Source organism: Haemaphysalis longicornis, unplaced genomic scaffold (genome assembly GCF_048455015.1).
Source record: "Haemaphysalis longicornis isolate Haplotype H1 unplaced genomic scaffold, Haemaphysalis longicornis Haplotype H1 scaffold_1, whole genome shotgun sequence".
Classification (NCBI taxonomy): domain Eukaryota; kingdom Metazoa; phylum Arthropoda; class Arachnida; order Ixodida; family Ixodidae; genus Haemaphysalis; species Haemaphysalis longicornis.
The window spans coordinates 194,036,191-194,108,279 of record NW_027526203.1 but is presented as its reverse complement, the minus strand read 5'-3'; the positions used below and the strand labels follow the sequence as shown (position 1 = coordinate 194,108,279).

The window sequence follows — 72,089 nt, the reverse complement described above, 5'->3', positions numbered from 1 at the left end:
CCATTCTTGGCAGGCGCCTCGGGCAAAATAAACAAAAGCGCGCCCCTCGCTTTCCTGCTTAGGGAGTGGCTATAATCTGCACGTTTTCTTTTTTTTCTCTTTGAACTCCTCGTGGTGGGTTCGTACGTGCATACAATAATGGCTTTCTAAGAAAAGGGGCGAAAACGCTTGAGACTGACCACGCTGCCAGTGAGGGGTTACGAAACTGAAAAAAAAAAGGGGGGGGGGGCGCTTCGAACACGGCATATTAGTCACGAGAACGTTCGCCTGCTACCGTGACATTCATATGAAAGGTGCGGGTGACGGGTCAGTGCGGGAGGGGCTGCAGGACCAGGATATTTTGTGCACGAGTTCTCCGAAAGCCAAACTTTCTTGGGGGTGCGCCTTACTGCCATTTTTAGTTCGCCGTGGCGGCCGCTAGAGGGACCGGTACTGGAAAAAGGTCCATTGTAAATAAACAACATCCCAACACGTCACGAGTTTGTGTTTGCCGCTTCCGCACTACCGGCGTTTTCTGCCGGCTCGCCCGGCTCGCCGCTCCAATCGGAGGGCCGGAGGGCGGAGCTTCTGCTTTCGAGAACGAACGACCCGATCGTTGGCGGCGGAGGCGCCGTGATTTCGTCAGCTAATCGGGCAGCTGGCCGCGACCAAAGTTCTACAGCGATTCCAGGCACTCTGTTTCTATTACTGTTTATTACCATTGGATGCGAAAACGCGCCGGAGGCACGAAAAGCTCACTGAGCTAGCCGCACGGTCGCTGTGCAGGCGGCGGCCACGGCCGCGAAGTGGCCCATGCCGGCGCAGGTAGGTCGAGTGATAGCTTGTTATCGCTGCACGAAATTGTCCCCAAGTCCCGACCATGGTGGCTTACATGAGAAAGGAGTTAATGATGCGATGGCGGGTTGCATTAAAAATTGTCATCTGCACCGCTTACGAGAGCGGCGCTCGAATATCCGACGCAGTGCTGAGCCGAACACATCTGTAGGCGGACCTGTAGGCAGACCGGCCGGCTGCTCCCAGCGCGCGTCTTGCCACCCACCGTCTCGAGCGTCGCGCGTCGTTCTTTAGCCGCGGTAGCATTTGCACTCGCAGCGCCTACGTCACATCCACGGTCGCTTTTTAATTAAGCGCCTCACGAGATCAGTACGTGGGGGCATTCGCAGAAACTGCTGGCGATGCGGATTCGACAGTGCTACGGCGGCTCTGCTCTGTGATATCCCTCCGACGGTCACGTGGTCAGCTTTGTTCACACAAAATCCACAAAATCCATCGTTTCGCGGCACTCGCTGAAACCGAAACTGCGACTGGCCGCATTGAAAATGCCTCTTAATTATACAACCGTCGCACGCTGAAGCAAATGAGGTTTCTACAGGTTATAAGTAGGTCACTAGCTACTTATCGCAACAAAAAAAAACAAGATGCAAAATTTTTGTGTCAGTGCCCCTTTAAGGCCTGAAGGCTGCCGCCGTGACGTCACAGAGCAGGGGCGGCGCCCGGTCGCCGTGGAGGAGTGCATTCAACATGCACTGTGAAGTAATGAACAGGCTATTTCCATCACCAAAAAGGAAGGTATACAGCTGCAAATATTTATCGACCAGTAAACCTCACCCAATGTAACATTTTCTCTGTTTCAAATGAGCAAAAAAGCGTGTTTGGTAGAAAGAACTAGCAAGCGCATGGAAACGTCGTTCGTCAAGCTACCAGCAGTACATTTACAGCGCGGTAGTGAACCCGTACATAGGTATCTTCATCGATTCTTGTCTATCCTTGTTTACGTATCCCATAGGTAGCGGGATCTTTTCTCTCATTGATATATGCAACAAAAAGCAGCCCGAACGGATAGTTATGGTCGCATCTCGGAAATAATTACCTACATGTAAATCATTCCAGTCTGTTCAAAACAAAACTACTCGTACAAAAGCGTTAACATTTGCCATTTAGCAAAAATAAAAGGTTGACTGCTTTGGGGTGTTAATGTGAATTTGCGAAACATTTCCCTTCCTGAGTTGCGATTGCCAGCGGGTGATACATTTATGGACACGTAGCAAATAAATTCCAGAGCAGATCTTACACAGGTTGCGAGGCATTTAGCATGGTTTATAAATGAGGTCGGGAGACGAATAGCGTCTTGTCTGAACAAGTTTATTTACAGGCACTTATTTACAGCAAATTTATTTACACCACACAAGTTTATTTACAAAGGCACTTCCACAGCTATTTCTTGCTGAGTGTTTGCAACTTTCTCTTTTTTTGTGCGTCAGAATGCGCTTTTAAAAACTCATCATTCATTCTTCTGCAGAAGTTTTTGAGCAGAATATTTGTGCTGCACCACAACACATATTTAAGAACTACCTCGCTGGTGGGTCCGTCGTCGCAAGTGTCGAAATCAGACGACTCGTCGTTTGTCAGCCGCTCCACCGTGAGATTTGTAACAACTTGCCGCTGGTTTGAGAGTTTCAAAAACACTTCGTTTTGCGAAAGTTGCTCCACGATGGCGTAATTATGTGCCACAGCATTCACAACCGACATTGCTGGGTGCACAAGCCCTCCTCGATCCATCGATCTGATGAGGTCGTAATGTTTGTCAGCAACTGACACTGAACTTTCTTTATTCAGTGTCAGTGCTTCCCTGCACTTGTCGCACTTGAGTTTCTTCAAGGCCGCGTAGGCTGCATACCCTGCCACATACACCAGTACAGGGATAATGTCCTTCATCTTTGACAGCGTTTCTTCGGTGACAACTACGTTGCAGCCGGGCCGTGAACAGTTAGCTTCACTGTCAAGATACTGACATTGCTCGTTTTTGTCACTGACGCTTTCAGTATTGGCGACCGTAGGCAGGGTGCTTTGCAAGCGGAGTTTGTTTTCAAACTCATACACTTGCCTTATCGACACAGGGTATTGAGCGCCAGCTAGCTGTCTGTATTTGCCGAAACGGTCTTCCAGGCAATCGGTCTGAATTTTGCCAAACAGCACATAGGTCAGCTTCAGTTCATCTAAGCAGTACCTGGCAATCTCAATGAGACGTGGCGTAGTCTGGTGCAGAGCAGCATGGGTTTCCTTTGTCAGCGTACCACTATCGCAATCCTTAGTCCTTTCTTTCCACTCCTCCATCCAGTCCAGAAGGTTGTAGAGGAAATCTACTTTGCTGTCGGAAAGCGAAAACACGGGCTCTTGAAACTCGTCTCTTAATCTGGCTCCCTTAGACGGGGTCTTTACGTTCACGATCTTCCACCATTTTACCATGATTTCAATGAATGTGGCGGTCCCTTCTACATGGCAGAGATCGTTCTTTCCCCCAATTTCTAGAACAGCGAGAGGGACAGTATCGTTCAGTACCTGCAGAGCAAGCTTCACATTCTGCTTCTCGATGTCTGACGGAAAGAGGGCTTTCCGCGACAGTGTGTAAGCATGTCTGAGTAGTTGGCCGACCTCAAGGTTGTACACCTCCACAATGGTGCCAAAAGATGCCGACAGCATACGTCTTTCCGATGCCGTTTGCTGTTCGAATTCTGGAAAATAGAAGCAGCGTTGGTGATTGCGCTGTTTTGTCCAGTTGTTGCGAACGCACTTTAGAATGTGCACTGGATCAATCACGAAGAATAAAGGCCTTTTGGGATCGCATGGGTGCGGGTACACGAAAGCTGGCGAATCGCTGGTTAGCGCCGATGAGAACTGCTCCATCGCGTTACGGTTCACTCTGTTGTTATCGATCACAACACAAATGACTTTGTACCCGATCTTCTCAAGACCACAGATGACCTCCATGAGCAATTTGTGCAAAATATTTCCTGTGGCACCGCGGACAGGAACTATGTGAGCAACTTCTTTAAAACTAGAGGCAACGCTCTGCACCATAAAAACCATGGCGCTAGTAGCGGCCTCAGAGGTGTTCTGCGCAATGCCGGTGATGTTTCCGCCCTTGTAATCGAAGAACGGTTTAATGTGGATCTCGTCCACCATGACAGTAACCACGCGTTGACGCTCACCCAGGCCAGATATCCTTGTCTTCATGTAACCTAAGAAAGTAGAACTGTCATGTTCTGCCTGTGGATTCATTCCTTGGGAGGAACATATAGACCTGATAGTTACTGGATGTGGCATTGTGATATCACCATAACTACGCATATATTTGTACGCATGTGGCGATATTGTGTACAGGAGGCAACAAAACGCTGTGAACTCCGGTGAGTACCGCCTCCGCGTCTTGTTCTTAGAAAGCAGCCTCAACTGCTCCGTCAAAAATCGTATTGCGCCGGCGTTGTCCTCTTCCGCCAGTGGCAATGCACTGAGCAAAAAAAAAAAATCACGCCATATCCACGGAATGAATGATGATAAGTTGGGCGAAGCTCGAGAGGGGGAGATCATCGGTAACCGTAACTCTCGCGTGAAAGTTCGCCCATTACATCATTAAGAAAGACGTAAGACTGTGTGCGTACATTGTACAAATCAACTTTTATTTTCGGAGTCAATGCTCCCAGGCCCAGAACTGGTGAAAGACCCCGCGCCATCGAGTACTACCCCGCACCTCCACCACAATTTGTCACGTAGGATGGGACACAACGGTAAAGAAAGAACTTTTATTTAGGGCGAACTTGTGCCCGAACAAGACGAGAGGAAACGAGCAAAGGTCCTTGCGTCTCGTTCGATCTCCGAGAACGACTGCCTGCGTTCGTAGCGTGATCTCTTGCGTGATCTCACCCTCGCAGTGCACGTGCGCTCGCGCCTCCGTTGGCGAACACAGACAAGCTCGCGCTCCCGGTGCCGAGTTTGCGCTGCCGGTTGCAGCCGGTTCTTGCGCGTGCAACGCGGCCCAGTGCTTTTGTCGTTTGGAGAGAGAGAACAAAACTTTATTAAAAAGAAAAGAAAACCGGGTCAGCGAGGGGGCGTAGCGGAGGACCAGATGTCCGCCGCGACCGCCAGAGCTCGGCAGGTGACCAGCACTTGGCTGGACTCCTCGGAGCTGCCCAGGGCCTGCTCCCAGTGGAATGAGGAGGGGAGTGGGGAATATGGGTCAGCAGGACATTCGCAAAGAGAGTGATACAGAGTATCCAGCTGACCGCACTTGGGGCAGTGGGGTGTGTGGAATTGATGTGGATGTGTATGTATTAGTTGAGTACGATGAGGGAACGTGTGCGTTTGGAGTATCCGCCACATGTGGGCAGCCTCGGGGGATAGGTGTGGATGGGGGGGTGGGAGAGTACGGCGGAGGAGGCGGTAATGAAGGGTAATTTCCCTGAAACTGAGGAGAGACTCGGAGGTCTCGGTCTCGGGAGGCCCGTGTATAGGTGTACGAGAAACAGCGGCCCGGGAAGTAAGAGCTCGAGCGTGTGCATTCGCTGCCTCGTTAGCACCTATGCCGGTGTGGGCCGGGGTCCACACCAGCTGCACGGGGTCGGTCGGGGGGCTTTGGAGAAGAATTTTGAGGGCTACGGGGGATATAAAGCCTTTGGAGAAGTGCCGGATGGCCTGCTGCGAGTCTGATAGGACGGTGATTGGGGTGGGGCTCTGGGAGAGCGCAAGGGCAATGGCCGCTTCCTCCGCCGTAGTTGCACATGAGGTGGAGATGGTGGCAGTGTGTGTCGGGACATTGATGTCAGGTCCGGTAACCGCGAGGGCATAGGCCGGTTTATGTGGGTATTTGGCTGCATCTACGTATAGGGTGTGTTTGTCAGGGGGGTGGAGTTTTGCATGATGACTTGCACGAGCTGCTCGGCGGTTGGAATGGAATATGGGGTGCATGTGACGGGGAAGCGGTTTGATGCGGATGAGAGCTCGGATGTTGCGTGGAATAGGTTGGGGGGTAGTGGATGTTGTGAGGGGTGTATGACCTGTGATTTGGAGTATGTAATGGCCCGTGGGTGTGGTGGAGAGTCTGGCGAGTTGGGCTGTCCGGTGGGCCTCAAGGATTTCAGGGATGGTGTTATGGATGCCTAGTGACATAAGGCGATTGGTAGGAGCCCCGGGAGGAAGGAGCAAGGCCGCGCGATATGCTTTGCGGATCATGGCATCCAGGGCGTTTGTTTGAGTGTTTGTGATATGCATGTAGGGGAGGTGGTAGAGTATGCGGCTGATCATAAAGCTGTGTAATAAACGTAGTCGGTCCAGTTCTGTTAAGCCATGATGGCGGTTGGCGACCCGTTTAATGAGGTGGATTGTTTGGGCTGTGTATTTCTTAATGTACTTGAGTGTGGGGAGTGTAGATCTGTTGTGTGTGATAGTAAGCCCCAAGATTCTTAGCTCGTGAGTGGTGGGGATGGGGTTTTCATTCGCTAATAGTCGTATTGACGGTTGGGGGGAAGGGCGGGTTTTGGGAGGTTGCATGATAAGTAGGGCAGATTTGGTGGGCGAGCATGTTAGGCCAAGAGGGGTGATGTGTGTGAGGACGTGGTCAAGCCCAGCTTGTAAGGTGTCTTCTATCTGGTTATCACTGCCACGTGTCACCCATAGGGTGATATCATCTGCGTAAATGGTGCTGCGAAGTGCGGGGATATTGAGGAGTTGGTGAGCGAGTGGAATGAGAGTAATATTAAAAAGTAGGGGTGAGAGAACTGCCCCTTGGGGAGACCCGCGATTAGGCATTTGGAAAGGCATGGATTGTATGGGGCCGAGTTTGATAGTGGCTGTGCGTTGGCAAAGGAAGTTGTGGATATAGATATAAAATCGGGTTCCCAGTCCGAGGTTGCTGATGGCTGCGAGGATTGCCTCATGTGATAAGTGGTCAAAAGCCTTTTGCAGGTCAAGTGAGAGTACCGCAGAGTTATCTTTGGCAGGTGGGTGTTTTATTAAGTCGTGGTGGAGTTGTAAAAGGGCATCCTGTGTGGAGAGGGCGGGGCGGAAGCCTAACATATTGAGAGGATATAGGTTGTTAGATTCTAGATAGTGGGAAATACGGTTGTAGATGACGTGCTCTAGCAATTTTCCAATGCAGGAGGTCAAAGATATGGGGCGGAGGTTGTGTATAGAGGATGGTTTACCCGGTTTAGGTATTAGCGTGATGTCCGAGTGTTTCCAGGCTGCTGGAAGGGTGCCTGACGTCCAGTGCTGGTTATAGTAATCGGTAAGCTGCGTGATGAGATCGTCATTGAGATGTCTAAGTATCGTATTTGTTACTTTATCGTGGCCCGGGGCTGTGTGCCGGCGTAGGGTTGATATGGCCGATTTCACCTCCTCTATAGTTATAGTGGAATCGAGGGCTGCATTTGCTGCTCCCATGTAGCAAGTTGAAGTGGGATTTGCGGGTAGCGGTTGGGGGATGTACAAGTCCTTCAGTGTTTTTATGGTTTCTTCCGGGGGTGTTTGGAGTGAATGGATTAATTGGGTTGTGCGGTGTTGTGATTGTTGTTTGGTGTTATTGGGGTCTATGAGGCTACGAAGTATCTGCCATGCCTTTCTGGTTGAGAGCTGTCCTTTGAGATCGTCGCAGAGGGAGTTCCAATTCGATCGCGCGAGAGTTTGGGCATGCTGTTCTATTTGTGTTCGGAGGTGTGCTAGTTTGAGTTTGAGTGCTCTTTTGTGTTTGTGCTTACGCCATCGTTTTTCGATGCTGCAATAAGCTTCCCATAGGTGAGTAATGTGAGGGTCAACGTATGGGGTGGGGATTTTGGGGTCGATGAGAGAGGTACTCTGTTCTTTAGCGTGTAGGATAGATGTTATCCATGTTTCGAGCTCACTTTCTGTGTTAGGGGGCGGGATGTCTAGACTGTTTGTTCGGAATTGGTCCCAGTTGGTAAGGGTGTGTTGTTTTCGTGGGGGGCGTGTATGAGTGCTACAGATAATTTGTGTTTGAGTGATGAAGTGGTCACTTCCTAGGGATTGTGGAAGTGGGTTCCATGTGGCGTTGGATATGTTTTTCGTTATGGTTAGGTCGGGAGCTGTGTCCTTTTGCACGCTATTGCCTAATCTGGTGGGCTGTTGAGGGTCGTTATGCATTGTGAGTTGGAGTTCCTGTATAACTTCCCATAGTATTCTACCCTTTCGGGTGGTGCGTGTGTATCCCCATGCTATATGTGGCGCGTTGAAGTCGCCCAGAATGAGTAGTGGCTGGGCTTTGGAATGGTGTATGGCTTGTTGGAATAGCGCTTTGAAATTAGTATAGGTGGATTTGGGTGGGCTGTAGACATTCAAGACGTGTAGGTAGGTGCTAGTTGGTTTGGGGGGTAAAAGAGTAATGAATACATGAGGGATGTCAGAGTTGAGCCTGTGTTGTTGGGTGGCTGTATTCCTGTGTACGAGAGTGCTTAGTTGGGGGAATCGAGTATCCTGATGTGCTCTGTAATTGAGAAGTTTGGTTGGCGTGTGTGTTTCTTGTAGCGCTATGAGGAGGGGTGTTTCGTCGAGTGTGGTGAGGAATGCCTGGAGGTTAGAGCGTTTGGTTCTGTACCCTCTGCAATTCCATTGCCATATAATTTGCGGCTTAGAATTCTTCGCCATGTTCTATTGGAGCATCTAGTGGGGTATGAGCTGAGGGAGGTGGGACGGGCTGCAGAATGCCTGCCTGCATCCAGTTTAGCATTTCTTGGTGGAGGTCGTGCACAGTGACTTGTATGGCTTTGATTTGTTCCGCGGTCTGATTTTTTAGGGCGGTAAAAGCGGACTCTACTTCTGTGCGTAGGCACGTAATCGCGTCATGCGTTACCGGGGCCGGTGGTGTGTTAGTTGGAGCGGATGCCCGTCTTTTGAGGGGGGGAGATTGCGACGAGTCATTGAGAGCGGGGGGCTGCGGATTGTTGAGGGAGACTTGCTGTTTGAGTTGGGCGTTTTCGCGTGTAAGGCGTTCGTTTTCCTGGCGTAGTAGGGTAATTGTGTGGCGGAGCGTTTGCATTTCTCGGCGGAGTGCCGCCATCTCATCTTGCCATTGTTGTGTTGTGGATTGTGGAGAGGGTGGGGGAGAGATCAGGCCCTGGGAACTTACCGAGCTCTGGGTAGCGTGGCTGTAGGACTTGTTGTGGATGGGCTTGAAGGGTGGATAGGCTGCAGTACTGGGATTCCCAGGTGGTAGAGTAGTGGTGGTCTGCTGGTTTGTGGCGGGGGTCTTGCGGCGTGTCTGGAACCGTTTGGGGCATCCAGCCGCTCCGGTGACGTGGGCGTCGCCGCAGAGGATGCACTTGGGTTTGCAGGGATGGTCGGGTGTGGGGCCTGGAGCTCCGCAAGTGGTGCAGTGAGGTTGTGGGGAAGGGTTGGGACATACGTCACGCCTGTGGCCTGGCTTCCAGCAGGCCAAGCAGGCCTCCGACTTCCGCTTGAAAGGGTAACACCGGAGGATGACGGCACGGTAGCGGACCCAGAAGGGGATTAATGGGCCGAGAAAGAGCACTTGAACGATTCCTGTGCCACGGATTCGTTTTGCCTCAAGGACAGTGATGGTAGGATTGTACTGGACGAGACTGTCCATAATGGTGGTGTCATCATCGCTGGGGGGTACTTGAAAGAGTGCACCTGTTACGGTTGTACTGGGCGGAGGGATATGGTTGGCCAAGGCGTAGCTGGTGTTGTTCCATGGAAGGGTTTGGAGATTCAAGTACTGTTGGGCGCGTGCTTCAGACGGTGTGCTGATGACTATGAAGTTCGATCTTTGGTTAATTCGTACTTGGTCTTCGTGAGTGTTGGTGAGGTTGGCCTGCTTGAAGATGGTGTCGGCCAAAAGGGCTGCGTTCACTTGGGTAAGGTTGAGGCCTCCTTGTGGTCGCAGCACGATTTTAACATCATCCGTTGGCAGCGGGTCTTCTGGAGGGGTGGTATTTTTCTTCTTGCGGTGTTGCTTTCGCATGGGTTTGTTGTTGGTCGGCGCTGTGTATGCTGCGGCTGCTGCGGTCGCGGCTGCCGCCCGTTGGCGAATTTCCTTCCATCCTGGTTCATTCAGGACTTGCGGATCGATGTCTTCTCCAGCAACGGCGTATTCCATGCCGGAGGTCGTCTGGATTAGTGAAGCGCCAGGCACATTTTCCGGTGCTGGTGCGTGGGAGGTGGTGGGGACTGGAGAAGGGTTTGAATTTCCCTCGCTGCCGGGGGCGATGGCAGCGTTCATAGTGGTGCAGTTGTCTTGCGGTGCATACGGAGCCGCCGTTGCGTAGGAGGTTTCCTCGGCTACCACGGGGGGCGCCGGTGTCGCAGGGACAGGCCGCCGAGGCTCGATGGCGCTAGCCCTAAGATTAGGCCTAGCGGCACAGCGGCGTGGTGGCGATTTTGGAAGGCGGTAGTGCTGGTATCGGGAATGGTAGCGGCATGAAATTTATGTCAAGAGAGTCCTTACTTTGAGGAGAACTCGTTGGTGAAGTCAGTTTGTACGATTTGGCTCTCTGACGGTACTGCGGGCGTGAAACTCAGGAACGTTGCGAAGACACGTCCGCGCTCGTCGGCGACCGAAGCGCCCTCCCTGTCGTTTGGAGGCACACAGCTAGGTCACTGCCATGGGGATGTCTGTCAAGCCATTCATTCCTTCATTTCAGAGACAGCTCGTCTGCCTTGTTAAAATGATTCTGATCAGGCTCTCTCACTCCTCTGTCTTCAACCTATAGTCTAAATTCTTTCTTCGACTGCACCTTTTTGCCTATCTGGTTTTTTAGTTAAAAAAATACACTCTTCTTTGCCAATCCCCCTGAGTGGGTATGCGCCACTTTATGGGCCACCACCACCACCACCACTTTGCGACATCTCCGAAAGAATGCGGCGGTCACGTACCACGAGACACAAGGGATGGACAGACCCATGGCTTTAGGAGCTTTTTCCTAAAAAAATCGCTGAGCTCAGCAATGAGCGGAAGAAAAGGAGGAGTATTGAGAAGTGGCCATTGTAGCCCGCAGGGCGTTCGTGCGGTGCTGCGCGTGCGGGGCGGCCCTGTCCCCGCGAGACAAACAAATGGCTTCAATAATTTCCTCAGTGAGTTCTTTCGATGGTGAGTCCGTGTTGGCGTCCCATGCCTGGATACCGTCAAGGAATTCCATGACGGCCCTTTTGCTATCTGCTGTAGCCGGAACACACAAATCGCGCCCTAACATGGTTGTCGGCTTCTTCATAAAGTGGAAAGTTGTCCCCATGTCAGCTTTCACAACAAGCGAATACTTCATCCAAGAAGCTTCGTCTTCCACGATGTGGAATATGACAAGCCGTTCCTCGTTCTCGATGATGTGCCAAACCGTTGAGTCTTGGTTTCTCAAGTGCCAAGCTAAATCTCCAACGCATGCTATTCTGTCTGCCTCTTGTTCGCGGAGAAATTTCTGCGGATTCTGCAATAGCTGCCTGGAGGGCTGCTGCATCAAGCCGCTTTCGCTTCGAGTCCGGGCTTTCTCTGCTCGTGCTCTCTTTTGAAAAATATGATGGGCAGGCCGGAAATTTCGAAGGCACAGCACCAGGACGAATGCGGGGACTGGGCAAAGGCGCGGTTACCGTGCGCCCTGTTCGATCGTCGACGTACGAAGTCTCGTACATTACGTCTTCGGGTTGAAAGTGCAGCTCGCAAACCTGTAAAAAAACGAGTCGTACTTTAACTTCACCCTTATTTTGAGTACTCGCTGCATAGACTCTTTTAGTACTATGGGCTATTTGAAGAAGAAACGTTGTGTACTTTTAATTGCAATCTAAAGGACAAAGAAAATTCTGCTGTGTCGGGCTGAAGTTCTCTCGCGGTATAGCGCGCACCCATTTCCTGCACAGTTCATCGTCGTGGGGAAACCGGAAAGGACGATGCTATATGTACTACGTAGTGACGTCCCACCGGAAATTGCTATACGCACTACCCATTTAGCGCCATCTATGGGTGCTGTCAGAAACACTTTTTTTATGTTTTTTAACGTACGTGGTCTCAAGTGTTCGGACGGTCGACATGGCTGCTTTTCGTCGCTTTTGACCGATCCATGGATGGATCAATCCCACCAATCTTGTTGCGACAAATCCCGGTAATAAAACGCAAGTCTTGAGTCGTGGGCCGGGCTGATGCACACGACAGTGCTGCCACTGCTACTGATTTATCAGTAGATCTGCTGATTTTGTTCAATTTCTGCTGATTTAGTGATAAGAGTGCAAAATCTACTGATGTTCTTGCTTTCTGCAGATCAGGTAAACAGAAACCATTGGCGGATCCAGAAGGTGGGTCCGGATGTCCTGACCCCTCCCTTAATTTTTGAACTCATACCCCCAATACGATGACCCCTCAGGTGGTAGAGAAAGTCTAGGTAACGATTTTTTATATTTCTTAAATTTTTTGCTTTTCCGAAATATTTGCAAATAAAAAAGACTCCTCCCACTCCTCCTCCTCCACATGATAATGATCATCATCACTGATTGAAGCTGACCCCCCTCAGAAAAAACCTGGATCCGCCCCTGACAGCACCAAAGAATGGTTGATAAACCGGAAGGATAAGCAGTCTAATTTCGGGTTTAACACACCAAATAACACTTTCACCTGCCTGCCTAACTGATTTGCATGACTTGCACACACGCACTACTTCTCAAGCAGCTCTTAGGTAGACAACAGGGGCCTTAGCAGTTGGCCAACAATAACTGAGCAGAAGGCTGTACAAGATGTTCTCCAAGCTGCGGGTGGGTCTGGTGGCCAGCACACAGCATTTGATCACATGTACTAAAGGGAGCACTAGTACCAGAGGCCTTCATACCAAAAAACTGAACCCTGAAATTTCTGTTATGACCAGCAGCATGTTTAATTTATTTGCATGAACGGAAAACAATGCAAACTTATTTACCTTTTTACATTATTTTTTCTTCACCTGGTACAATGCTTGAATAATTGTTTGTGGGGTTTGTGCCAAAGCTACACCTTCGCTAAAAGCACACTGTAGTGGAGGGCTCGGGATTAATTTTGACCACCTGGGCATCTTTAGCGTGCACCGAATCTCGACCACACGGGCGTTTCTGCTTTCCGCCTCCATCAGAAAAGCAGCCGCCATGGCCGGGAATCGAACCTGCGTCCTTGGTCTCAGCAGCACAACACTATAGCCACTGCAGTGGGTCCCAGGTACATTGCAATGATGCCTGAATGGTTTACCCAATCTCAGCTCCACCCGCTGCAGTCGATCGAGCGATCGGCACAGTAGGGAGGTAGTTTTTATGCCGATTAGCAAACTTCAACAATTAAAAAATAAAAAGTAGAAGCAGCAAATACTCAAGACTGCATAAGACAGGTGTATTGGCGTGTATCACTTGCACCACCAGGCAGAGAAATTGAACTGAAATTCAATTTTGCAATGGCGCATGGGTTGATGGGTGTCTGAGCGTGCAGAATTAATCACACGTAATTACCCCTTTTCTTTTTCTTTCTGCACAGTTTTATTTGTCCTTAGCTTGTTTTTAAAAAAGAGTGTCTGTATAATAAACTGCAGTTGTAGTAGCGCACTTGTGTTGTCCTTTCACAGTCCCTGTCCATTTTATTGCCCTCCACTGTTCGAGCAATGGAATATCAACTAGGCCAACCCGTCACGTTACTAAATCATGCAGGGTTCTCAGTTTTGGTGAGACTGCCCTTGTACTTTCAAAAATGTTGCGGGTACCTTAAAGTCACTTGTCAAAAATGATAGCTAACTTAAACAGTTTTCCTTTCCCTCTTTGTCACTCCTTTATCCCTAGCTCCTTAACCACCGGTGATATAGTATGTACAGAGAGCAACACACTTATCTATAACACAACTGTCGTACTTCTAGCCTCATCCTTCCTCGCCCGAAAAGGATATAAAGAAAACTACTATGGCATGGCGTTCTTAAATCTTACCCACCACTTTTGGCCTTACAGTTTTTGTAAAAGCTTGTTTCCGCCGTTTTCAGAGGTAGTTCAATGAAGATGAACTCGCTGTTATAGACAAGTGTGTGGAACGTGCACTGTACTCTGTTTTATTGTGTGATGGGTATAGCAACGCCCCAACATTATTTCCGAGTAAGAGCCAAAGGGGTTGCGAAGTCTTTCATCGCGTGAAAATCCGTAGGCTTGACTTTAGCCGTACGAGTGCATACTAAACTAATGCCGCGACAATATGCCCTGCGAGGGACTGAAAAAAGCTGCGAGAGAAAGTGCGACGAAACAGCGTCGCGAACAATGTAAGTACAAAGCAACGTTTGTACCTTTCAGTTAAGGAACACAGATTGCGAGAATGTGGTTTTAACGTGATGGATGGCGATCGCTATAGCTCATCAATTTTCTTGGTGCAAACATTTTGCTGTAATTAAATGCCAAGGCAGCCAGATGTCTCATCCGCGTCGCTGGCTTCCTACCTACCTAATGTGTGCTGCGTTTTCATTCGTTTGCATTCAGGTTGAGCAACCAGCTTGTCTGCGAAACACCAAAGACTGGCACTATTAACAGCTAATGCCAACGGATTCCAACAGTCATTAGATGCGGCGGTAAATTTACAATGATCGTCCGTTTAATTTGCCCTCGCGGATCGAGTGTGAAACCTCGCGACAACAGTTTAGGGCGGGACAGCAAAGAAGGAAGCGTATAGGTATTAAAAGCATTGAATCGTAACAAACTGGTCGTATGTACTCACCAAACTCACCATGTCGCATCGCTGGCGATCCGTTGGTTAACCCGCCGCTGCTGAAAAGCGACGACCGCACATACGCTACAACAACTCCGCCATCACGGGAAAGACAAAAAAAAAGAAAGAAAAAAAAATACGCTTGAGGGCGCAGAGATCACCACTGAGCAGTCGTCTGGTAGCGAGAGTAGAGTACGTTGTTTTTATTGTGTTTAATTGTGGAATGTCGCAGCGGCGAAGCTCTCGTGCGTTTGCAGTAAGTTTGCCGCGCTTGCGTTACGTCACTTCCGGTTGTTTGCTTTTAGCCAATCAGGGCTTCCCAAAAGGGACACTTTTGGAAGGGACGCAAAAGGGACAAAACTCGAGAATACCGCCACAGATATATGCGCCGTGACCGAGAAGACTGCACGTCGCGCTGCGCCCAGGGGCGGTATTCTCGTAACTGTCCCTTTTGAAAACGTCCCTTTTGCGTCCCTTTCATCGTGACGTACTTCCGGTTAAGCAGTAAACGTTGGCAGCAGGTTTGCCGCGCTTGCGTTACGTCACTTCCGGTTGTTTGCTTTTAGCCAATCAGGGCTCACCAAAAGGGACACTTTTGAAAGGGACGCAAAGGGGACAAAACTCGAGAATACCGCCCCAGATTTTGCATTAGGGAGTATAGAATCGCCAGCCATTTTTTATTCGCAAAGGCAAGGATTTTTTTTTTACTCCAACATGGCCTCTTACGTCCATTGTATGCATTATTTCGGAAATATAGTTTAGTGTCTCTATAGATCGGTTTAGCGTACGAACACGTTTACAGTAAAACATTGTTATAGCGAAGTTGAGGGGGGGGGGTCATATTACTTTGTTATAGCCAATGTCCATTTCAACCGACAATTCTCATGCAAGAGGTGATGTACTCACCACAGAAACTCGTAGCAGCCCGCGAAAACAAGCAAGAAAAACAAGCGAAAAAAAAATCAAATACTCGTTACCTTATTCACGCAACAGCTCATCCATGATCATAGACAGCACACGAGCTGGCGGCCCACTTCGCCGAGAAGAAGTCCTTGATAGGTTTTTGCCGCGCCTTCTTCAACTGAATGATGGCTTCTTCAGCTGCAGCCGCGACTTCGAGTCTGTCCTCGCCGCCATCGTGAGCGCCAAAGAAGCGGCGCGGAAGGTCTGCTGCATCCAGGTGGAGTGCTTTGAGGAACAACCAGGCACCCCCTGGAGCCTGGGAGAAACGCACCGTCGCGCGCTGCCAGGTGCTTGTAGCCATTTTAGTGCGCTGGAGTTGGGGGCACCTAGCTAGCGCGAGTTTACAATTACCGCATCCGCGATGCGACGAACCCGCCGCGCCCTTATATATAATGCATTGACCCGATCAGTACCAAAATGGATCGCAAATGCTCGTTGTGGGAAAAAAAAGGGTTCGTTATACACACTGCGAGGAAATTTTAGCTTCATTAAAATGAGGTCTTGAACACATGGGCGTCTATGCGAATTTCAAGGGCAATTACAATTGCTTCAACATATCCATTACTTCGTTATATCCCATTTTGTTATAACGAGTTTTTACTGTATTAGTTCTGCGATTCTTCTAGAATGATGAATTAAAGTTAAAGGGGTGCACGTGGAGTGCGTCTAGGCGGCCACGTTTTCAGGGACGCCGGAACCGGGGGGGGCAAGGGGGGCCAGAGCCCCCCCAAGCATTTTTATGTCAGGGCTCGGCCCCCCCTACTTCCTGCCTCATTGACATTTTTTTGCGCAACTTACGGTCTCCAAGTTTCTATAAATTTGGCTCCATCACTGACGTGAGAGTAGCCAATTTTGCGTTGATAATACTCGCAAAACGTGACAGCTGCAGCCACGGATTACCGAACCGACACGCTGACACTGGTCTGCGTGGCTCAGTGGCGAGGTTACGGTAGCGCAGACACAGGAGGCGGCAGCAAAGAGACGATAATTGCCTGGTGGGGTCATTCTCCCCGCGCGAGAAAGCGGCAGAGGGGCGCGCAGCTCCAAGTCAGTCTGGTCGGAAAAGGGGATTGACTCGTCACGCCGTGGCGGGGGAAGCAAGGCTTGAGAGTGAGTGGAGGAGACAAACTAGAAACGACTGCTATTGATCCTTGAGGAGTGCTACCGAGGCTGAAAGGCGACGCCGAGCTTTTTCTGTCTTATCAGTAATGCTTGTCAGTAAGTGACGGCGGCAAGCGAGGTACACCAGCTTTTGATGGGTGAAACTGAAGAGAAACCGGCGAGCAGGATTTCGTATTTGTGTTGCACCGGAAGGGGCGACGGAGCGGACAATGTTACCATGCACCAGAAGCCGAGGCGGCAGACAGACGACCATTCTTGCGATGGATGACCATAGCTCTCGAAAGTACGGAGAATTCGGCGCGTCATCGTAAAAGCCACGTGGAAGACCTTAGGTTAACGCACCCACCGGCATGTGTGGTGGTTTGGCGGCAAGATAAGCCGCCAAACGATGCCGCGCCGCCGTGCAGAAGCGCCAACAACAGTTGTTCTGTGCCACCCGTTTCTCCCCTCTATTCCACGTCTTTGTCAAAACCGCAGGAGCGTTCTGTGTACATTATAGGTGTGCAGTCCTCACGTTCGTGCACGGCGTGTTAGCTCTCTGAAATGGGGAGGAACGGAGTGTTTCTATGTAAAACGCGTATGGCGGCACTTTAGCTCAACGCATCCAGCGGCATGCGTATTGTGGCGGCGGAAGGGCTCGCACGTGGGCCAGGTCCTTTAGCTTTAAAGAATAGCGCGAAAATAGCGCGAACGATGCCGCGGCGGCGTTGAACATCCTGTAAGGTGCTGCAGTGTGTCCCCCCCTTCCTCACCTATTTCCTGCGTTTTTTTCTAACCGGCAAGGGCATTGAGCGTAAGTTTGTTGTGGGTATGCAGTCTTGCAGTGCGCCCAAGGCGTGTCCCTCTTTTGAGGGTGGTGCAGCAGAGAGAGGACCTGTCACTTTTCCGATGGGACAGCATTGTTTGCGGAGACTTTCTGACGTTGGAAACCACGAAACGATGGGCAGATTAAAAGGCCCTGCGGCGGGTCACAAGGTGTTTAAATAAGCAAGTTCAGCTTGTGCGAAGCTGCACTAGTCCTTCGCACAGGAGGCACGACGGCGACCGGCCCTACTACCGGACCGGCAGACTGCGCTCGCTACGGTATGTACCGTCCTTTACAATTATTATCAGTTCGGTAGGCCTGTTTAGTCTTCCTTTTTTGGACATAGCAACCTTTGGTCCTGTCTAGCTGTCCGAAATGCCTGCTGCTTTTGTGCATTTTTGACATTCATGTACAGTCATGGTCACATGAAGTGCGAACACAAAATTATGAACAAGAACACGCAAAATTGAAAAATGCTGTTCTTGGAGGTGCAAAAATGGCGCACTGTTGGTATATTTTGAAAGCCACATTTTCCATCTTTGTTATTGTTATTAGGCCACACATCAATGTGACTTGCATGGAGAGAAATCGCGCTATTTATGTGTTCTGGTTTATATTATCCTGGTCGCGTTTCATTTGTCCGTGACTATACATACATGTATTATAGCGTGCTTGTTCGTATTGTTGCATTTCCATTATTTTTATGTCATGTTTTTATATGCGTCAATATACAAATAGAAACAGACCTAACTTTACAGGATGGCATCAAAGAACTTTGGAGATAGCAGCAACCTTTGGTTCCACCTAAGCCCCTATAGCAATAACACCACTGACTGATAAGTGTGATGCTTGTGTGCAAGTGTGCAATATTTCCAATTGTATGTATGTATTATAGCGTGGCTGTTTGTACTGTGGTATTGCAATTTTTGTATTTGTATTACGCTTGTTTTCTGCGCCATTGTATAAACGTACCAAACATTCTGTTGCTTAAATAATATGTCAAATGCGAATAAATATGTGGTCACTGAAAATTCACTCTATTTTCTGCTTAATAGTACGCGGCCTATCTTGACTAAGATGGCCACTCGCAACGCATTCTCTTTCTTCCCCCTTCCCCATCCCGTTTATTTTTTATTCAATGAACGTATAATAAGCACAATTTAAAGTTAAGAATAACCAGTTGGTAAAAAAAGATTTTTGCACGTGGTTAATAGAAAAGAAGTCGATTTTTTTTCTTTCTAGCGAAACTCTGATTTTAATCGCGTAAAAATTTCGAAGTACATAAAAAAATTGCTTCAGCCCCCCCACTGAAAATATAGTTCCGGCGTCACTGACAGTAAAACATTGTTATAGCGAAGTTGAGGGGGGGGGGGGGGTCATATTACTTTGTTATAGCCAATGTCCATTTCAACCGACAATTCTCATGCAAGAGGTGATGTATACTCACCACAGAAACTCGTAGCAGCCCGCGAAAACAAGCAAGAAAAACAAGCGAAAAAAAAATCAAATACTCGTTACCTTATTCACGCAACAGCTCATCCATGATCATAGACAGCACACGAGCTGGCGGCCCACTTCGCCGAGAAGAAGTCCTTGATAGGTTTTTGCCGCGCCTTCTTCAACTGAATGATGGCTTCTTCAGCTGCAGCCGCGACTTCGAGTCTGTCCTCGCCGCCATCGTGAGCGCCAAAGAAGCGGCGCGGAAGGTCTGCTGCATCCAGGTGGAGTGCTTTGAGGAACAACCAGGCACCCCCTGGAGCCTGGGAGAAACGCACCGTCGCGCGCTGCCAGGTGCTTGTAGCCATTTTAGTGCGCTGGAGTTGGGGGCACCTAGCTAGCGCGAGTTTACAATTACCGCATCCGCGATGCGACGAACCCGCCGCGCCCTTATATATAATGCATTGACCCGATCAGTACCAAAATGGATCGCAAATGCTCGTTGTGGGAAAAAAAAAGGGGTTCGTTATACACACTGCGAGGAAATTTTAGCTTCATTAAAATGAGGTCTTGAACACATGGGCGTCTATGCGAATTTCAAGGGCAATTACAATTGCTTCAACATATCCATTACTTCGTTATATCCCATTTTGTTATAACGAGTTTTTACTGTATTAGTTCTGCGATTCTTCTAGAATGATGAATTAAAGTTAAAGGGGTGCACGTGGAGTGCGTCTAGGCGGCCATGTTTTTCAAATGCGCCGGCGCGCTCTGCACCACACCCGCATGTAGCATCTTCGTTTGGTACTTTGTTACAGCTTGAATGCACCTCCCCCTTCACATCTGGCCTTAAAAGTGGCCGAAACAGCGCTCTACGTCCCCCGTAATTTCCTGCGCACGTCTGCATGCGTGATAGGAATGTTTTGGTTTGCTATTGTCTCGGCTTAACAGTAGCAGCCCAAGCAACCACGGACCTGGACGGCCACTGTACGCCCATGTTTGGATGTACAGTTTCGGACGTACAGCGCACATCCATACACGGACGTACAAGTCCGAATGACATCCGCCACTGGACGTTCAAAGTTACTGCGAAGCATCAAATACCGGCTTAAATTGAATATAAAAACAAAAACGAAAAAGCTACTTTGCTTTTCAATTAAAAAGATTTTGTACGTCAACACCCTGACTTGTATATTGCAAGTTTCATCTGCATATTTCGAAAATTAAGACTAATATTTTACTTTTTTGAAGCAGCTGCTCACCGTCTCCAACGGTTATCTGTTTGGAAAAGGATATATAAGAATGGAGAACCACTATGAATGATGTGAAGCAAGTTCACTGCGTTCATGTATGCCCATTGGCGGATCCAGAGGGGGGGTCCGGATGTCCTGACCCCTCCTTTAATTTTTGAATTTAAACCTCCAAGAAGATGACCACTCAGGTCGCAGAAAAAGGTGAATTGATGACTTGTTGTATTCCTTGTGTTTTTGCTTTCCCGAAATTTCAGTGAATAAATAAGGCTCCTCCTCCTCCTGCTCATCATCATCATCACTGATAGGAGCTGACCCCCCTCTCAGAAAAAGCCTGGATCCGCCCCTGACAGAAACTGCTACTATTTTGAGCCCTAGCTCGAATTAATCGGGGCGTCGCCATTTTTCCGAGAACCAGTTCTGATTGGCTTTGAGGGCCGTCCAGAACTAAAAGCCCACCAAAACAAATTGGCTGGCTCCAATCCACACTGTAAATGTGGTTGGAAAACAAAGCTTTAAACGGCACCCACAGCAATTTCCCATGCGACGTCACTTGAATTCACGCACGTGACTCTACAAAAGGTGAAAGAAGAGATTCCGCCAGTCGTTACCGGGAATTCGCAGGGGCGGCGTCCCGAATGCAACGGCAAAGTCGGCCACGGCCGGGCTAGAGCGGCGGATGCCGCTGCTGTAGCCCCCGGCCGTGAGGCGGGGCAAAGAAAACGGAAAGGAGCGTCTTTCAAAGGGTGAGGCAGAGCAGCCTAGCCATCCTGATGTGCTAGCTTGGTGCTACACCACCGCGCCACACAAGCGCAGACACCGGAATGATTCGGCATGTGAGCTTAGTGATTCCCATTTATACCGATTTAAACTAGTTATAATTTAGTTTAGTAAGTTTGAGAATTGCGAGAAAGCGGGAACTTTTATAATCGCTATTTATCAGAACCAGTTGTTCCTCTCGCCTTTTGTAATACCTCTTCAAACACAACCGAAGGAAGCGTTTCTCTGGCAGCCAAATGTCTGTATGTGGTTTGCACATTTTGTTTTCCCACCCTGAAAACCAATCCTTAATGTATGTTCGCCGTACGACCACTTCATTCCTTCGGGTGCGGGTTACCCTGCCGAACAAGTTAATCAAGCCGTGCGAAGGCAGAGCGCAATGTACGCGAAGCTGTGCTGAAACAGGCCCAAAACAACCGTTGCTAAAGCAGACGACAAAGACGTACCGCCGACGACGCCGCCGGCGAGCAGGCACTTGCGCGCGGGGAAGGCCGGGTAAATTCTCCGTGTCATCTACAGTGAGCTCCGCGAATAAAACCCTTCTCCCCCCGCCACCATCTCCGCCACGTTGGGAGTTTGTTGTCCCGCTCGCCACGAAAGAACCGTTGGCTCGTAGAGCTAGAAAGCTTTACTTTAAAAATGTTTCCAATGTACTTCATTGCGAACACCTCAAAATTCAGTATTAAAGAAGCAAATGCGTGTTTTATTGTAACAATGTAATTCACATAAGGGGTATAAATGTCAGTTTAATGAAACTCACCGGAATTTACCTAATAAAAGCCGATGGCAGTACCCGCAGTACACGGATCAGCTGCTTGCGACGCCGACGTGCACAAAGCATACAGTACCCGAAGAGAAATAAAAAGAAAACCATAGTTGCATTTGCTCATCTTCCCCCTACGCGGCGCCACCGATACACGTGCACGTGCACGAGCGTTAAAAAAGAAGTTTGAAATGAAAAGTTGCTCTTTCTTACTTGTTTTGAATAGTAAAATCTGCTGATTTTCGCTGAATTTTGAGCCAAATTTTAATGATTTCTGCTGATTTTTAAACCAAAAATCTACTACTACTTTTTCTCTGACTGTGGCAGCACTGGCACACGATTTGCGCCAGGGCCGTCAAGCTGGCATGGCAACTTCCCGATCGCGCCGTAAACACACTGCAGTGGTTCGAAGACGGCTTGCCCAATCTGAAAGTAGGTATTTCTGACCTCGTTGGTTTGTCCCGTAACACTTGCTTTACTGATGTTGAAGTAGGAGACCCGCATCGACCACCGAGCTGATGTTTCCGTCACCAACCTTTCCAGCCGATGCGCGAGCATGCATGCGTGTCGTGTGGTTCCTAAACAGCCGGCCGTGCAACTGAACGGTGCGAATGCGTATTGTATGCCTTCAGCGCGTTTCCCCTCGCCTTGTTAAATGTCGTTGCACAAGTGAGATGACGCATAAGGACAAGCACTCCTTTGATCAATAAGTGTGAAGCTATTAGTAATGATAGGAGATGGGGAAAGTCAGTGCTGATGCTTGGATCCGCTTCCTAGTGCCGAATAGGCATGGAGGCGTATATCTTTCTCAGGGCCAAACCATCGTTCCAAGTTGTAGTGAAAGTTGTGGAACAGACAATGAAGGCACCCGTGCCCTTTTTCTTATCGTTTCTCTTTTAATCAGCCTCGTATTTATGCATTGAGAACCAATTCGGCCAGCGGCACACTTTATTGGTTCCGTATGGGCTTCAGCAGGAATTTATCTTGAGGGGCCGGCAAATCCCGTTTCACGAAGGAAGGGGCAGATGGCATGGGGGAGCGTGCAAGTGCTAGGGTAGCTTGGGGGGGGCGGCAACATGTATACGCTCCCATTCTGCAGTGTGATTCTAATCTTGTACATTGCTATTTTGAATCAGAAGTGGTTTTCTTTGGGTGGCAATTCCTTTTTCCTAAAAAAATGTAGTTATTACTGTAAGCAGCACCAAGCAGCAAAAAAAGGATATCAGTTCTAACTGAGGAGGAAAAAGGTTTACGTCAATTTATAAGGCTATGTCAAAGACTACGACAGCTTCTGTATGTGGTGTGGTTCCAGTTGGGCTAACAAGTTATTTGCAAACAAATTGGACACCACTTCACACTGTGTGGTCGCATACAGTTCTGCACCATCTGCCCCAATTTTCTGTGACTGGCAATAAAAACTGGCTGCTTCAAAACAATAATAAAGAAATTTCTTAGCCACATTTACATTCAGGCAAAAGGTATTGTGCAGCCATTTCATGTAATAATGGTTGGTATGGAGAATCGTGCTCAATAGGTTTTTCACGAAAGTTGGTTTCGAGAATTGTAATTGGCCCAGTAGGACAAAAAATAACACAAAATGAAGAAACAACGCAACAAAGGTCCTGGGTTTTGCCACGTATATTTTTTTGCGCTTTTTCTATCATGTATAGAAGGAACACAGCCGTATTGCTAATTATATTGCACCTTTGGTTTTACAGGTCACTCAGAAAGGACAACACCTGCTGAAGCTGACCATATGGTGTAATAAAAATTTACTTTATATTGTAAAACAATGGCAGTGTTGATGTCTTCTTGAAAGTGTAAGAAACAACAGCCTTTCTTGGACTTTCTGCATGGAGACGTATTTGGATAACCTGAAAACAATGTAAAATAGTTAACTCGTTTCTTGTCTTCTTTTTCTTTTAGGGTGGAGGGTGCTTCTTTTTTTTTCAGGTTGTTTTGAGTTGACTGTTTTTCACGATTAATTCAGTTCTTTAAGCATTCTGGAGTAGACATATTCTCATTACAACTGAGCAGACGTCGCCTGTCGTTTACCATGCTAAGCGTCACACGTGCACCCTGCATGCTCACCATGAGCACGGACGAGTTGCAGTGTATGAATGAAGATAGCACGAATTCTTTTATCAGCATGTAACCACCTAAGAGTCACATACTGGAGCAAAATCATGGGCATCTTATGTGCATAGAAATAATAGCAGTTTCCCTGCCAGTTGGAAAACATACAATTCAAACAACGCAGATGCTAATCAATATAATTCCTTCTGCTTAGAAATGGGCTCTTTCCTGTATTTTCTAGTTTATAAATGTAACATGACGCTTGGCTGCAGCAGCTCTGATAAACTATAAAGTGTCAACAATGACGAGATGGGCATTGCTTCCACATAATTTACAGAGATAATTTTTTTTTACCATTCGTGATGTGAAATTTCCTAGGCGAGTCTTTGGATCTTGGTAAGAAACTGTTACAAAGCGCAAAGTAAAACGTAATGACAAATGGCACTGCTAGCATGTGACATTATGTACGTGAAAGAATGCAAGATAAAAGTTCTATACTGTACATCTTCCTGTTTCCTTTTCCTGTGTCTGCATGTTGAAAGCGCCTTTATTTACCAAAAGAAGGCCGAGTGGGAGGAGGGGTGGGAAACGTTTAAAGGTCACACTGCAAAAGAATGTGTCCTAAGCGAGCTGCTTTACATCAGAAGCGTTTCTTACTATCACATTTAGCCCCGGTGACTCAGACTTTCTTGCCCAGCTTACCGCCATGCGGAAAAGCCAACTTCAACAGCTCGAGGCAAGGTGTTCAAACAAATATGAGCACAGGTGCCCGTTCTCCCGTTTGTACTCAGGAGTTCCTGTAGAACATGCTTTAGTTAACTGCTGCGTAGTCAATTAAAACTGGTGTTTTGTGCGCCGCCGAAACCACAACGCGCTAAGAGGCACTGGGCAGCGTTGTAGACATATCACTCAGGGATCTTTAGTGTTGATTGAAACATCGGGTACGCACAGTAATTTTTCGCCTTCATCGTAAATTCAACGCAGCCGTGGCTGCCGGGAATCGAACCCGAGACATTGTACTCCCTGCAGCCATGAGAGACCATGCGAGATCTGAGCAATCTGGCGCCTGATAAATCTTATTAAGGCGAATAAAGCCGCCGTGGGATATTATTTAGAGAGTTGGCAATACCCAGGAATGAACAGCTTCGGGCTACACATACTTGCTTACACAAAACTCAAAAACAAAATAAACAAAAATGACGCGGCCGGCCCAAGGAGGATGTAAGAACTGAGTGGAGACGGCTCTCGAGAACTGACGCCGATGGCCGCTGGGCAAAAAACTCACTCCGGCACAGCAGCCGCACCGCATCGGTCGCGTTCTGCCGGCTCCCTGCTGAAAGTCTTGCGGTGTTACACGCTCGCATGAGTGCATTTATGGCTTAGTTTGTCGTGAATATTTTTCGGACGCTACAAAGCTGTAGAAATCAGCAATGCTTTGCTAGTTCGTCGCATTCGGCTGCACTAGTCGCGCGAAGAAGGCGCCGGGGATAACCTTGGACTTAGTTCGTTTTGTGTCTAACGAGTACTACAGCGTTATAAGTGTATATTTTCCCACTATTTGTGCAGTATCGTGCCGATCCACCTACCTGTTTACGCACTTGTTCACGCAGATATGCAAATGTTTTCACTCGTAGTTGCGGTAGTCGCACGATTGCGCGAGATCACGTGTTTGTTTAACACTACTAAACAAACATGTGACATACTATTGAACAATGGCAGTAGTGCAGAAGCAGAAATTGCAGCACACATGATGTGTCCCGCAATTTCTGCTTGCGCACTAATTTATATGCAGAGTGTTTGCTCAGATATATACGGGGGGATCAAAATTAAGTCAACAGGTGCTTTTTTTAAACACGGCGCGTAGATTTACGGGAAGACCACTTCTGCAGTGAAGTTGTGCGCCCTGGGGGACATAGAATTAAGTGCTAACTATTGATGTCGGTGGCTTAATTAACTAACATTGTTTAATAATGTTTTAGTGGCTGCAGTAAGCAGGCACGTTTGTTTTGCAAAGTTAGACGCAATCGTGTTTCTGCGCAGTTTCATTTGGCAGAATTCTTCTACCGCATCCGAACTGCGAAGTTTAATTGCCATTCGCATGATTACGCATGCTAGACCACGATGACCGGCGCAGAGCTTCGCCCTTTTTTCTGTGTTTCGATAGGTATTCCGAGTACTGCAGATTGCGATAACGCCAGCCAAGACGGAAAGGGCGCCAGTTATCACTTTTGTCTATGCCTCCACCCCGTAGTCAACCTAAAGACCATTCACGGCAGGCACGTGACAAAAGTGTGTGGGATGGGCAGGTGGGGCTTCGTGCCGGTCCTCACTGTCTTGCATACGTAATCATGCGAACGGTAATTAAACTTCGCAGTTCAATATGCACTTGATGCGCGTACAGATGCGCTTGAAGATTTCTGCTAAATGATACTGTGCAGAAACACGATTGCGCATAAATTTGCAATACAAACATGCCTGTTTACTCCAGCCATTAAAAGATAATTAATGAATATTAGTTAATTAGGCCACCGACATCAATAGTTACCACCTCCTTCGTTTTTGCCTGGGTGCATAACATCACTGTAGAGGTGATTTTTACGGACATTTAAGCGCGTAATTATACCTCTGGACTTAAACTTGACCACCCTGTGTAGTAACGACATAAACCAAGGCAGTGCCGTCGAATATTTGATTTGCGCTCAGCCCGCCTTACGCGAGTACTCGCAAGATTTTGATTGGAGTTTAATTGTAAAAGCGAGGTTAGCCGAGTCATTTCGCTTAGCTTTGTACAATTCATTGATGCAATGCTCTCCCGCGTTCTTTGTCTCCGTGTTAATCAACAGCAGGCGCTACTCTCGTGCAAACGTACACGGTTAGCGAGGCTGTGAACGCCAACAGTAACCTCCTGCGCGCAGTTTTCTTTTCAAAAGCGGGTTGATCGCGTGCGAATGTGCGTGGTTAACGAAGTTGAGAATGTAATTAAGTAACCTCCTGAAAAAGAGAAAAAAAAGAACAGCGCTAGGGAGACACGGAATGTGCATCAATCGTATAGACTGTGTACCCTGAATAAAGAAACAGCTGTGACCAGCTTAAAGGTACTACATATACATTTTGTAAATTACAAGGAAAATCTATAAATGGCAGCGATGAACGGAAACAGAGAATTCTAAAGTGTGGGCCGCATAGTAACTCAGCATGCTACTTAATTTGGCCTTGTGCATGTGCCATGAATGGGGATGTCGTATGAACCGAAAAACTTGCATGTGGCAGCACTGTTTAAAAACAAGTCGTCTCGATACACAGTTCCGACAAAGCTTGTTTGGGTGTGAGAGTTGCGTGATTAACATTAATGAATTCCGGCACTGCTGTTAGAAGAAGCAAGCGCCCACTAATCACGCTAGAACAGAGGGGTACGGCAATTTCCAGCGTGAAATGCAGGAATTAGTAGCCGTTTTCAGGCGGCACCTCTTGCCATGGTGTGCAACATGTAATTTTAATACTTCAGGGGCGGCCTATAACCTTACAGACACCAAATAAACGTTTATTCAGATGAAAGATTGATTGATTATGACGTTTTAATGAGTCGACGCAACGAAGACGATGAGGCTCGTCGTAGTGGAGGGCTCCGCATTAATTCTGACCACCTGGGCATCTTTAACGTGCGCCGAAATCTCGAACACACGGGCGTTTTTGCTTTTCGCCTCCATCAGAAAAGCAGCCGCCGCGGCCCAAAATCTAACCCGCGTCTTTGTGCTCAGCAGCACAACAAACACTTCAGTCACTGAGCCACCGCGACGGATTTTATGGAAATCAAAGCAATAGTGGTGTTTCTAGCACAGAAACAGCATAGAACTAGGCTCTTAACCACGGCTCTTCACCACTTGAAGAGATGCAAACGCTAATTCGGTGCTCGAATCACGTCAATAGTTTATGCGAAAGGCGAAATAAAGGCTTATGTCAAATAACCTAATCGAACAATCAAACTTAGTTATCAGTATCTCCCGTGTAAACCCAAAGGAACACGCAAGAAGCGTCCCTACCAGCTAAGCGTCCTTTCTACCCGCGGCAATATGGCCGCCCACCGGTTTCTCCGGCTTCACCTCCCCGCGTTGCCGGCTATGGGAGCCCTCCACTCCAGAAGTTTTATACAACCTCCTTGGGCCGGCCCGACCCAACATGTTGATCAACACCGTATTAACCGTATGTTGTGCACCGGCTGCCCGCGTAATTTCTGTTCCTGCCTCGATTAAAAGCTCAAACGCACCGTAGATGGCCCTGTGGACAGCCATAATCTATTTCACGCCCATGACTACAGCGCAAACTTTGCCGTGACCGAAACCAGGTACGTTGCCGTTCGTACGGAGGTCGCGTCAGCCCGCCACCAAGCAAGCTCGGGAGCGTTTCTGACAGCGCCTCATAGATGGCGCGATATGGGTAGTGCGTATGGGAGGAACGCCCTCTTCCCAACAACACCGAGCATCGAGGTCGCATCCAGGCCCTGGTGACAAGTGTGTCTTGCCTGCTCAGAGTGTCGACCGTGAGGTCATCATTGTTGGGGACGGAAACGTGGGGGCGATTGCGACATCTGTACAAAGAGCAATCGAGCTGCCCAAAGCAGTGGGGTGTATGTACCGGAAAGGGAACAGCTCAGTGGCAACAGCCATGGAATCCATTGCCAGGTACGACCGCAAAGCTCGGCCAATTCAGCGACGCTACTTGTACACGTCGGGCTCACCGAAGTGATGAAAGGCCAGCCCGAGCAGGTGACGCGTGAGCTGGATGGCGGCACAGACCGCTCGACCAGGTTGCTGGTATGCTCCATACCTGATGTCACCAATCAGGGCGAACAGGTACGGGCCGCCGTCATGCTTGCTAATGCCCAGCTGCGAAAGTGGTGCAAGCGAGCCCGACATAGGTTCGTCAACCTGAACAAAGGCTGGGTCGCCACGATGTGGGAAAAAGAGGGCGTGCGCTACAGTCCTCAAAGAATCAGCTTCGTCGCTGAAAGGATCTGTGAAGCTACTCAAGGTTTTTTAGGTCATCGACTCCACCGTGGCCGCACGACGGCTCAGAAACCGCAGTCTTCGCAAGACTCCAAAATGCCGAGGAAGCATCGCAAGTCCCTTGCGTCACCAGTGCACAGGGCAACGCAAAACGACCACAGCGTCAACGCACCACCTCACCCCCAGCACCAAGTACAGTACCAGGCTACTTTCCTCTGGCCACTGGCGTTCCCTTGGGAAAGGTCACCGCCCCCAACCCCTTTTGCACCTGCGACATTACGGGTTCCCCAGGGATTAGGGACAATACCCCGGCCCCAGCCTCCTCCTCCTGCCCAACATTTACCTCTACCGCAGTTGTGGCCAACACCCCCTCAGCTAACGGGTCCGCCCAGTGCGGGCTTCGACCTGTTCCGACTGGTCGGCGACTTCGTTCGCCACCACATGGCCCAACAGTGCGGGCAGTAGGGAGATCAATTACGCTGCAGCGAACCCACCGCAGTCGTCGACGCGCACATCGTAGGTGTGTAAGAGTAGGCTTCCTGAATATGAACGGTGCCCGGCGTACCCAGAAATGGGCAGAACTGTATCGTGCTCTTGAGGAGGAAGGCATGTCTGTTTATGCAGTAGCAGAAACGCACTTCCGTGATGAAGAGCAATCGCCCATTCACCAGGACTGGTGCTGGACAGGCCAGAATAGGTCGGGAAATGATCGCAAAAGTGGAGGTGTGGGCTTGCTTTGGCGACGCGGCCTCCGGTGGAAACGTCAGTATGGGGAGTGCCGTGACGTGCACCTGTGGGCCGTTGGCGAACTTTTGGGTGTACCTACGGCAGTGTGCGTCTTGTACCTGTCTGTTGTATCAACGCACCAGGCAGCTAATGCAGAACTGCTCGCCTGCGTTTTAAATGATGCAAGAAAATGGGCCAAGGACCAAGAAATAATCATTATAGGCGATTTCAATGGTCACGTAACTGAACTGGATGGATTCACCGATGCAAATGGCAAGTTTCTGCTTCAGTGGCGGACGACTTGCAGTTAGCAATCGCCAACCTTGGTCAACGTTGTCAAGGGCAAATCACCTGGTGTGCGCGTGGCAGTGCTACAACCATTGATTATGCGTTGGTGTCTCCCCGTCTCACTGGCCTTCTCCAAACGTTCTGTATTGATGAGCCTGGCGTGCACAGCCTGGGGAGCGATCACAACCGCCTGTTGCTTCACTTCGCGCATGGTGGCCAGAAGAGGTGTGACTACCTTCCACGTGCCACCGCGGGTACGTACCTGCCAGACCGGGCATTGGAGACAGCCGCCGCAGAGTTTGAGACCAGCCACCGAAGAAGCGAGGCAGCTACGTATCATGACTTTGTGGCAGTCCTCCGCTCCATTATGCAGCGGCACATGAGCAGAGCACGCGGATCCAACCAACCAAAGCTGAATCGTTTGTGGGACTGCGAGGTGGAAACCGCGTGGCAAGCGCGTCGCGCTGCAAACCGTGACCACCGTAGTGCAGTCAAAGCAGGCGACGCCGAGGCGTCAATGACGACTTGGTGGACTTGTCAACACTACCTGACGCTCAAACGCAAGGTGCAAGCATTAGTGCAGTCTAAGCTTGCCGAGCATAACCTGCGCCTGCTGCACTCTATGCGGGAAAAGGGAAAGGCTACGTCCCAAAAGTTCTGGCGCTATGTTAAGAACTTAGACCGAAAAGACAAGCCCCCGCAGCAACTCAGGGATGCCGTGACGGGACAAGTTCCCAATATCAAAGAGCGCCTGAATCAGCACTTCACTCGCTTGTTCGGCTCCATAGATGCTGATTCCATCAATGTCGCACCAGCTGCAGATGAAGTAGTCATGGGTACCGGCCACTTGTTAACCCCGCAGGAGGTTGATTTAGAAGCATCGCAACTCCGCTGGGCGTTCTCCAGCATAACAGTCGACCGTGTCCTGGCTCGACTCAGCTCTCGTACGGCCACCGGGCCGGATGGCTTACCAGCGCGACTATTGAAGTGCTTCGGGCCAGCGACACGAGAACAGCTGGCGGTGCTGTTTACTGGCATTCTGGAGGGTGAACCCATTCCTGAAGAGTGGCATTACGGTCGGCTGACGCTTATACCCAAGCAAGGTGGTCAAGCCGATATCCTGGAAGACTGTCGACCCCTCACAGTTACCAGCGCCATGTACCGCATCTTCATGGGCGCCCTCAAGGATTGGCTGAGCGGGTGGGCCGAGTCCAAACGGCTCCTGACCGAACTTCAGAACGGGTTTCGTCCAGGCCGTCGTCTAGACGATAACCTGTTTATACTAACACAGTGTGCCGAAATCGCGATCAGGGAGCAGCGCTCTTTAATGTGCTGCTTTTTGGACGTGGAAAAGCCGTACGACACTGCCCCCCATGCCCCCCTTTTCCAGATACTCGGTCGTCTCGGGCTTCCGGAAACGCTGCTGCGGACGGTCCAACGAGTTTACGAGGGCAACACCATCAGAGCGCACTTTGGTCAGACCAAATCCCTGTAACTAGGGGCCTCCGTCAAGGGTGTCCGCTCTCTCCGCTTCTGTATATCTTGTATGCCACAAGTATTGAGCGGAAACTGCTCCAATGTGGTCTCGGTTTTCGGCTCAGGTTCAGCACCACTGGGGCGGACGAGCAACACCGCCTGCCAGGGCTTGCATTTGCCGATGATCTGGTACTTATGGCGGAGTGCTCGCAGGAACTGCAGACCCTGATGGACATCTGCTTCATTGAGGTAACACAGCTTGGACTCCGGTTAGGTGCCAAGAAGTCTGCGGTTCTTACCTTCGCGGGAACCAGTGGAGACGCAGCAGTTACCCTCGGCGGGGAAGAAATCAGCATGTGTTCGTCTTATAAGTACCTGGGCGTAGTGCTTTCTGCCGGTGCTTCCATGTACTCATACTCGTACTCATACCACGAGACAAAGGTGCGTCAGTCTGCCGTTCGTGGCCAGTGCATTCTTCGCCGCCGAAGCTTGTGGGGCTGCAACCGTTTCCTGATGGTGCGTGACCTGTGGAAGTTGGTTCACGTGCTGGCTCTCACGTTCGCGAATGCTGTGGTGTGCCTCTCAACGTCCACTCGGCAATGGCTCGAGAGACAGCAGCGCGCAGTGGGACGCACCGCTGTAGGATGTCATCGGTATGTGGCCAATGAAGCGGCTCAGGGAGACCTCGGCTGGTCGTCCTTTGAAGCACGTGAGGCGGCTAGTAAGCTGTCGTACCGCGGTCGCCTCCAGTTCATGCATCGGGAGCGCTGGGCGCGACGCGTGTTCGAGTATCTGGCGGCGACTTGCATTCGCACAAATTGGGCGCGCCGTGTGTACTTCCTGCAGAAGAAGTACGGCTTCTTCCGCGAGCCTGTTTCTGTGGACACTGCCGCAGCCTGGACACGTGACACGCGCCGTCAAGTGCGCGAGGAAGAGGAGGCGATGTGGCAGCGTGCTGTGCGGGAAAAGCCCACTCTGGCGGTTTACGCACAGCACAAGACCTCGATCGGTGGCTGCCAGCTGTACGACAACAGCTTGGGGAGCGCGCTGCTCTTCGAGGCTCGTGCGGGAGCCCTCCGTACTCTCGCGCGCCAGAAAACGTTCGATGACCAGGTGGCCAGTGTGGTGTGCCGTGCTTGTGGCGAGGGGGACGAGTCCGCCGAACACTTGATCTTAAGCTGTGCAGGTCTCGGACACTGTGACAGTATCCGCGAAAGTGGTCCGCCTCCGACCCTGCAGGCAGCTCTCGGCTTCGGGGACGCCGACGGTGTGGTGGACGTGCGCGCTGTTGCGCGTACAAAGCGCCGCCTGGAACGCTGGTGTGCGACGGCAGCCCAGGGACATTAATTGTACATTCTGAGATTCTAAGTTACGTTATGCTTTTCTGTTTTTTTCTTGGTTTCTCTTATGCGGCTGAGTGTTGTCAAGTGTTTCTTTTCGGTGTGCATGTTTGTGTCTCGTTCGGGCCGCGTTGTTGTCGTTATGTCTGTCATGCATTTCTCTTTCTGTTTGTCCTGGCTAGCGTGTGCGCGGCACACCCACCCGATTCAAAGGGTACAGCCAAAATATCATCATCATCATCGTATAGCAATTTCCGGTGGGACTTCACTACGTAGTACATATAGCATCGTCCAACCGGAAAACGCGCTCCTTGCGTGTCGAGTCATAATTGCCGCGGCACTGAGGCACACAACACTTGTACGGCATGGCGAACTCAGCAGGGTGTTGCTTCAAACTTCATGTTCCACTGATCACCACAACACGGCTGACAACCACAATTAAATCACAAAATGCACGGAATCACGTAATCAATGAAATCACAGCATAACATGCACGCACGTGCACCCACGTGCGCCCGCAAAGACCTGACAGCATTTCTTCCTTTTTTGCCGCCGATTCTCGCATCACCGGAGAAGACTGATGGAGGCTCCCCTGCGGAGTCTTGGAATGCCACTAACCTTGCCAGTGCTTTTGTCGTTTGGAGGCACACAGCTAGGTCACTGCCATGGGGATGTCTGTCAAGCCATTCATTCCTTCATTTCAGAGACAGCTCGTCTGCCTTGTTAAAATGATTCTGATCAGGCTCTCTCACTCCTCTTTCTTCTTCTATTTCTGTGTTCAACCTATAGTCTAAATTCTTTCTTCGACTGCACCTTTTTGCCTATCTGGTTTTTTAGTTAAAAAAAATACACTCTTCTTGGCCAATCCCCCTGAGTGGGTATGCGCCACTTTATGGGCCACCACCACCACCACCGGTTTGTTGCGGGACTACTTGTATTCCGCAGTAAAATATAGTGCGCTTTCACTACGACGTTTCCCAGCTGCATAACATTGTTTTTCTAAAATATCAGTGCCATATGAACAATGCTTGTACACCCACAGGGAGAATTGCTTTCCTGTCTTTTTGAAATATCCCTACGAATCAGAAAAACTAATATTTGTTGTAATATGGTGCCGCCATCTAGTGGGCCGCGATGAAAACTGGCGGATAAAAATGCTTTCAGCGTGTACTTCCGCGCCCACCACAACGCCACAACGCCCTGCACTATAGTGCCTCTAGGCACTATACCTGCACCACCGCCTCGCCGCCTCCCACTCCGTCTCCAGGGGCGGTATTCTCGAGTTTTGTCCCTTTTGCGTCCCTTTCAAAAGTGTCCCTTCTGGCGAGCCCTGATTGGCTAAAAGCCAACAACCGGAAGTGACGTAACGCAAGCGCGGCAAACCTATTGATAATCTTGCTACATGCTGCCAACGTCCACTTCTTAACTGGAAGTACGTCACGATGAAAGGGACGCAAAAGGGACGTTTTCAAAAGGGACAGTTACGAGAATACCGCCCCAGGTCTCCATCGGCAGCCGCGGAGGTGACCGCCCACGCCCCGTGACGTCGCACTCCGTGACGTCAGCAGCCCTCCGGCCTGCAGTCGAGAAGGTATTGCACGGACTGAGGGGGAGAGAAGGGGCCCCCTCTCTCGAAAAGAACGGCTCAAAACATCCGGGGGCCGACGACGGCCTCCCTGTTCTGTGACGACGGGGCGTCACCGGCGTCACTTTGAAACGATGGGGTAGCGCCATGCAAATGCATGTGTTCTGGGGTTGTGGCCGTCGCTTTGAGTACGGTGTGCGCACAGTGAGAGCCGCAGAAATCACTGTGGCAAGGGCGCGAAGCGACAAGTGAAACGATGGAGGAGTAACGTTGGGGCAGTGGGCGTCGCTTCGCGCCCTTGCCACAGAGCTTTTCTGCGGCTCTCACTGTGTACACACCGTCCTCAAAGCGACGGCCACAACCCCAGAACACATGCATTTGCATGGCGCCACCCTGTCGTTTCAAAGTGACGCCCCGTCGTTTTAGAGTATTCGGCCCCGGATCACTCCTGAGCGACGCATCTCTACTCAGCACTAGGGCACCAGCCACCTGACAACTAGCGTCACTAAATTGCTTATTCCCACTGGCGATTCGCCTCGTCGCGCGACGAAAAGCGACGAGCCGACAGTTGCTTTTCGTCGCTTTGCGACGGCGGAGCAGATCGTCGTCGCGCGACAGCCCCGCAAAACCCATGGAGGAAGCAAAACCGGTAAGCCAATCATGGCCGCGGAGTAGGCTGACGTAGCCGAAAACGAAACGTTTCTTTACATCAGGTATGCAAACGCTGCGGGCGGGCGGGCGAGGACGAGCCACCGTGTTCTGTGTGTTCTGTGCACCAACGCTGGCTCGCTCGGCCAGGCCAAGCGCTTGGGCCGGGTCGGGCCGGCGAGCAACTTCCCGTGTGCATCAGCATTGGTTCTTTGGTCAGTGGCTTCAGCGTACGCGTGCACTGATCAACGAATAGCGTGGAACCAGTGGAACTCATCAGTGTGGAGAAGCGTGTATGGATTGTAAAAGCAAGTAATCATCGTATAGAGCTAGGTGGACAGCGAGACGGTAGGTTGACTTGCAGCCTCTTCGTTCTATCGGCGACTGGTAAACACGTGTAGAGTTCGGAGGCGTCAGAACTTTGCGCCTGTGAAAAGAAGCGACCTGCGGAGGCGTTGAGTGTTGACCGAGTGCGGCAGTGGCAGAGGAAACTGCACATTGGCACTTCTAATGAGGCAACGTAAAAATACAGGAGGCGATGGTTTTACCTACGCCTGCTTTCAAAGCGGCGAGCGAGGAACGATGCCGGCCAGCCGCTGGACTAATGCGGTGGTGGTGGTTTAGACTAATGCACCGTCCTGCTGTGACGCTAGCAAAGCATATTTGTGGATCAATTAGTGTCAAATTTGCTATTGTGGGCTTGTCGCCTTTTGTTCTTGCCCAGGCATGCAGGTTTCGCAACTTCGTGTTTGGGCTCTTGGCGCTGGTCAGTTTTGAATTCGCAGTGCCTATTCTGTGGACCAGACCACAGGATAATGTTGAGCTTTATTCTGTGGACCAGACCACAGGATAACCTTTAGCTTTATTCCGTGGACCAGACCACATGATAATGTTCAGCTTTGTTCTGTGGACCAAGATTGCCGAGATCGTGGTAGAGTAGGCCACGTACACTTAATATTTGTTTTGTAAGGGGTTGGTCTACAAACATTTGCGGGGGGCAGGCCAACTTAGCGCTTTCTGCGTGGTTTGTCCACAGGTTTGTGGTCTGGTTTACATAAAACCTAGGCTATGAACCTAGTAACATATTTTTGACGCCGATTTTTAACGTGCTGCGACATTTTTTAGCAAGCCTGCCCCGAAGTCAACTGAAGCGATGCCAAGCTTGTTGCATAAAGTTCGCGCGGGACAAATACGGCGCAAACTTAGCGTCCTGTAGCGCTAAAACGGTCGGCATCATGTGAGTTGAAGACGTTTCTTTGCCCGCCTAATTTTTGTGAACGTAAACGTGAACTGCTCCACGTGAACGTGGAGCAGTCGCGCAGTGCGCAGTTCTGAAAATAACGTTGCACGAGAGAGAGAGAGAGAGAGAGAGAGAAGTGATTTGTTGGCACGACACGACCGCGCCGAACAGCACCGCCAGGCGCCGCCTCAAATGGTCCACAAAATAATGCTGAGCATTATCCTGTGGTCTGGTCCACAGAATAAAGCTGAACACTATCCTGTGGTCTGGTCCACAGAATAGGCACTGCGTTTTGAATTCTGTGGCGGCCCTGCTGCACCACCAAGGACGACGCGCCTCCCCCGCCTGTCGGCAGCCGCCTGCACTGCCCCAACACTTGGCGCCAGCCGGGTGTGCCGCCTGCCCTTCCCTGCCTCGTCCACCACCACGGAGCTGGCCGGCCTGCACCTGGCTGCGGACCTGCTGCTCGAGCGGGCAGGCCCAGACTGCAAGGCCCTCGTCCTCACGGACTCCCGGCCAGCCCTCCTGCGGCTGCAGTCGGCTGACCAACCGGGCAGCTCCAGTGGGCACGTGGAGCGGTCGCTGGTGGCCAAACTGCATGCGGTGGCGTCCCGTGGCTGCACTGTGCAGCTACACTGGCTGGCGGCCCACATGGGCATCCCGGGCAATGAGGCGGCCGACGCTCTGGCCAAGGGTGCCCACCAGCCAGGTACCCCTGCCTCCCAGGACGTGACTGCGTTTGATGCCCCACGCCAAATCCTGGCCCGAATGGCCCTGACCAGACACCCGGACCCCCGAGTAGTGTCTGGCCAGGCCCCGCCAGTTCTGCCAGGGCACCTCACCAGGGACGTCCGGAGCCTGCTGCTCCGGATGCGCCTCAACTGTTGCGAGGTGGCGGCCCTGCTGCACCACCAAGGACGACGCGCCTCCCCCGCCTGTGCCGACTGCCCTGAACCCGAGACGCTGGAGCACCTGCTCCTGTCCTGCCCCGAGCACGCAGCACACAGAGCAGTGCTGCAGGCTGCACTCCAGCGTCTCGGACGGCCCAGACAAAACCTGCAGGACCTGCTGTTCCCGACGGTCCTGCCAGCTCCCGTCGTGAAGTGTTCCGACACCTCCTGGCATTCCTCGAGGCCACTGGACTAACCCAGCGCCTGTAGCTGAGGCTACTCAACGAACACTTGTGCCGCTGTCGCTTATGTAGTGCCCCCCCCTCTTTTCTTTTTTTCTTCTTCCCTCTTTCTCTCTCTCTCTCTCCTTTCTTCCTGTCTTTCTCTCTCACACCTTTTCTATTCCACCCCTAGCCTCCTCCCAAGTCTTTTATCCCCTCTTCCCCTCCCCACCGCACTGGGTTGTATGCAGGTGAGCTCCCTACTGAGCTCAATAATATCCCCAGTGCACTTTCCTTTCCTTTCTTCCATCCAATCACTTCTCTCTCTCTCCCCCGCCTGTGCCGACTGCCCCGAACCCGAGACGCTGGAGCACCTGCTCCTGTCCTGCCCCGAGCACGCAGCACACAGAGCAGTGCTGCAGGCTGCACTCCAGCGTCTCGGACGACCCAGACACAACCTACAGGACCTGCTGTTCCCGACGGGTCCTGCCAGCTCCCGTCGTGAAGTGTTCCGACACCTACTGGCATTCCTCGAGGCCACTGGATTAACCCAGCGCCTGTAGCTGAGGCTACTGCACAAACACTCGCGCCGAACACTCGTGCCGCTGTCGCCTATGTAATGCACCTCTCCCCCTCTTTTCTTTCTCTCTCTCTCTCTCTCTCTCTCTCTCTCTCTTCTGCCTGTCTTTCTCTTTCACGCCTTTTCTATTCCACCCCTAACCTCCTCCCAAGTCTTTTATCCCATCTTCCCTTCCCCACCGCACTGGGTTGTATGCAGGTGAGCTCCCTACTGAGCTCAATAATATCCCCAGTGCACTTTCCTTTCTTCCACCAAATCACTCCTCTTCTCTCTCCCCGGAGCCTTCTTGCGCAGGGTGTGCTGTTCCAGTTTTCGAAATCCCTACAAGTGTCCCAAGTTTGTGCTTGGAGAGTTGTGTGGGCGTTTACCTCCTAATGAATTAATGACGTTACCGACGTTACCTTTCGCCTCGCTTGGATAATGCATCACGCGTTGGAAAACAGCCCACCGTGCCTGCTAATTCCATCGTAAACCACATTTACAAAGCCATTAGTTGAGTGAACCATTTTTCCTTTTTCCCCATACGTCTTCAGTAATTCGCCTCTGTAACGGCAACCATTGATGGCTGGTCGACCGGGTCTCCGAGACCGTGTTTTTCAAATCATGCCAGTTTCGTGCCGTGTTCATCCGAAAACGAAGATTCGCTCCACTACAAGCAGAGTAGTATAGTTAATATTTAATGCATTTGCGAAACGAACGAAGCGTTGCTGTACCGACTTCTTTGACCCGTGGTTTCCAAGCCTGTTTAACTTGCCACGCCTTTCAACTACGGATGGCTCTAGCTGTTACGGCCTGTTTCGGCAGGTCTGAACGGTCGGTGAATTGCACCATAGTTTTGCACTACGCGCTGGTAACATTCTGGCCTGCACCTTTGGGGTTTCGTTAGCTTTCTTTTCCAGGGCTATTTGCTGCCATTTTGATTGGAAATATTGCCACACTATAAATACCACCTCAGTGGGTATATATAGCACGGTTTTTTGAGGGCGGGGCGCACTGGTTACGGCCGAGAAGATTCAACTATTGCGTTTGTTCTTTCTGCCATATACTGCTAGCAGGGTTTCATTCAGCTGTCTTGGATGTTTGAACTCCAATCTAATTGGGTACTAAATCTAATTGGGTGTTGGTCATGAGGTGGTTGGTACTGCACTAAGCATCTTAACAAGGGATTTGAGTTGGGCCCTGCTTTGAGTGAGCCTTGTTGAGCATACACATAACTGTAATGGAGGTTTCAAAATTGGGTGTGTTGGCTTCAATTTAAGGGGACTCGCCCAATCGCATTCCTATGGGATTTACCACTTTTGGACCAATGGGTTTAAAAAAATTGGGCCCATCTCCCCGCGAGGGGGACTCGAGTGAATGCGTCGCATAGGGGGTGGGTGTATTGCGTTAACGTTTAGTGTTTGGGGAGTTGGTGGTAGTGAATGCGTTGTATCAGCAGCTTCTTGACGTAGTTTGAATGAGTCATGGATATAAGGCGCGTTCGTAGCCGCCCATTCTGTGTCGGCTTTGTGGCGCAGTGGGTAGAGCACCATGTACATTGCGTTTCGCCCGCAGGGTCGAGGGATCGAAACCAGGCGCCGGATAGTATTTTTATTTATATAGTGTAGGGGGAGGGGTGCGGACTACGACTACGGACGTCAATGCGGGTGACATCGTGGGTTACTGAAATGCTCTGCATTTAAAAGCATCGTGTACCAACACCAGAAGGTTTACCAATGAATAGACATGTTCCTAATGTCCTAGTTTGGTTCTTTCAGAAAATATCGCTTCATGGTAGAACTAAAAAATTCTGCAGAAATTCAGAGAATTGTCTACTATTGCATAGCATTCTTGTGCCGCTCGTCTTGAATGTGAGCTTTTTACAGCCAAATTTATTAGTTTGTACAAATTTCGTTTGACCAATTATTCCATTTGCGCTGATTTAACGATTACAGGTGGAACTTCCGCAAAGTCTGCATTATTGTGGGAATGCAGGACGTAACAAACCCCAATAAATCAAACCCACCAAAACAAGATGCAGGCACGAGAAATAGAGTACATGGCGCTTGCCTCTGTTATTCCTTGTGTCCGTATCTGTTTTTCTTGCAATTTTTTTCAACACAGAACTATTGTTCATGCTATTCTGTTTCCATTTATTGTGAGATATTATAAAGGTACAGGGCATGGTTATTATTACAGAAAGAGGCCTCGAAGTGGGCCACTGCGGACGGACCTTTTGTAAACTAACAATGAAGTTAATCGTAGCAGCAATCGCAACAGAAGGAGTTTGCAAAAGAGGTAGTACTATTATTGCAACATTGCTCGAAAACATACATGAATAAGTCCGCACATAAAAGTAGCACACACGTCTTATATATACAAAAAAAGTGCTAAGATGTATGGCAAAAGAAAGATATAAACAAAAAAGTGAAAAGAAACAAAGGAGACGCAAAAGTCTTGTGGACTAATCAGCTGAAAGGCGGGGCTCTTCAAGCATGAATTTAGGAATTGATTGTAAGGCGAGAGGTTTTTAAGCATTAGTAGACAAGTCTTTCCATAATTGTAGCAAATCCAATGGTCTGTTTACCATAGTTCTGACTTTTTGGTTTAAAAATATTTTGTAATGAGAATCTTGTCCAAATCTTTTCTACCGATCATAAAAAGAATGATTTCATTGATTTGTTGGGTTTAATGCGCCGACGCTTCACAGGCAATGAGGCACGCCGTAGTGTAGGGCTCCGGATTAATTTTGCCCACCTGGGGATCTTTGCGCCAAAATCTCGAACACACGGGTGTTTTTTCTTTTCACCTCCATGAGAAAAGCGGCCGCTGCGGCCGGGAATCGAAACCGGATCGTAAAAAAATGCTCTCATCAGTAAGTCGATAGGCGGTCATTCCGTGATTATATAAAATAAGTTTATCTAACTGGGGAAGATTCAAGTGCAGTTTTAGCAACCACAGCAGAAATATTCAGGACAGAAATTTCTCTTTTTGAGAATGGTGTCCTTACCGGGGCCAAATCGCAAGGTATTTCTGCAGCCCTGCTGCGAGGGCTTAGTGGCTATGGTGCCATGCTGCAGAGCTCAAAAACAAGTTTGATTTCAACCGTGGTGGCCAATTTTCTGATAGAGGTTAAAAACAGAAACTCACCTGGGCATCAAGATTTTTGGGCATAATAAAAATCTCCAGCGCAAATTAATCCGCAGCCCTTTACTACCTGCACTTGATAGCTTGGGTGTCACAGTGCTATGTTAAACCCCCAGATTCTAAAATTTAGAGGCTGGCAAACATTTCAGCTTGCTGGTTAGGTTGTGAAATTGTGCATACCAACCAAACCATGGAACTCGAAGAGTAGTTTCATAAGTAAGCCAGAATCCTGTCTGCACCTTCTATGGTTGTCAGCATTATGTGTGCACTGTTCCGAAAACTGGCGAGTGTCTTCCACCTCTCATACTTTCTACTAACCGGGATCTGCGCAAGTCCTCTAAACTTTCCCCAATTTTTCTTCTTTCAGCACAACAGCCGCTGCCCGATGGGGCAGACCAGAAGGCGAGCCTTTCTTTTTACCAAATGCCGTCCATTTCACAAATACAGTCCACCATCGATGACAAAATAACCACTTTGAACTGTTGCTACAATGTTCAAACTGGCACTGAACTTTCCTATAAATCTGTGCTTGAAAACCAAAAGGACTAGAATAAAAACCAGACTGCCTCTTTTCTGTTGACTAGAACGACATTTCTGGTGCCTCTATTCCAGATTAGGTACATAATAGCATGCTCCTTCTTTGTTGATTTAGTGCACTTCTCTACACTCACTGGAATTGTCAGTTACATTATCTTCTTTTCTTGCACAGACACAAGCAGTGCTGCTTAGCATTTCAATCTGTATGCCAAGTTGTCTTAGTCAAAAGTTACTTAGCCGCAGAATTCGAAGCAAAACCTTAACTTCAAGTGTTACCAAATTACTTGACAGAAACGAGTGCTCTTGCCACTTTTCTGGCATACAATATTTGTCCTATTCAAGGGAAAAGCGTGTGTATTGAATTCTTTGTGTCCTATTAACTCCTTCCTTACTTGGCCTACAAACTTCTGGCCAAGACTGTACGTACTTGTTTGCTTTCCTGCAGGCTGCCAACCCTGCACAGCAGAGGCTCCGACCTCCCTGTAAGCGACCAGCAACGGCAGCAGTGGGTGGGCTGCGCCGCGTGGCCAGCAGCATGTCTGTAAAGGAGAACCAGGTAAGCTACATCTATGTTGTGCCAGGCGGGAAATTTAAATCTGTTGACACACTTTCAATGCAGCTTTATTATTGCTTGTTTGGTAGCAAGCGGTTGTTTATTTGCCTATGAACTGGCGAGTAAAATGAGTGCTGCTGATTTATTGTATTGTTCTTTGGGTGTGGAATTTGGAGGGAGGCATTGTTGTGTGTCAAGCAAGCTTTTAAAGCTGCTTACCAAAGCATTCCAGGTGCATTGTTTCCACTCATGATAACAGTGTTGTTCTGAGGCTTCTTGTCTTTTTAAGTCTACTCCACCCATCAGCTTCTGCAATTGGCCACCCACAAATATTTGTAGAAAATTAACATAGGTGTATTGCTTGTACTCAAGTGTAATATTAGTCATGTAGGTTTTTTTTTTTGGTGGGTGGTGGAGAATATAGGCTTATTTGTTTCCTTAGTGCACCTACTTATGCACATACTACAATTCTGCACTGGGCTCAGATATCCTCTCCCCACCCTTTAAAATTTGTGCTTACTTCACGATGTTTTCTTCTATATTCTGTTTGTCGCATCCTGCACTTCCTCGAACTGTTCTCAAAAACTGCATGACAAGATTAATGCGACGTAAGAACGTGGCGATTGACACTTCTCAAAACGTGCCTCTTTCTGGGTCCCTCTCTGCACTCGCATGATCGGGTGTTGCTGCTTGCAGCGCTTGGCTGCAGCCCCCGTCCAGGCAAAGTGCCCGCGGCTGGGCAGTCCCATCCCGGTGCCCCTGGGCAGGTCTCAGAGGAACGTAGTGGGCGCTGCATGCAATGTCCCGAGTGCTGCTGCAAGCACCGGTGCACGGCCCAAAGTTAAGAGGGCTGCTATGTTCAAGTCATGCTATGCATGCATAGCCTCATGTATAGAGCCCCACGCTGCGCTTGCTTGTGTTTTTTATGCCAGCGTCCGGCCGCACCGAAACGAAGGGAACGAAACGAAGCAAGGGTTTTCCTTCCCTTTCTTTTGTATGCCGCACCAGCTGTCTGATTTGATAGTGAGAAGTTCACACTGTCGTCACTAAACTAAAACCTCTTTGATCGCCTGTGTTCTGAATCTAATACGACGGTCGGAAGCTTTATGTGAAAATGTAAATGCTCACAGAGTGAACGCCGTGGCATTCTATTCGCCAAAACTTTAGGGCACATTCTCCCTTGCGATTTGGCACGTCGCGTGGCACCGCAAAGCAATGAGCCGGCCATCACTTTTCATCACTTTGTGACGGTGGACCTGATGACTCTTGGACTGATTTCCCTCGACATGCGATGAGGTCACAAAACCTGGTAGCCAATCGTGGCCACAGAGTGAACTGGCGTAGCCGGAAACAAAATGTTTCTTTACATCCGGCATTTTGAACGGCATACGTCGGGCCGGCAAGCAACTTCACGTGCACTTCCCTTCTTTGCTCATTGGCTCCAGCGCACGTGTGTACGAATCAACAACAGTGTGGGACTCGTCAGTGTTGATAAACACGTTTCATTTGTAAAAGCGAATAATCTTTGTATTAGCTATATGGGTAGCAAGACGGTTGGCTGACTTGCAATCTTTTCGTACCTCTATCGGTGAGTAGCAAACACTGTAGAGTTCAGGGGTGTCAGAACTTTTGCATTTTTGAAAAGAAGCGGAATTTGACAGTTGGGATGCGAGTGTTGTGGTACAGTGCCGTGGTTGTGGCATGAAACCAAACGTGTGTATTTCTTCCTGCAATATAGTGTTGAAAAGAGCCTGCTTGAGTTCATTATTTTCGGATCCTCCCGCCCCCTGCAATGCTTTTGGAATTGTTCCAGGTTAGTGGCATGTACTCTGGAGTTGTTTCTACCTGTTTTGTCACGCCAGTGGAACATATTTTTCTTGGAGTGCAAATGGTGGAAGCACCAAGGAAGTCGTAGAGGTCAGGTAGTAGCACAGTCGCATCATCGCTTGTTGTAGGTGTGAGCACCACCTCATCGCGCGACGTGCCTGAGTCCCAAATGCAGATGTACCTTTACTGTGCGTGTCCCTTTTTTGACTGCTTTTTCACCGCTTGTTTACTCCTATCTTTATTGGAGCACAAGTTTGCTCCAATGAACCTTGTGGGTGCACAAACGGAGTGCGCACGTGCGTTGTTGGGGACGATGGCGGTCGCTATCACCGACTCCCCTCACCCCGTACGTGGGGTATAAAGGGGGCTGTTCGGCGTGACCACGAAGACGGACAGGGACTTGCCGCCACTCGAGTGAGATGTATTAAATATCTTTTTGTTCCTTGCCCTTTCGGGTGTCGTTTTGTGCACTGCCGTGCATGCCAGCAAGGCACGAATTCCCATAACCTTTTTTTATTGAAAGAAACCTGCATCGTTCTTGGCTACGTGACAATAGCATGCTGTTGCCTTTTATGCTGAATCTATGCTGAAAGACCTGCTTACACTTGTCAGAACTGCATTTTCCTGGTGGGACATGCAAGAAGCCACTTTTTAAGTGATGCCCTGCCCTCTTTTCCAGTCTTTGTGCACTCTACCATCTTTCATGAATGCACTGATCTTTCTTTTTTTTTTCTTGTTGAAAAGTGCGCTTGAAGTGTGTTGTTGGGTTGACGAACTGATACTCACTGGCCTATGTGGCTGCGAAGATATTTGTAGCAGCAAGAAGACAAGGAAATTGAATAACTGACATGGTGAACTTCTGGCTCAACTTCGTTGTGCTAACGGCATTTTACTTTATTTCCTTTTCTTTAGAACGAACATGACATTGAATATGCCGGGTCGTGTGCATGTTTGGCTTCAGGTAGCAGTGAAGCCAACAAGCTCTAAAAATGAGTGTCTCGAAGCTTCACAATGCATGCCAAGCAATGGATCATCTTTAGTATTCATTCAAAAAACTTGATTTTGATACGCTAAACAGTAAAATTGTGCCCTGAACTGAAGGGAATAATGAATACTTTGAAGTTTCAAATATTGATCTCATGCCCGTAGGGGAGCTTTGCGAGATTCCCACATACCATCAGTGAGTGGATATCTAGTCACTGTTAGTACAGGTTTTCCCACTCAATTTAATCCAAGTGCCGTCTAATTTAATCCGAATTCCATGTAATTTAATCCAGGTGCCAGCAAATTTAATCCCATCACCCGTCAAATTAATCCAGCTGTCATTAGGTTGGTTGTTCAGGAACATTTCGTGCGAAATCAGGCACAGTTTTGAGGACTTTGTTGCGCGTGGTGTGGTGAAAACGTGGTGTTCCTTGATCCATTATGTGCTGACTGTCTTATGCGAACAGCTCAATGGGCATTTACAAACATGCACAGACTGTTGCTGTGAGCTGATCGTCTGCGAGAGCGCCATTGATGGCACACTTCAGAAGTATCGTCGGATCTTTGCATTACAGTGCCTTCAGAAGCTCCTTTGATGATGACACATTACTTAAATGCCCTTTGCATTCTGATTTTAAATAATTGAATGCTTTTGTGCAGCATTAACCATTATTTCCATTTAGCTGGCCATTTACCCATTTATTCAATATCCATTTAGATGTGCACATGGGATATTTTGCACTTAAGGCATCAAAGAATACCACGTTTTCATCACACCACACGCATCAAAGCCCGCAAAGCTGCACCTAGATCTTCACAAAACACCCTTGAACAACCTTCCGACAGCTCGATTCTTGGATTAAATTGGTTGGTGCTTGGATTAAATTATATGGCGTTTGGATTAAATTATTAGGCGCTCGGATTAAATTGTATGGCGATTGGAGAATTGCACTGCTTCGATCTTGGAATGGAGGGCCCTTTCTCCTTTTCCAAGCAGCAGCAGCAGCAGCAGGAGCGGTGGGGGAATCCACAGCAGCCCTGGCCCCCTCTACGCCCAACAAGCGCAAGCCGTGGGACCTGCAGGGACGCATCAGGGACCTGGAGGAGTGCATGCAAGGCCTGTCTGGCGAGGAGCAGCTCAGCCAGCAGAGCAGCGGCCGGGTAAGCCCTGCACTTGCCCCCGCTCTGCACTGGTGCAGTAGCCGTCCATGTGCCTCTTCCAAATTGCTCGCACTAATCTCAAAGTAAAGAGAAAAACGTCTTTATTGCAGCGGATAGTTGTAGCCTAAATGTGCAGTGTGGGCGATATTCTGAATTGTGTCCATTTCAAAGATGTACGCTTCGTGTTTGTTTCAAGTTTCGACGTAGTTTTGTCCAGACGGAAAGCTGGGCGACTTTGTTCTGTGGCTTTTGCAACGTGGACTTAAACCGACATGGTATGGAGGTTGAGGTGTAAAAAAACAGGGTGTTGCAACACCCTGTTTGTTCACACCTCAGCCTTAATCCTGTGTTGGTTTTGCACCTTTTTCAACATAGACATAATTTTGGTTGCAGGGAAAACGATATAAGCAAACCAACCTTGTAAGCCTTGCCTTCTGACTAAGAAAATTTCATGCATAATTCGCTCTAATTACCATGCTCCTGTGCTAACTTTCTGTGAAAGAACACTTAGGCAGAGTAAAGATGTATTCAGTACTTGAGTTTTGATCTTCTGTAACTCTGTGCATTCTACGGTTACTTTCTTTATTACTTTTGTATGCCACAACGAGTACAGTCAGCTTGAAATTAGCATGTTATCCAGTGGCATATCATTTGAACTTCCAATGTGCGCAGTGTTTTGACCCTCTTTGCATTTCCATGCGTCCTTCAGCAACAAGAGGTGAAGCTCAGTGCAGCCCTGCAGACGGAGCAAGAGAGGAACAGGCAGCGGGCTGCCAGGGTCGCCGAGCTCGAACAGGACCTCGGGTGGGTGGCGACCTTCTTGCTGGGTGCTTACACCGACAATGTCTTGTTTCAGGCTCGCGTGCTGAAAGTCGTTCTCGCTCATTCGCTCACACACGCTCAAACTCTCTCACTCAAGCTCACTGAAAGGGGGCAGAAGTCTTAAGTCCAGGCGAGACTGAGTTGGTGGCCTGAGCAGGGATCCTGCCAACCTTGAAATGGTGGTGATACATTGGCACCACTGTCCACAAAGAAAATGGTGTGCGACTTTCTGTGACTGCTTTACAGGAGTGCAAGCCCTTGCTTGGTATTTCGCAGCTATTTCCTCTGGCATTTCTCGCATTTTTCAACACATGGCTTGCGTCTGAAGGGTTGGAATCAACCCTGGACTGCCTGTACACAAACTGCCCTATTTACTGTTTAGGTGGGACTTACCGCGTTGGCTAAGGCGTCGTGCTGCTGTGCCCAAGGATGCAAGTTTGATTCCTGGCTACGGTGACGGCTTCTCAGGTGGAACCAAAAAGCAAAAACGCTTGTGTGTTCGCGATTTCAGTGCACATAAAGATCCCCAGGTGGTCGGAATTAATCCAGGGCCCTCCACTACAACGCACCCAGGGGTGAGACAGCTGCGCATATTTCGCCTTTTTGATACAATTCCATTTTCCTGCGCCAAGCTGCTCCAAAAGCGTGAAAATTGCGAAAATTGCGCCAGACTGCTCCAGAAGAGCCTGAAAGGCACGAATTTTGATGCTCATGTCAGTTCCGGCGGGGACGAAAGCCTCCCGCATCCCGGTGACCGCTTTTATTGTCGGTCAACAGAAATGGCAAAAATGGAAAGACTGAGATGAAGCAAACGATAGCTTCTAAAACACGATTGGCTTTCTGTCCGGGTTCGCTGAAACGGCCTTCCCTATTCGGCATCGCTGTAGCTACAAACATGGCCGCCGCCTGATCTGCCTGCTACTGCCTACTTCACGCGCTCACTGCGCATCGCCGATATTTTCCCTGGTTTATTTTACGCTATCAGCTGGGTTCCAGTCTATTCATTCTATCAATTGTGGCTCTGAACAGTGACGTTAACGCGGGGATATGGTTTGAGATTGGTGCGAGATTACGAGAAGTTGCGCGGCTCATAAAAAAGTTTTGAAATGTGAGGCCTACGACTTCGGCGGGGTTTGTCCTTGAGTGCGAAATGCGGTGCGTGCGTCTATAATCGGGTTTGTGAATGGAACTTTTTGGCTCGTTGTGGTGTTCTAAAATGCTGAGGTGTTCGAAGCGCGATCGCGAGCCTCGGCCCGGGAGGGAACGGTCGGCACGAAAGTTGCGGGCTGCGCTGTGGCGCCGCAACCTGTCCAGGCAGCGCCCAATAGCTGCAGGACTGCATGGTTGCCATAGCACGCGACTTGATGTATGCGAAGTAAAATTTAATGCCCAAATCTAGGTGGCTAAACAGTAACGCTACTCAAATGATCACCGGGTGGACGAGCGCCCCACGGACTGCAACGGGTAGGCTGGTTGGGTTGTGGGACCGTTATCTTGAAGTTGCTCAACTGTTGCCGTGACTACACTAGTTCATACAACGCAGCCTGGGAAAAAAAATAATAATTTTAGCATTAAAACGGCAAGAAAACACGCCACAATTGCAGAGCCCTTAAATTTGATAATGTTAACGGCAGTTTTGTTGTCAGTGTTGCGTACATCCGCAACACAAATCACTAGTTAGGAAAAAGGTAGTGCAGTTAGAACTTTGTGATACTCTTAAAAAATTCTTTCGCGTCAGGCTGTTCCAGTGTTCTGGGTATTCAAAACTGATTGGAATGTGTACTTGACCCTTCAAATTGCTGAAATTATGATTTTTTAAGCTCACAAGACGGTGTATTAAATGGCCCTACCTGCTCCAAATCAAGGTTCTTCTGCTCCAAAATCGAAATGTTGCTGCTCCGAAAACTGCTCCCAAATCTCTTTGGGCTGTCTCACCCCTGCGCACCTCATCGCCCGTGTAGCGTTGGCGCAGTAAGCCTCATATTCTATTAATTGCTCTTTAGATGGTATTCACTGCAAAGTTTAGCGGGTGATTTCTTAGCTTGGCAACACTGGAAACGTCCATGGCGGGGCCCGCTGTGCCTGCAAATGCGCATTGTGCCCACAGGCCACAGAAAACAAACGCTGGCATAAGTCGTCTGCCCTGCTTCAACCCGGTTCTTGGCTGTGGCATCAACTCGTATATTATGCGCACTCGTGCAGGGGTGAGACAGCTGCACATATTGCGCATTTTTGATACCATGCCATTTTCCTGCGCCAAGCTGCTCCAAAACAGCCTGAAAGGCATGGATTTTGATGCTCATGTCAGTTTCAGCGGAGAATAAAGCCTTCCGCATCCAGGTCACCGGTTTTATCGTCGGTCAATCGCAGACACAGAAACGGCACAAATAGAGAGACTGAAATGAAGCAAACGATGGCTTCTAAAACGCGATTGGCTTTCCGTCCGGGTTCACTGAAACGGCCTTCCCGATTGGGCATCGCTGTAGCAACAAAGATGGCCGCCGCCTGATCCGGCTGCAACTGCGTACTTCAGGTGTCCAGTGCGCATCATCGATATTTTCCCTGGTTTATTTTACGCTATAAACTGGGTTGCAGTCTATTCATTCTGTCTGTTGTGGCTCTGAACAGTGACGTTAACGCAGGGATCAGGTTTGAGATTGGTGCCAGATTACGGGAAGCTGCGCGGCTCGAAAGAAGTTCATTTAAATGTGGGGCCCACAACTTTGGTGTTGTTTGACCTTGAGTGCGAAACGCGTTGTGCGCGTCTATAATCGGAATTCGGGAAGTGAATTTTTTGGCTAGTTGCAGCGTTGCAAAACGCTGAGTTGTTGCTGTGTTTCAAAGCAAGATCGCGAGCCTCGGGGAGTGGTCGACACGAAAGTTGCGGGCTGCGCTGTGGCGCTGCGACCTGTTCAGGCAGCCCAATAGCTGCAGGACTGCAAAGTTACCAAAGAACATTAGTAATAACACTTGATGTATGCGAAGTGAAATTTAGTGCCAAAATCTAGGTGGCTAAACATAGTAACGCTACTCAAAAGACTATGGGGTGAACGTGTGCCTCGGGTATTGAAGCAGGTAGGCTGGTGGGGCTGTGCCACCGTTAGCTTGAAGTTGCTCAACTGTTGCTGTGACTACACTCGTTTGTACAACGCAGCCTGCGATTACAAAAATATTAACTTAAGCATTCAAAAGGTAAAAAAAAAACATAATTGCAGAGCCCTTAAATTTGATATGTTAATGGCAGTTTTGTTAAAGGTGTTGTGCCACCAAATTTGTTGCTTGTGCATTCTTTGTTGCAAACATTTTATATTTCTTTAGAAAGCATGATGCATGCTCTCACATGCCCATATTCTGAGTAAAAAAATTATTATCGCACGATTCATGTGAACAGGATTCGGTTTCGGTTTATGGGCGCTGATTCAAGCAGTGATGTCACAGTGTTGCGAGGATGCTCTGCCACGTGTGTCTACCATGCGGCGCTGTGGTACGCTGCGACTTTACTGCGGCATCTGCTCCCGCACACGCGTGGGAAGTAAACACGCCGGCTCGTCATGTCAAGTCGCGACAGCTCCGACACAGACTCTTGGTCTGCATCATGCAGACAAATGAAAACCATGGGTATGCAAACCTTGGAAGTGCAATTGGATATGCAAACCATGCCCCTTAAAAAAACGCTCAAAAAGAAAATAAAGAAAAAAAGCTGCCCCGCCGCGAATTGAACCCGCAACGTTGACCGAGCGGCACGATACGCGAATCCACTGCGCCACCGCACAAATGGAGTCCCGCCGCAAAATAGCCATTGTACTAGATGGAGGCCCATCCTTCGAGTCGTACATGGGTGTTTACTAGCTACTTTACAGAATTCCTGGCTGGTAAACTGAAATTTCTTAAATAGCGCTTGCGCAGCAAGGTGTGTGAAGCCCCCGCAATAGCTTATCGCCATCAACTCTGCTCCTTCGCGAAAGCGCTCGCAAAAAATAAGTGTGCCCGGCTGCGACTACGATTTTGCACTGTAGGGATAGTGCTTGCAGTACTTTGGTTTTACATTTTACGTTAAAAACCTTTGCCTATATCGATCTCTTATTACCCAAATCACCCTACGTAACTCTTCTGCACGAAACTGACCTTAAATTTTCTACAGGCGAGCCGATCGCACACGCATGTGCAGTTTGCTGCTCCAGGGTAGCGGCGTTGCAGAAGACCACGGCTGAAGCGTCGAACGCCAAAATACGGATTGCATTAGCGCTAGTGTTAAGTTGTATGGGCTTCATGGACCCTACTGAGTTTATTACACTCCAGAAACTAACAAAATAGAGCCGCATTCATTGCGGCACGAATGTTGTCGGGCGCAGTTTTCGCTTTCCCGGCGACGCATCGGGCGACTGGTTTTGTTGGTGTCTTCGGTCGGCGATTCAGTCACACTACGGCAACTTTCCATCGGCCGATGTATTTGTGTCGCCGTCGGCATAGTGTGACAACGTGGTCTGGCAATTCGGCAGTTGGCCGATGGTTTGGCGACTCATCGCCGTCGTGTCGGCCTAGTGTATCTGATACGACCAAGCCTTAGAGAAAGAAATGACCAAGTGACCAAACAAACTGTGGTAACTGGAGTTCACGTTGACGTCGCTCAAGTCGCTAACGTGGTGTGATGTCACAAACTTTGTTATGCTGGCAATTCACTGCCATCGTGGTTAGTGGCGCTAGCGATGGGTTCCGATCTCCAGAAGAGCTTTTAGATACTTTTTAGAAGCGAATTAAAATATATATTAAGTGCTTGCTGTACCCAGCACTTTGTGTTGAGGGTCTTTGCATACAGAGAAAGCCTACAGCAGGCTTTTTACAGACTTAAAATTCGGTGGCACAACCCCTTTAAAGGGGCACTGACACAAAATTTTGAAGGCGAGATAACTCCGGAGATATATTGGTGGGAACACATATACATCATCTGCAAAATATCAGCGGCGAATACAGCCTAGAACGTATTTAAAATCAATTTTAAAGTGTGCGAAACGCAACCGAGCAGCCAGCAGAGGACCACGCGCAATCGACATCCCGAGGATATTGTGTAAATAAAACACGTCACGAGTTTGTGTTTGCCGCTTCCGCACTGCCGGCGTTTTTCGCCGGCTCGCCCGGCTCGCTCGGCTCGCCGCTCCAATCGGGGGGCCAGAGGGCGGGGAGCTTCTGCTCTCGAGAATGAACGACCCGATCGTTGGCGGCGGAGGCGCCGTGATTTCGTCAGCTCATCGGGCAGCTGGCCGCGACCAAAGTTCTACAGCAATTCCAGGCACTCTGTTTCTATTACTTTTTATTACCATTGGATGCGAAAACGCGCCCGAGGCACGAAAACCCAACTGAGCTAGCCGCACGGTCGCTGTGCAGGCGGTGGCCATGGCCGCAAAGTGGCCCAGGCCGGCGCAGGTAGCTCGAGTGATAACTTGTTACCGCTGCACGAAATTGTCCCCAAGTCCCGACCATGGGGCCTTATATGAGAAAGGAGTTAATGATGCGATGGCGGGTTGCATTAAAAATTGTCATCTGCACCGCTTACGAGAGCGGCACTCAAATATCCGCCGCAGTGCTAAGCCGAACACATCTGTAGGCGGACCTGTAGGCAGACCGGCCGGCTGCTCCCAGCGCGTGTCTTGCCACCCACCGTCTCGAGCGTCGCGCGTCGTTCTTTAGCCACGGTGGCATTTTCACTCGCAGCGCCTGCGTCACATCCACGGTCGCTTTTTAATTAAGCGCCTCACGAGATCAGCACGTGGGGGCATTCGCAGAAACTGCCGTCGATGCGGATTCGACAGTTCTACGGTGGCTCTGCTCTGTGATATCCCTCCGACGGTCACGTGGTCAGCTTTGTTCACACAAAATCCACAAAATTCATCGTTTCGCGGCACTCGCTGAAACCGAAACTGCGACTGGCCGCATTGAAAATGCCTCTAATTAAACAATCGTCGCACGCTGAAGCAAATGAGGTTTCTACAGGTTATAAGTAGGTCACTAGCTACTTATCGCAACAAAAAAATCAAGATGCAAAACTTTGCAACAGAATATGACCAGTTAGTAAAAAGTAGTGCCATCAGTACTTTGTGATACTCCTAAAAAAACTTTCAAGTAAGGCTGTTTCAGTGTTTTGTTTATTCAAAACTGACTGAAAAGTGTACTTGTTCCGCGAAATTTCTGAAAATGATTTTTGAAGCTAATGAGACAACGTCTTAAATGTCGTTAACTGCTCCAAATCAAGATTCTCCTGATCCAAAATCAACATTTTGCTGCTCCAAAAACTGCTCCCAAATCTGTTTGGGCTGTCTCACTCCTGCTCATATTATGTGGTGGTGCTCTGTGCAATGAAACAGTAAATGTCAAAGAAAGTGACACGCTGCGTTCGCCTGCAACCACGAATGTCAACACAAGTGTGCTCTAATGCATGGTTGAGCACAAAAACCAAGTAATGCTTCTCAAAGAATGTTTTACGTGTACACCGATTTATATACAATGGCAGTGTGGGAGCTAGGGCCCTATTCTCAACTGCACAAATTGCCGGCAATTCACTATGTTTTTTTGCGTAAGCACGACGTAAGCAATCAGTGATGTGCTGCACCTATAGCTGTGACGACATGCAGTGTAATTTGACGATTCACTCATGAAGATCGCAACCAAGGTATCAAATATTGTGCAAGAAAGATATAAAAACACTTGGCATGTACTATAAAAATTAAGACTGTAGCTGAGGCTGACAAGAGAAACACATTTCTGCAGGTCAAAATTGGCGTCAACACCCCAAGGCGATCGAGTAACGTTGATCTAGAAGCGAGCGAAAGGCGGATGTCGAGCTAAAGGACATCACACAATTTTTTTACCGTATCTATTCATTTCTTTCAATCGCTTTAAGTAACATAGCTGGGCTCTCTGCTTCAATGCAAGCTTTGTTGCGTTATCACCTTCCCTGCCGCCACCGCCGCCCCGCCATCGTCTGCTGCTATGGCACAAGTTTATGGCATGATCACAGAAAAAGACGGCTGCGACCATCGCTTCTATGACACATAAGAGCAGCGAAGCGCTACGCCTGATAACCGCGGAGCGCATCGATGTCGCCGATTCCCTCATTCGTCAATCTCGACTTCAGTCAGCGTTGTAATGAACCAAGGAGTCACTTTTCTTTGATTTTTTCTTGAGTTCGATCATGTGACCCAACAGCTTACTAGGACGAGTGTGGACAAATGCCATGCATTGGGTTCTCTTTGTCATGGAGAGGCTTGTACTGAGCACGAGGTCGCGGGTTTGATTCCCGGCTGCGGCGGCCGCTTTTCTGATGGAGGTGAAAAGGAAAAACGCTCATGTGTACGAGATTTTGGCGCACGTTAAAGATCTCCAGGTGGCCAAAATTAATCCGGAGCCCTCCACTACGCCGCGCCTCATCGCCTGCATTGCGTCGGCGCGTTAAACCCCCACAATCAATCAATCAGAGGCTTGTACTGCCCTCTTATGTTGCAGTTACGGCAAACAAATAATTTTATTTTATTGCCAGACATAAAAGCAAAATACTGCACGGTATTTGTATGCTCCATGATCGCTGACCTGGAAAAAGTTGAAACTATAATTTGTTTCGGTAGGAAACATTCTTTAAACAGCGTGCATGCGGAACTGCGCCTGCTACAAATTGGCGGACATTTCGCGGCACCGAACGTGGGGGCAATTTTTTGCCCTATTTTGCTTGTATTTTGTGACAAAAACAGCCGCCATTTTCAAGCTGTTACGTAGCAATACGTCACTTTTACGCAGCCTGAAGTTGCCAATGCGTGACGTAATCGTTCCCGCCAACTATTTAAATTACGTCATGCCTTCTCAGCCAATCACAGAGAGGGCGTGTATTACAGGCATTATTGTTGTTGAATAGCAGGGACAGGCCTACGTTGTCATGTCTAGTGCTTTTAGTCTGGTTTTTCATTTCCGGCAAAGAATTATGCGCTTTCAGTAAAGAGAAATAGGGCAAACTTTAGAACTGGTGCCCTTAAACATCGTGAAACGTCAAAATGATGCCAACACACACAACCGCTTTGTCAACCGGAAGCACGTGACCAAAGTTGAAAGCCAATCAGATAAGACTTCCGGCAAATTGCCGGCAATTCGCCCATGTTTTTTTGCGTAAGCACGGCGTAAGCAATCAGTGACGTGCTGCACCTATAGCTATGACGATATGCAGTGTAATTTGATGAGTCACTCATAAATATCGCTACCAAGGTATCAAATATTTTGCAAGAAAGATATAAAAACACTTGGCATGTACGTACTATGAAAATTAAGACGGTAGCTGAGGCTGACAAGAAAAACACATTACTGGAGGTCAAATTTGGCGTCAACACCACAAGGCAATCGAGTAACGTTGATCCAAAAGCGAGCGAAAGGCGGATGTAGAGCTAAAGAACATCACACAATTTTTTTACCGTATCTATTCGTTTCTTTCAATCGCTTTTAATAACATAGCTGGGCTCTCTGCTTCAATGCAAGCTTTGTTGCGTTATCACCTTCCCTGCCGCCACCGCCGCCACGCCATCGTCTGCTGCTACGCTACAAGTTTATGGCATGATCACAGAAAAAGACGGCCGTGACCATCGCTTCTATGACACATAAGAGCAGCGAAGCGCTACGTTTGATAACCGCAGAGCGCACCGATGTCGCCGATTTACTCATTCGTCAAGCTAGACTTCAATCAGCGCTGTAATGAACCAAATAGTCACTTTTCTTTGTTGTTTTTCTCTTGAGTTCGATCATGTGACCCAACAGCTTACTAGGACGACTGTGGACAAATGCCATGCATTGGGTTCTCTTTGTCAAGGAGAGGCTTGTACTGCCCTTTTATGTTGCGGTTACGCCAAACAAATCATTTTTATTCTATTGCCTAACATAAAAGCAAAATACTGCACGTTGTTTGTATGCTCCATGATCGCTGACTTGGAAGCAGTTGAAACTATAATTTGTTTTGGTAGGAAACATGCTTTAAAGATCTTGCATGCGAAACTGCGCCTGCTGCAAATTGGCAGACATTTGGGGCAAGCCGGGGCAATTTTTTGCCCTATTTTGCTTGTATTTTGCGACAAAAACAGCCGCCATTTTTAAGCTCTTACGTTGCATTACGTCACTTTTACGCAGGCTGAAGTTGCCAATGCATGACGTAATCGTTCCCGCCAACTGTTTAAATTACGTCATGCCTTCTCAGCCATTCGCAGAGAGAGCGTGTATTACAGGCATTATTGTTGTTGAATAGCAAAGACAGGCTTACGTTGTCATGTCCGGTGCATTTAGTCTAGTTTTTTATTGCGGGTCAAGAATTATGCGCTTTCAGTAAAGAGAAATAAGGCAAACTTTAGAACTAATGCCCGTAAACGTCGTGAAACCTCGAAATGACGACAGCACACACAACCGCTTTGTCAACCGGAAGCACGGGACCAAAATTGAAAGCCAATCGGAAAAGACTTTCGGCAAATTGCCGGCAAACATGGCGAATTGCCGGCAATTTGTGCAGTCGAAAATAGGGCCCCTAGTACATTTTGGCAGCTAGTTGCCAAAAAGTGCACATAAAAGTGCTTTTGTGTGCCTCCGCTGGCCTCTCATTTGTGCTATGGCAGTTTTTTTTGCCTTGATGCAGCAAGAAGTGACCCCTTGCATTACATTTACGGTGGTGTTACAGTCGAGTAAATGTGGTAGTCCTATTTTGTTCTCTCCCCTCCCTCCAGCCTAAGAAAGAGCAGGGAGCAAACGGCGTCCACGGGGCTTGGCGCTGCCAAGCTGCAAGTGGCCACCCTACAACACTCGGTGGCCTCTCTGCACCACTCTCTGGCGGAGGTCACTGGCGCCCTGGCTGGTCTGTGCTCGGGGCGCGTTGCCCTGCTGGTGAGTGATGAACTGATCATTACTTTGAAAAGGTTGTTTTCAAGTACCGTATCTATTCAAATCCAGGCCGGCCCCGATTCTAAGCCGACCCCCGAAAGTCCGAAGCCACGAAAAAAAAAAAAAAAACTTACCTCGATTGTAGGTCGAACAAAACGGCAAGGTCAGCATTCACAAAAAGAAAACACGTTTATTGAGCATGAAGATGCAGTGCTCATTCTGAGTCATCATCGCTGCTAGCCTCGTCGCTTTCTTTCACTGTCATCTTCAAACAGTGCGCTGTCCTCAGTACCGTCAGGCGCATTTGATATGGAACACTTTTTGAAGGAGCGCACAATCAAGGTTCCAGGAATGGCGTCCCACGCTGCAGCTACCCAGCCTTCCACCTGTGACAGTGATGCGCGCTTGATGCTGCTTGTTGCCGTAAGCTGATGGTTTTCCTCGTTCAACGAAGCCAGCCAATGCCATCTCCATTTCATGGTGACGGCCTTCTCGTGGTCCGGTGAATGCCATCCTCGTTGCGGCGCACGCAAATATCCTCTCCCGTTGCGCCCTCCAATGACGGACATTTTTTTCATCCACGCCGAAGTCCCGCCCGGCTTGAATGTTCCACAACAACTCCGCGGCTAAAACAACGTTTCTTTCAAAAGCGGCACTATAATGGCACCGCTTGTTTGGTGCCATTGCGCTGTCAAAACCAAACGCCACACCGCACGCAGGCCACTATCCACACAGTTCAAAATAGTGGCATCGCCCCCAGTTATGGCCCCTTAAAAGTGGCTACTGGCTCGTCTAGTAATGGCTACGATACTTTGTTTTCTGGGTGGTGCTAGCTGCGCGCCACTTCCCTCAATTTTACTTGGAAATTGGCGCGTGTTTCAAAATCCTCGAATCCAAGCCGACCCTGGAGTTTGATATATCAGTATTTTAAAAAAAATGTCGGCTTAGATTCGAATAAATATGGTACTGTGTTTGCAAAAGAAATTGCGTGCCCTTCCACCCTGTGAAGGCTGGGCGCAGTCCAAGGCTGGGCGCAGTCTAAGGAGTGCACGACACCAATTGCCTTTGTTTGTAATTTCCAGTCGAGCATACTTCCCAGGTAATTAGCTGAATGAAACTTGAAAGGACTAGTTTTATTCAAGCGGACAAATATGAGGCTGTCTTCCTTCTTCCGTAGAAGCCCACGCATCAACAGCATACAGAATTCCAGAATTATAACTTTACTGTGAAGTACTAAACCTGGCTACATGTTGCAGCTGTGTTAGCGGTCCATTTCAGTGATTTTTTTTTCTAAGATACCTACGTTATGTTGAGAACTACAGAGCATTCACAAGATACTGAAAACTGAAATTTTTTCATGTTGATGCAACACGCAGATGGGAGGACATCGACTTCCATTGGGAGAGTAGCTATGTACAGCTTTGCCGTAAAATGCCTGTAGGCCTTTGCTTTATTGCAAGAGATGTGGCAATGAGCACGCGACTTGTGGCAGAAGTCAACTATTGGATGTGGAATGCGAGGACTATGCAGAAAGACGAGTCTGAAGGAATGCCTGTTCTTAGCGGAGCTGTGAGCTCACACTGGCACTTTTTCCTGTTTGTAGTAGTCCAAGAGTAGGAAGACCTAAAATTAGTCTCCAATGGCTGGCTGTGCACTGCCATCAACAGTTTAAAGCAAGGCAGGGAAAAGCATTCACTGGTGATCGGTAGAGGATTTTTGCAAAAAATTGCCCCCACCTCCCCGAAGGGAATCGTGAGGAAGTGTGAATACATTTCTTGCGCCGAGAGTACACGGCGTAGTAATTCTGCCATCGCCTTGAGAGGCGCAGTACCGGCGAGGGGGAGCTGTCAGGCGAGGGGAGAGGCGCGCGCCGAGGGTGAGTGCAAACCTAACGGGGGGAGAGGCGCGCCAGCTGCAGAGCATGTGACGTCATGGCGCGAGGAGAGGGGGAGCAGACGCAAAGGCGCCAGCGCGTGGTCACGTGGGAGTGTGACGTCACGGCACGAGGAGCGGTGCGGGAGCCGGCGCGGGTCACGTGGGGTGTGACGTCGCTGCGCCGTTGCTACAGACGCTCCTCTCCGCTCCTCGCGCCGTTGCTAGGGGAGAGGAGGAGGAGCGCGGATGACGGCGGATTCAGGGTCGCTTATAAAGTGCATCGCACTTAAAAAAATGGTGGCCCAATTTGCAGTTGGCTACGACAGCCCGTGTGTGGGTGTGTGCAACTCTGCTTTGAGGTGAATCCTTGGTGCGCATCTAAGATTGTTCATTGTCCTCATTTGTTCTCTGCTGTTTCGTGCATGAATGTGGTGATTCTTCTTCTCTGTAGGTCTTTCAGTTTAACAAATAGTCCAGGAGTTTATTTTTGGATTAGCCTCGTTTACATTCCTTCTGAAGAACAGATTTCTACTTTAAAAGGTGCAAGTTCATGTAGTGCACACTAATGATCACTTATTCCAGTAACCATTTATGAAGGAGCTGTTGACCACGCATTGTGGAGAGATCGGGGTCTGATTCGCGTATTTGGTAAACAAACAAGGTCATTGTCGTCTTCATCATCAACACTAGAGGTTGGCCAAGAATCTGTTGCCCGTCACTATTGCTCCAATCATCTTCATCGATGCATATATAGCCAGCATCCCGAACATTCATCACTGCCGGTTTTGACAAAGGAAGAAAGTTTGACACTCACTCTGCCTGCCACATGTTTTCCCCAGTCGGATTGTTTCTGCCGGTGTTGTGATGAAAACTCCTGCATGAGTGACAACTGGCATGTGTAGTGGCCTCCTGCAGTCGGTGCAGGAGTCTCTGGAGTCCCAGCGCTCCACGCTGACGGCCAAGAAAAAGCGGCTGGAGTCGGCCCTGGCTGCCTGCCAGGCCCAGCTTGCGGAGCAGCAGAAGGACCTCGATGCTGGGGAGCTGGAACGCCGGCAGCTGCACAACACCCTCCAGGATCTCAAAGTGAGGCGCTGATTTTAAGGCGAGAGTTTTCTTAAGATGGTGTCCTGTCAAAGAACTAATGCATTTCCTGATAGACTGGTTTGTCGACCAAACAGCTCCCATAAAAATAGTCTTAGGGCCTTCATATTTTGATATAAGACGACGTAAATTGCTCTTTTAAAAATGTCTTTCCATCAGTGCCTTTTTGTTTAGAGTTGAAGCAGACTTTCAGGGTATCGGCGTAAGCGTGGATCTTTGTAAGCTGGCTTCCCCGCATTACTTGTTCTGCAGTGAAGCATGGCCATTTACGGAGGGAGTATGTTCACAAAAAACGACTAATTGTTGTGTTATTAAAAGCATCCTGATACAAATTACATGACAATTAGCCGCTAAGACGACTCTATGTATGAAACCGGGCTTCTGTTGTGTTAAAACGGTCAGTTGTAAATTGCGAAAAAGGAACGTTTCTGGATAAGACAGTACATGCATTGATCATGGAGAACGAGTGCAATAGTATACCTTTCTCGTAAATTGCGTATCGGTATACATTTACATTGTTTGTAGATGGATTTACTTAGTGTGTGTGAGGAATCTTTGCTTTTGCGCTTCTCTTGATCTTTGGGAAGGGATAGATTTGTTAGTCTCACTGAACAGCAGTGGGGTTGGGGTTGTCTAAGGCCAGCTCTGGCTGGTCTGAAACCTTTCTTCATTGTGCCCATTTAAATCATGGCGTAATGGACTTGTGAGTTCTTTGTGCAATGAGATGTCCAGAAAGTTTGTTGTAACTACCAAGATGTCTGCTTTGAGCCAGTCGGGGGCTCGCTCGAGCCAGACACTTTGTTTAAAGACCTTGGGTGGAATTCTTTTTTTGTCCATTTCATGTCTGTTTCAGTGTACGAACACAGTTATCTGCGCTTGCTACAGCAAAGAAATGAGCTCGCTAAAAGATGGTGTCGGAGCCATGATAGGCTCTTGTGCACTGAAGCATTGGTTTCAGTGGTCATTCCCAGACTGGGGTCACGGTACAGTAGAACCCTGTTCACATGTTCTGGTTCACGTGACTACCCCGTTACTACGCTCTCAATTGCGAACACTAAAAAGGCCCTGTAGCGTTGCGGTGTTTTTTACCGGTAAGTCTGTTCAGAAGTTTAAAAATTTTATCCAGCTGAAACTGGATGACACATTTTATGGTGAAAGAAGAAACGTGGTGACGTGCATGCGGATTGAACCTCAGCGCGCAAGGTGCAATAAGCAGGATCCGAGCGATGGTCAGGCTGCCTGGGTTGCTGTTCCCGCAGTGCTGGGCTTGCGGGAGTGAGTCACTTGGTCACACGGCTGCTTTTAGCCAACGTCGCCTGTATAACGACGTCCTAAGTCGCCATAGCAGCTTTCCCGCAGTGCTGGGCTTGCGGGAGTGAGTCACTTGGTCACACGGCTGCTTTTAGCCAACGTCGCCTGTATAACGACGTCCTAACATGCAAAACGCTAACCTTGGAAGAAATCGTGGCCGAATCGCACCATGAGGCAGCACCGGCGCTGGACGTAGCCTCTGACAAAGATGGTGGCGAAGACAGGGAGGAAGAGGTGGCATCTCCGGTGGCCACATATACTGAGGTCGTAGTCCGTATGGGAGCGGTGCGGAGTTACTTTCGCGCGAAGGACAATCCCAGTGCGGACATAAGTCGGCAATCTTTAGAAATATAGCACTTGCTGTAAAAGGGCCGCAGCATGCGCCAGCAGACGTTGACAGGCATGTGCAAGTGAAAAAAATTAGCGCTAATCCACCCTGTGAATGTGGTTGCAAAGCAAAGCTGTAAACGGCACATACAACGATTGCCCATGCGACGTCACTTAAAGGGACCCTGCAACACTTTTCGTGCAGTGCAAGTAAACCTGCGCGACGTTTAAACTTCCAGGAACACCCGAGCCAAATATTACACGTGCACGTGAAGCAGTAAGCGCGCAAATCGCTGTGAAGGACGCGGAAAAACCAACCGCGCTCTCTTCAATTCTCCTCATTATGCACCCCTGGCATGGCCTCTGCGACGTCAATCAGGTCATGGCTGTCCTGGCTGCCCTATTGGCTGTACCTGGTCAAGTTCGTGGCTAAATTCTGGCATTTCCTGTGACAATCAGCCGTCTTCGGCGCTGTGTATGAACCTCTTCTATGTCTGAACCTGTCCGCATGCTTTTGGTGTTTCTTTTGTTTTGAGTGCGCGCTGAGTCTGAGTGACGAACTAAATATTCCACTTTCAACGAGCCCACTCGACAACATACGTTTATTGCTCCAAAAACGCCCTACCAGTCTGAGCACTTGCTTGCGAGCAGGCCGCTATGCCTGTTTTTTGTGGCACCAGACCGGAAATAGACCCGTCCACATTGCGAGGAAAAGGACGAAACTCCCCGGCCTGTGACATATCTAAGGCCGCCGAACAGAACGCCGTGCGCTGCCCCCCTCTCCGGGAGAGAGCGCGCAGCTTTCGTCGCGTTGTCCGCAGTTGTGTTGAGAGGGAACATTTATTCACGATTTTTCATCGCGCGTAGTTTCGGTGATAGTGAACGGATTTTCATAATTCTTGCGGGAAGAGATAGACTTTACCCCAAAATACATTCCGAGTAGTCGATGGTAAGTGTTGCAGGGTCCCTTTAAGGGGGGACGCGGGGATCAACTCGGGAAAAACGACCCAAAAATCACTTTTTAGAAAGTTCAAGATTTTGAATCTTTGACCCTTTTTCTATATAATTTCTCCAAGTATTTCCGCTGAAAACGACTGCTAAGTACCACAAATAATAATATTCATGAGGCAATACAGCGAAAAATTCGCGAAAATCGGTGAAAAAGCCGCGGTTTTCAAGTGTGCCTAGCTCCGGAACGCCAGTACACAACGCAGGCATTTTGGTGCCGTTGAAAACCGATTGGCTTGCTCAGTCACGTGCGTTCTACAAGCCTCCCCATTGGCCGATTCGGAGAGCGGCTGTGGCGTCTGCTTCTCGGGCTCATCCGCGCGCTGGCTGCTGCTCCTTTGTCAACGCGTTGGTTGTTTGAGCTATGTCGCTGCGTCATCGCTTTGTTTTGATTTGAGTTTTCCATTTTATTTTGTGCTTGCGATCATGACTGGGCGAACGTAGACGACGAAGTTTGCGACCGAGCACCACTTCGGCAGCCGCAAGCGCAAACCGCCGAACATCCCAAAGATAAGTAGGCCTAACGGAAATGTGTCCGTGCATGAGCTTCCAAGTGAGACCGTCGACGTGTTGCCGAACGATTTGCAGGCTGTTACAGCCTTGTGTTCTAGTGGGGACCATATTGAACAGATGAACGCATTTTGGATTCTTCCTTGCCCTCGACGTCCCGTGAATGCGCCGTGACGCACGCCGATTCCACCGCAGCCGTCACAGAGATGAACGGCAAAACTGCGGTTCAAGAGCGTACGTCTGCCGGCGGTGAAGATGAACCGTGCACCAGCAACGGTCACACCATTCAAGCGCATCTTGAACCTCAGTTCATCTCGTCGCAGGAGTTGAATGTGACCGCCGCTACTGTTCGCGAGTCACTTGATTCTGTGCCGGCAACCGAACAGGAGTTTGGGCTGACGGCTGGAGGGGGAAGTTCGGCGGCGGCGGACTCGGGCGAGTTTTTACTTGTGAAAATTTCAGCCCTGAATGCGCAGCTCGGCAAAACGCTCTGCCATCATTGTTTTCAGCCGGCGATAGCGGTAGGGCCGGAAACCAGGATTGGCCTTGCCGTGATGATGGCTTTACGTTCCGCGTGCGGTGCCTCAGAAGCTCAGTGGTCATCACCAAGAGAGGAAGGAAGCCGGGCCTTTGAGGTGAACTTGAGGTCCGTTCAGGTCATAAAGAGCATTGGGAAAGGTTCTACTGCCCTTACAGACTTTTGGTCTGTGATGAATGGGTCGTACAGAGGCCTCCATCAGAAGACGTTTCAGAGGCATCTAAAAGCGAAATTCCGGCCTGCTGCATGCGAATCTGCCACTAACGTGTGCACTGATGCTGCTGCAGCTGTGAAAGGCGTGTACAGTGACATGGACCCAACATTCACGAAGAACATCACAGTCGTTTATGAATGTTTGCACTGTGCACAATGTGCAGTGGTGATGTGATATATGAATAGATTAAATTGAAAACACTTATCCCACCTAGCGAAGCGCATGGATGTCTCAGAATGGTGTAGTGCATTCCGTTACTGCTCCCTTCGTTACAACTTAATGCGTGTGATGCGAATCGACCTGGAGCCGATTTGCTTGCAAAAAATGGGGTAACATAAAACATTTCCAGCTGTGGTACACAATAAGCCCCTCAGCCCTGGTCGTCAGTGAGCGATGGCATGCTGCCAACAGCATAAAAATTGAAGCAGCTTTCTGGCTTCGCTTTTGTTCAGTTTTTCTGCAAACTTCAGGAAACTTGGTATGATCGTGTTTAGTGAAAAGCGGGCTCCACGCTAAAGCGTTTCTTTTTTTTCAACTGAGATTTCTTCAGCCTTGCTGACGTTTTAAAGTATTTTTGTTCTCAAAGGATTTCTATGAACATTATAACCATTGAATTTAGGATGAAATGAACTGCATGCTGATGCTATTTTTATTGGCTCATTATGCTTCAGGTAAATGTTATGAGTAATAGGACCACCTCATTAAGTTTTCTTAGCATTGCACACGGCATAATTAAGGCAAGCTTATCCAATCAATTATCATTACAGGGATAAAAATAGCATCAGCATGCATGGCAGGTCTTAATCCACAAATCCACACCATTTACACCCCTGTCACACGGGCACTTTCAATCGCGATTGAGTTGATCCAGATCGAGCTCAATCCGAATCTTGCGCTGCTACATGGCAGTTTCAGTCGCGATTGAGCCCAATCCCGCTCGAACTCGATCCTGCTTTCTCAAGCGCTCAGACAAAAGCGGTGATACTATTGTCCCTGCTGAGTAAAGGCACAAAGGTGACAACTTCAACTAATGCCACAAATTGTATCATTAACTTGTCCCGAATAAGCGTGCAGTAACATTTATATAGTTCCCTATAACTACGACCGCGCAAAGTTACCAGACGTGGCCATAGCTCCCTATAACTATGACCGCGCAAAGTTACCAGATGCTGGCCTTGGAAGTACATTTTTAGCGTCATCTGGCCTACGCGAGTGCAAGCGGTGCAACTTCTCAGTCGGGATCGAAACGTGCAGTGTAACAGTGGCGATGCGTCTAGCACGCTTGAAAAGTTAATCGCGCTTGGCTTCAATCTGGATTGAAAGTGCCCATGTGACAGGCAGTGTTGCGGAATGGGCATCACCATTCCATTCCAATTCCATTCCTAGGAATTCGAATTTGTCATGATTCCATTCCATTCAATTCCTTGGAATGGCAGAAGTTAGCCTGTTCCCATTCCTGGAATGGACGGAAGGCTCAATTCCATTCCTTTAATTCCTCAACGTAAAAACTGCCTCAGGTGCTCTATCGACTTACCGAGGAATGCACCATGAATCTGATGTTGTCATACAAGTTGAAAACTGCAAAAGTATGCAAAATGTGTCACTTGTCACTGAAGTTGTGAGGTGGTAGCAGGTTGGTTACATATCTTGTGCAGAACAACTACCCAATGTAAAACATTACCGTCCCTTCGTAACGAAAGTAGAGGGAAGCACGAAAGCTAAAAGTGCGTCCAACTTTCGCTGAAGGTGCGTCTAACCGATCGTAAAACCTTCAAACACCGAAACCACAAGTGAAGAACGAACTTATGCAACGATTTTTCGCGCAATAAGTAAACGCAACTACGAATGACCTAAATGTAACCGTTACGTGGTTTATGAGATAAAGGTATACTAATGTATTCCTTCTTCATGATCGACGCTTGTGCCGTCTTCTCAAAACCGTTCATCTTTTGTGATTTTCAAGTAAGCGTTTTTACAAAATGGAGTCCCAGTTAGAGAGAGAGAGAGAGAGAGAGAGAGATGGGGGAGACAGGGGGGGACATTTACGCGAAGACGACCTCTACAGTCCCCGCACGGGGCACCTTGAGTAATCTTGGTGACGGTGAGCAGCGACACCGCGGACCCCGAGCTCCCAACATAAGCCGTGTCCAACCGTGGCGAGGTGTTTAAAGGTGAAGGGTAGAAGCCGTAAACGGTGGCCGTCGGAGCCTTGGTCAAGCTCCGGCCGATGGGCTCCCTGCCTGTCTACCAGGCAGGGAGCTCCGGGACCTCTTTGACTACCAGGGTAAGGTCAAAGGAGAAAGTACCCCAGTCTCCCTGCTTTTATACTATGCTTTATGGTATTGTCTAAAACCCCCCCCAACCGTGATCGGCCCCCTAAAAGGGGCCGCACCGAAGTACCGTTTCCTCCATTGCCATCTTTGACATTTCCTGAACCAGAACATTACTCTCGATTTCTTGTCATGGAGTCCCTGAATCCAACCCACCCTCTTGCATCTCAGTCAGTCTTCTTGATAGCCAAGTATCTTGAAGCAATAATAGGAAAATCGTATAAATGCAAAAAACAAAGGTCTGGTGAACTCCTAATCGAAATAAATGACAAGCAGCAGTCTGCAAAGCTTCTAGCTCAGACTAGACTGGCTGATCTCGACATCAGGGTCACACCCCATCGGAGCCTCAACAGCTCGCAGGGTGTGATATCAGAGTCAGATCTCTTGAATGAAACGGATGCGGATCTCCTTGCCGGCTTGAAGGATCAGGGCGTCACTGCCGTGAGACGCATCACTATCCGCAGAGACGACAAGGAGATTCCCACCAAACACATTATCTTGACTTTCGACCGCGCAGTACTCCCACAACACATAAATGCAGGTTTTATCCGTTGCTCCATCCGTCCGTACATCCCGAACCCGCGGCGCTGTTTTAAGTGCCAGCGGTTCGGGCACGGTACGAACTCTTGCCGTGGCCGAACGACGTGTGCGAAATGCGCGGCGCACGATCATCCGAGCGAGAACTGCGCATCCGAAACCCTCACTTGTGTAAACTGCGGGGGGCCGCATGCAGCGTACTCCCGCAAGTGCGAAAAATTCCAACTAGAGAAAAAGATTATAAACATTAAGGTCACTGAGAACATCACCTTTCCAGAGGCGAGAAAGAGGTTCGCCTCTTTCCCTCTGGGGAGGTACGCCGACGCAGCTCGCCGGGGGGCGGAGCGGCGTCTGGTTTCCACAGGGACCCAGTTCAGCGAGTCTGACCTGGTCCCTCCCCCGCCCCCCCCTGGGTTGCCTCGGGCAGTCCAACCTGCCACCACGCCGCCTGCTGAGGCAGTAGCGGTTGTGGTGGCCACGTCTTCCGTCGGGACCGGTGCCGCTCCCGCCTCTGTCTCCCCATCCTCCAGTGCGTTGGAGGGTACCGAGGTGATGGACACCACGGGCCCCGCACCGGCTCCCACCGCCACCGCACCGCCCGTGCCACTTTTGGCGTTCCCGACGCCTGCGGCGGTGGCGGCTCAAGCGAAGGGCTCCCGAAGGGGGGCCAAGTCCGGGGGGCCCGGTCCGTCGGGCACCCCTCGGACATCTGACGACGAGATGGACGTCGGGCCGTTCCTGCCTGCAACGCAGCGCAAGGAGCGGCCACCGACTTCCAAGCCTACAGAAAGGCCCAAAAAGCCCAATCCAAGAGTAACAGCCCCGAAAGACGACACATGAACACACACGAACACACACATTCCAGTCATTCTTAAATTTAAATAATTAAATAATGGGAACAGAAAATATTATCCAATGGAACTGCAGAGGCCTCCTTAAAAATCTTGACGATGTGTATGAGATTCTGCATGCCAGTCAGCCAAGTATTATGTGTCTCCAGGAAACCCACCTCAACTCTAAACAAACAAATTTCTTAAATAGGTACATGGTATTCAGAAAGGACAGGGTTGGCTGCACCCACTCTTCAGGAGGTGTGGCCATTATCGCCCGGAAATCATTAGCATGCCACCCTGTCACTTTAAACACTGTCCTCGAGGCTGTAGCGATCCGTACCATAATATTTAATAGGTTGATAACGGTATGCTCTATTTACATCTCTCCTGATTTTGCACTTCTGAGCTCTGATTTCGAGGCACTGGTTGACCAGCTGCCCGAACCATACATACTAACAGGCGACCTTAATGCGCACAACTCTCTTTGGGGCTCCACCAGAACGGATGCCCGAGGTCGCCTGATAGAGAAGTTCCTTACATCCTCCGGAGCATGCCTTTTCAACAAAAAACAGCCTACATACCATAACTTAGGACACAATACATACTCGCATCTTGACTTGGCTATTGGTTCCGCAGTTCTCTTTAGATGTCTTGATTGGGGTGTGGGCACAGACCCATATGGTAGTGACCATTTCCCCACTTCATTAACGTATATAGGTATAGGCCCGAGCAGTCCATCTTCCCATAAAAGGTTTAATGAATCACAAGCAAACTGGAGCACATTCACACAAACATCTCAACTACACCACACATCCATAAAACACCTACACGTGGAGGAAGCCGCCCAACTCGTCACGGCGCACATCCTCGACGCCGCCGAAAAGTCCATTCCCCAGGCCTCCAGTGGGTCCCGCTGCCCAAGGAGGCCCTGGTGGAACGAGGACTGCAGGCGGGCGCGAGAGGCCCAGAACAAGGCGTGGGGTGTCCTTCGCCGGTACCCCACGTCAGACAACCTCATTTCTTTTAAACGGGCAAAAGCTTTTGGGAAGCGAGTGCGTCGTGAGGCGAAAAGGGAGAGTTGGCGCACCTTCCTCACTTCCATCAATTCATACACTGATACACACAAAGTCTGGACACGAATACGAAAACTAAAAGGACAACAGACACACAGCCTGCCCCTGGTTAGTACAACAGGGGACACACTGGAAGACCAGGCTAACACACTTGCACAACACTTCGAACACGTGTCCAGTTCAGCACACTACACAAACACTTTCATGAAACACAAAACATCTGTGGAAAAGAAGTCACTGCGTGATAACAACAAGTCGCACACTTCTTACAATTCTTGTTTTTCAATTCATGAGCTGAAGGTTGCTCTGAGCACATGTAAGACGTCAGCTCCAGGTGCAGACAAAATCACATACACCATGATACAACACCTACACCCAGACACTCTTGAAACACTCTTACACCTATACAATAAAATATGGCTTTCGGGGCACATTCCTCGCTCTTGGAGGGAGGCCATAGTAGTGGCTGTCCTAAAGGAAGGGAAGGACCCTTCCTCTCCTGCCAGTTATCGCCCCATTGCCCTGACAAGCTGCCTGTGTAAGCTCTTCGAGAAGATGATAAACAGGAGACTTGTGTACTTCTTAGAGTACAATGGTCTTCTCGAGAGTTGCCAGGCGGGCTTCAGGGCGGGGCGATCTACCAACGATCAACTCGTTGCGTTAGAGTCTTATATCAAAGATGCTTTCCTCCACAAGCAGTACTGCATGACTGTCTTCTTTGATCTTGAAAAGGCGTATGACACTGCTTGGCGGTACGGTATCCTCAGCGATTTGAAGTCCTTTGGCATGTCGGGTAACATGATGAATACGCTTGTTAGTTACCTGGGTGAAAGAACGTTTCGCGTGCGAGTTGGAGCTGCACTCTCTAGGGTTCATGTGCAGGAAAACGGCGTGCCGCAGGGTGGTGTTTTGAGTTGCACTTTGTTTATTGTAAAAATGAATTCTCTTCAGAAAGCACTGCCACCATCGATCTCCTGTTCAATCTATGTAGACGATATTCAACTGTCCTTCAAATCGTGTAACTTGTCTATCTGCGAGCGCCAAGTGCAGCTTGGTGTGAACAAGCTAGCCGTCTGGGCAGATCGCAACGGTTTTAAATTTAATCCAGGAAAGTGCACTTGTGTTCTGTTTTCTAAGAGGCGTGGCATGCGGCCGGATCCAGACATTCGACTCCACGGTGCCTCTATTCCTGTCCAAAAGGAACACAAGTTTTTAGGTATAATCTTTGACGAAAAGCTCACATTCATCCCACACATAAAACAACTAAAACATAAATGCTTAAAAACAATGAATATCCTGAAGGTTCTCTCGCACATCTCTTTTGGTGCTGACAAACCACTTCTGTTGCGTGTTTTTACCAGCTTGATAGGTTCACGATTGGACTATGGCAGCATTGTCTATGGGTCAGCCACTAAAACATCCCTCAGAATGCTGGACCCTGTGCTTCACCTAGGGCTCCGCTTGTCGTGTGGCGCCTTTCGGACTAGTCCAGTCGAAAGCCTGTATGTAGAGTGCAACAAATGGAACCTACAACGTCAGCGAGAATACACAGACCTCCTTTATGCTTTTAAAATTTCATCCATGAGTCACCATCCTTTTAAATCAGTTTTTCATGATACCTCCATGACTGAACTCCTTTTAAATCGACCATCGTTCTCTGCGCCCTTCTCTTACTGAGTTAGAGAGGAAGCGTCAGAGCTTGCTGTCTCCTTTTTAGATACCATCCAAAGTTCTGTAACAGATCTCATAGCACCATGGCATCTCCGCCCTGTCTCATGCGACACATCATTCACACATGTTGATAAAAACCGAGCTCCCCCATGTGCAATTCTGCAGCATTTCTTGTATTTGCAGCAGAAGTATGAGTGCTCTGAATTTTATACGGATGCCTCTAAGACTTCCACCTCTGTGTCCTGCGCGGCGCATGGGCCCGGCCTTAGTGTCACCAAAACTCTGAATAGTCATACTAGTATCTTTACGGCAGAGGCTTACGGTGTACTTCTTGTTGTCAATCATATACTTCAAAGTCACATCCCACAATCCATTATATATACAGACTCCCTCAGTGTCGTGCGGGCGTTGTCGTCAACAAAGTCTTCGAAAAATCACGTTGTAAATCTAATAGTCAAGGGTATTATGTCGGTGTATGTACGCAAGTTTGAACTGGTTCTTTGCTGGGTCCCTGGCCACAGTGGTATAGCCGGGAATGAAGCAGCGGACCGAATGGCTGCTGCTGCTACACACTCGAATACAGTAGACATAACCACATTACCCTACACCGACGTGAAACCACACATCAGACAACAACTTCGCAAAACATGGCAAACGCACTGGAGTGAACAAACAGACAGCAAGTTACACGTAATAAAACCACACTTGGGACCATACACCACCGACACACGCAATAGATACACTGAAGTCGCCTTGGCCAGATTACGGATAGGGCACACTCATGCAACGCACTCGCACCTTCTCACGGGGTCTCCAAGACCTCTGTGCAGCAGGTGCGGAGAGGCCCTATCCGTGATCCACATCCTCATTGAATGTAAGGCACTCGACACTACACGACGCAAACACTTCCCTCAACTACACACACGACATATTCCACCACACCCATCATACTTCTTAGGAGATGAAGCCATGTTCTCTGTTCAGCGAACCTTAAGGTTCCTATCTGAAGTTCATTTCTTACAACTCATCTCTTATCACCCATAGTGTTACCCCTGGTCCTATACACCAGCCACCTTATTTAATTTTTAACCACTCTCTTTCTTCACCCTGGCCCTTTACACCAGCTGTGCTCATTGTTTTTAACTGATTTTATTTCGTGTTCTCTCCTATCAAATCACTCTGTGTTTGGCGCTCTTTGCCCATGTCGGCCTTGCGCCAATAAAATCAATCCATCATCATCACGACCTCTACAGTGAGGTTATGCGCCCAGGGGGACCTGTAAATAGGAGGTAATTATTGATTTTGATTCTAATACAAACCAGGCATGTTTGTATTAGAAAGTTAGGTGCAATCATGTTTCTACGCAGTTTGAATTGGCAGAATTCTTCTAGCGCATCCGTAGTCAGAGATATCGAACGGCGAAGTTTAACTCTTTCGTTACGGCGGAAAAACAGCCGGTTTTGAGTGCTCCCACAAAATGTTTTTTCTCTTGAGCTACTGGACACACTTAGTCTTGCTATGCATGAAATTGTAGCTTATAGATTGCTCTTCCAAACAGAAAGCAGCAGCTTTGTTAAAGGTACAATTACTTACAGTTATTCGTCAAGTAATCAGAAAAAAGCCCCCAAGAAAAGTATACGAAAAACACAAATCGGCAATTTTACCGAGTCTAAAAATTATTTCAGGAATTTCAAGATATACAAATTGTTCCTACGTTCTTTGGCTATGATTCAATATATAAATCAATAATGTACACCACGTTTTCGATTTTTCAGGGCCCGTCAACCTAGCGGAACTGACGGCTGTACCACGCCGCGAAGGCACTCAAGGGTGAGTGAGTCTCTGTAAAATGCGCATCCAAGTATAGGGACCGGGCAGCTGGACAGGTGGCGCCACCACTCGGCGCTCCCCTCGTCAGTGGAATGAGCCGGTGCATTGGACTACACAGCCTCACGTTGTTTTTGTCGTGTTTAATTCGGTTCTTTGAATGTTTTGGTGGTGTTGTGAGCGTATATGTGCGGTGAAACAAACTCTAGACAGATGTGTTGGGTTCTTAGATGCAGTAATAACTACGTAAGCTTGTCGGACGCTTCTAAAGTTGGGTATCGGCTGCAATGGCATAAGCGCTTCTTGCAGTGATGTGCGCTTGGCTACACCCGTTCTGAGTACGAATAAAACTACTATT

General features: G+C 49.0%; 1 protein-coding gene and 1 pseudogene across 1 annotated transcript; one reads left to right on the top strand and one right to left on the bottom strand.

Annotated features, from left to right (window-relative positions):
* Positions 1 to 2,214: 2,214 nt before the first annotated feature.
* Positions 2,215 to 3,901, bottom strand: LOC144156208 (uncharacterized). Its single transcript, XM_077688086.1, has one exon. It carries the CDS (start codon positions 3,865 to 3,867, stop codon positions 2,215 to 2,217), a length of 1,653 nt encoding a protein of 550 aa, XP_077544212.1. The 5' UTR covers positions 3,868 to 3,901.
* A 26,950-nt stretch (positions 3,902 to 30,851) lies between these two features.
* Positions 30,852 to 59,546, top strand: LOC144156197 (uncharacterized; annotated as a pseudogene).
* The last annotated feature ends 12,543 nt before the right edge of the window (positions 59,547 to 72,089 follow it).

Excerpts from the sequence above, each read along its gene's own strand:
- LOC144156208 (XM_077688086.1), bottom strand. The coding sequence starts at position 3,867 with ATGGTTTTTATGGTGCAGAGCGTTGCCTCTAGTTTTAAAGAAGTTGCT.